This window comes from Monodelphis domestica, chromosome 6 (genome assembly GCF_027887165.1).
Source record: "Monodelphis domestica isolate mMonDom1 chromosome 6, mMonDom1.pri, whole genome shotgun sequence".
In the NCBI taxonomy this organism is placed as follows: domain Eukaryota; kingdom Metazoa; phylum Chordata; class Mammalia; order Didelphimorphia; family Didelphidae; genus Monodelphis; species Monodelphis domestica.
The window spans coordinates 241,073,232-241,145,320 of record NC_077232.1 but is presented as its reverse complement, the minus strand read 5'-3'; the positions used below and the strand labels follow the sequence as shown (position 1 = coordinate 241,145,320).

Genomic DNA, 72,089 nt, shown 5'->3' with positions numbered 1-72,089 from the left:
TTTTCAAAATACCAGCTTGTAGTCTCATTGATTAGTTCAATAGTTCTATCACTTTTGATTTTATTAATTTCTCCCTTTGTTTTTAGGATCTCTAATTGAAGTTTCTTCTGGGGATTTTAATTTGTTCACTTTCATGTTTTTTGATTTGCTTGTTCAATTCATTGACTTCTGCCCTCTCTAATTTGTTAACATATGAACTCAAGGATATTCATTTTCTCCTGAGTACTGCTTTGGCTGCATCTCATAGATTTTGAAAGGATGTCTCATCATTGTCATTTTCTTCAAGGAAATTATTAATTGTTTCTATGATTTATTCTCTTACTAACCAATTTTGGAGAATCATATTATTTAATTTCCAATTAATTCTTGATTTGGTTTTCCATGTACTCATATGTATCATTATTTTATTTAATTAAGATCTTAGAAGTTTGCATTTATTATTTCTGCTTTTCTGCATTTGTTTGACATGTTTTTATGACCTATTACATGGTGAATCTTTGTGAATGTAACATGTGCTGCTGAAAAGAAGGTGTATTCTTTTTTGTCCCTATTTAATTTTCTCCATATATCTATTAACTCTATTTTCCTAAAATTTCATTCACCTCTTTTACCTCTTTCTTATTTATTTTTTTATTTGATTTGTCTAAATTTGATAATGGTATGTTAAGGTCTCCCACTAGTATAGTTTTACTATCTATTTCCTCCTTCAATTCCACTAGTTTCTTCTTTAGAAAATTGGATGCTATACCATTTGGTGCATACTTATATTTCCTCATTGTCTATACTCCCTTCTATCAGGATGTATTTACCTTCAGATCTGTTTTTACTTTGGCTTTGTCAGATATCATAATTGTACATCATGCCTTCTGTCTTTCAGTTTAGGCCCAATAGGATTTGTCCATCCTTTAATTCCAACTTGTGAGTATCTACCTGACTCAGGTGTGTTTCTTGTAGACAACATATGGTAGGATTTTAGATTCTAATCTACTCTTCTATCTGTTTTCATTTTATGGGTGAGTTCATCCCATTCACCTTCAAAGTTATGATTGTCACTTGTGTGTTCCCTAACATTTTGATATCCTCTCCTAGTTTTGTCCTTTCCTTTTTTGTTATATCCTTTAAAACCAGTAGTTTACTTTTAATCAATCCCATTAATCCTCTCCCTTAATATGCTTCCCTTTCTGGCTGGGCTTCCATTCAAGATGGCAGCTTAGATAAAGCTAAAGTTCAGATCTCCTGAAACCCTTCCTTACCGATCTCAAACTGAATGATCCTAGGACACCAAAATTCAAAAAGATCAACAGCATAGACCCCGGGAGTCCTCCTCCTGGACCTGGACCTAGATCAAAAGGTACACCCCACCCCCAAAAGCCAGAACCTGAGACCACTTGGACCTAAGGGGCAGGCAGAAGGAAGGTCCTAGGACCCATCCCCCCCAACCCAGAGCTCCAAGTCCAAGGCAGCAGAGGCAATCTCAGAGCCCCATGGCCTGCTATTCTGAAGGCCACATCCTGAAAACAACCTAACCCAATTCGAGGGGGCACCCAGACAGCAGGGAAACAGAGAGGGACAGGGGAGCTCCTAACCCCCTGGGAGGAGCCCTCAGAGCTCCAGGAAGCCCAGGCCCCTCCTCCTCAGAGAGCAGGGTCCTCTGGAACAACAGCAACCCTCAGGGCTGACAAAAGGGCCTCAGGAGCCAGCCATTCTGAAGGCCTCAACCTGAAAACAACCTGACCCAGTAGAGGGGGCACCCAGACAGCAGGGAAACAGAGAGGGAAGGGGGAGCTCGTAACCCCCTGGGAGGAGCCCTCGGAGCTCCAGGAAGCCCAGGCCCCTCCCCCTCAGAGAGCAGGATCCTGTGGAACAACAGCAACCCTCAGGGCTGGCAAAAGGGCCTGGGGAGCCATCTATTCTGAAGGCCTCAACCTGTAAACAACCTGACCCAGCTGAGGGGGCACCCAGACAGCAGGGAAACAGAGAGACAGGGGGAGCTTGTAACCCCCTGGCTGGATTCTTCCATCCAAATCTCAATTCAACCCAGGGAAAGCTAATTTTATCAGGAGCCTTCCCCAGAGCTCCGGGAAGCCATGGACCCTCCCCCTCAGAGAGCAGGAACTTTGGAAACACAGTAACCCTCAGGGCTGGCAAAAGGACCCCAGGGCTGGCTATTCAGAAGGCCATTTCCTGAAAGCAATCTGACCCAGTCAAGGGGGCACCCAGACACCAGGGAAACAGAGAGAACAGGGGAGCTTGTAACCCTTTGGCTGGATCCCTCCATCCCAGTCTCAGGTCCCTGCCTCAGAGCACACTCAATTCAACCCAGGGACACACCAGCAATTTCTGGCTTCCACAGGAAGACAGAACAACAACTTCATAGAAAGAACAATCTGCCTGGGGCTAAAACCTCTGAACACCAGACAGAGATAAAAAAAGCTAATCCTCCCCACTCAGATAGAGATGGCAAACTACACTGAAGCACAAAAGCCCCCAAATTCCAAAAGAAACAAGAAGAAGAGGGCAAATTTGGACACATTTTATGGAGCAAAAATACAAAACACAGAGGAGACAGAAGAGGAAACACAAGCAAATGCTCCAAAACCTTCCAAAGGAAATGGAAACTCTCCACAAACCCATGAAGAAATTGAATCAGAAATGATCAAAAATACGGATGCCTTCTGGGAGGAAAAGTGGGAAATAATGCAAAAAAATGCATGCATCTACAAAACCAGTTTGACCAAACTGAAAAGAAAAACCAGGCCTTAAAACAAGAACTAATAAAGCAAAACCAAAATGCCAAGAAATTAGAAGAGAACATAAAATATCTCACTGACAAGGTGACAGATTTGGAAAATGGAGGGAGAAGAGATAATTTAAGAATAATTGGACTTCCAGAAAAGACAGAAATAAACAGCAAACTCGACATCGTAATACAAGATATAATTAAAGAAAATTGCCAAGAGATTCTAGAACAAAGGGGCAATACAGCCACTGACAGAGCTCACAGAACACCCTCTACTCTAAACCCCCAAAAGACAACTCCCAGGAATGTAATTGCCAAATTTCAAAGCTCTCAAACAAAAGAAAAAATGCTACAAGAAGTCAGAAAAAGACAATTTAGATATAAAGGAATGCCAATCAGGGTCACACAAGACCTTGCAAGTTCCACTCTGAATGATCATAAGGCATAGGACATGATTTTCAGAAAGGCAAGAGAGCTGGGTCTTCAACCAAGAATCAGCTATCCAGCAAAACTGATATACTTCCAAGGGAAAGTATGGGCATTCAACAAAATAGAAGATTTCCAAGTTTTTGCAAAGAAAAGACCAGAGCTTTGTGGAAAGTTTGATATCAAAAATCAAAGAGCATGGAATACCTGAAAAGGTATATATGAAGGAAAGGGAAAAGGAGAAAAATGTTGTCTTCTTCTTTTACTCAAACTCTCTTCTATAAGGACTACATTTATGTCAATCTATGTATACTAACATTTGGGGGAAATGTAATGTGTAAATAAGGGGAAAAGAAAGACCAAATAGAATAATCTTTCTCACACAAAGATTCACACGGGAAGGGGAGGGGAAGAAAACTCTTATAAGAAGGAGAGGAAGAGAGTTTTCACTTAAACCTTACTCTCAGGGAAATCAACTCTGAGAGGCAAGAAGATCCAGATCCATTGGGATCTTGAATTCTATCTTATCCAATAAGGGTAGGGAGAAGGGAAAACCAAAGGGGGAAGGGGGAGAGGGAAAACAAAAAGGGAGGGAAAGAGAGGGGGGAGGGGGAGGGAACAAAAAGGGAAACATCAAGGGAGCGGATAAGGGGGACTGATTTAAAGTAAATCACTGGACTAAAAGGTAGAGCCGAGGAAAAAAAGGTTAGAATTAGGGAAGGTTATCAAAATGCCAGGGAGTCCACAAATGACAGTCATAACTTTGAACGTGAATGGGATGAACTCACCCATAAAATGTAGATGAACAGCAGAATGGATTAGAATCCAAAACCCTACCATATGTTGTCTTCAAGAAACACACATGAGGCGGGTTGACACCCACAAGGTCAGATTTAAAGGATGGAGTAAGACCTTCTGGGCCTCAACTGACAGAAAGAAGGCGGGAGTGGTAATCATGATATCTGATAAAGCCAAAGCAAAAATAGACCTGATCAAAAGGGATAGGGAATGTAATTATATTTTGTTAAAAGGGACTTTAGACAATGAGGAAATATCACTAATCAACATGTATTAACCAAATAATATAGCACCCAAATTTCTAATGGAGAATCTAGGAGAACTGAAGGAAGAAATAGACAGTAAAACCATATTAGTGGGAGACTTAAACCAACCATTATCAAATTTAGATAAATCAAATCAAAAAATAAATAAGAAAGAGGTAAAAGAAGTGAATGAAATCTTAGAAAAATTAGAATTAATAGACATATGGAGAAAAATAAATAGGGATAAAAAGGAATACCCCTTCTCCTCAGCACCATATGGCACATTCACAAACTTTGCCCATACATTAGGTCACAGAAACATAGCTAACAAATGCAGAAAAGCAGAAATAATGAATGCAGCCTTCTCAGATCACAAGGCAATAAAAATAATGATCAGTAAAGGTACGTGGAAAACCAAATCAAAAACTAATTGGAAATTAAACAATATGATACTCCAAAATCGTTTAGTTAGAGAAGAAATCATAGAAACAATTAATAATTTTATCGAGGAAAATGACAATGGCGAGACATCCTTTCAAACCTTTTGGGATGCAGCCAAAGCAGTAATCAGAGGTAAATTCATATCCCTGAGTGCATATATTAACAAACTAGGGTGAGCAGAGATCAATCAATTGAAATGCAAATAAAAAAAAAAAAACTAGAAAGGGATCCAATTAAATCCCCTAGCAGAAAACGAAAGTAGAAATCCTAAAAATTAAGTGAGAAATTAATAAAATCGAAAGTGATAGAACTATTGATTAAATAAATAAGACTAGAAGCTGGTACTTTGAAAAAACAAACAAAATAGACAAAGTACGGGTCAATCTAATTAAAAAAAGGAAGGAAGATAAGCAAATTAACAGCATCAAAGATGAAAAGGGGATCTCACCTCCGATGAAGAGGAAATTAAGGCAATCATTAAAAATTACTTTGCCCAATTATATGGCAATAAATACACCAATTTAGGTGATATGGATGAATATATACAAAAATACAAACTGCCTAGACTAACAGAAGAGGAAATAGAATTCTTATATAATCCCATATCAGAAAATGAAATCCAACAATACATCAAAGAAGTTCCTAAGAAAAAATCCCCAGGGCCTAATGGATTCACCAGTGAATTCTATCAAGCATTCAGAGAGCAGTTAATCCCAATACTATACAAACTATTTGACATAATAAGCAAAGAGGGAATTCTACCAAACTCCTTTTATGACACTAACATGGTACTGATTCCAAAACCAGGCAGGTCAAAAACAGAGAAAGAAAACTATAGACCAATCTCCCTAATGAATATAGATGCAAAAATCTTAAATAGGATAATAGCAAAAAGACTCCAGCAAGTCATCCACCAGATCAAGTAGGATTTATCCCAGGGATGCAGGGCTGTATCAATATTAGGCAAACCATCCACATAATTGACCACATCAACAAGCAAACCAACAAGAACCACATGATTATCTCAATAGACACACAAAAAGACTTTGATAAAATACAACACCCATTCCTATTAAAAACACTAGAAAGCATAGAAATAGAAAGGTCATTCCTAAAAATAATAAACAGTATATATCTAAAACCATCCGCTAATATCATCTGCAATGGGGATAAACTAGATGCATTCCCAATAAGTTCAGGAGTGAAACAAGGATGCCCATTATCACCTCTACTATTCGACATTGTACTAGAAACACTAGCAGTAGCGATTAGAGAAGAAAAAGAAATTGAAGGCATCAAAATAGGCAAGGAGGAGACCAAATTATCACTCTTTGCAGATGACATGATGGTCTACTTAAAGAATCCTAGAGATTCAACCAAAAAGCTAATTGAAATAATCAACAACTTTAGCAAATTTGCAGGATACAAAATCAACCCACATAAGTCATCAGCTTTTCTATATATCTCCAACACAGCTCAGCAGCAAAAACTAGAAAGAGAAATCCCATTCAAAATCACCTTAGACAAAATAAAATACCTAGGAATCTTATCTCCCGAGACAAACACAGGAACTATATGAACACAACTACAAAACACTCTCCACAGAAGTAAAACTAGACTTGAGCAATTGGAAAAACATTAACTGCTCATGGATAGGATGAGCCAATATAATAAAAATGACCATCCTACCCAAACTTATTTATCTATTTAGTGCCATACCCATTGAACTTCCAAAATATTTCTTTACTGATTTAGAAAAAAACCATAACAAAATTCATCTGGAATAACAAAAGATCAAGGATATCCAGGGAAATAATGAAAAAAAAACCCACATATGATGGGGACCTTGCAGTCCCAGACCTTAAACCATATTACAAAGCAGCAGTCATCAAAACAATTTGGTACTGGCTAAGAGACAGAAAGGAAGATCAGTGGAATAGCCTGGGGGCAAGCTACCTCAGCAAGACAGTATACGATAAACCCAAAGATCCCAGCTTCTGGGACAAAAATCCACTATTCGACAAAAACTGCTGGGAAAACTAGAAGACAGTGTGGGAAAGATTAGGTCTGGATCAATACCTCACACCCTACACCAAGATAAATTTAAAATGGGTGAATGACTTAAACATAAAGAAGGAAACCATAAGTAAATTGGGTAAACACAGAATAGTATACATGTCAGACGATTGGGAGGGCAAAGACTTTAAAACCAAGCAAGACATAGAAAGAATCACAAAATGTAAAATAAATAATTTTGACTACATCAAATTAAAAAGCTTTAGTACAAACAAAACCAATGTAACTAAAATCAGAAGGGAAACAACAAATTGGGAAAAAATCTTCATAGAAACCTCTGACAAAGGTTTAATTACTCATATTTATAAGGAGCTAAATCAATTGTACAAAAAATCAAGCCATTCTCCAATTGATAAATGGGCAAGGGACATGGATAGGCAGTTCTCAGATAAAGAAAACAAAACTATTAATAAGCACATGAAGAAGTGTTCTAAATCTCTTATAATCAGAGAGATGCAAATCAAAACAACTCTAAGGTATCACCTCACACCTAGCAGATTGGCTAACATGACAGCTATGGAAAGTAATGAATGCTGGAGGGGATGTGGCAAAGTGGGGACATTAATTCATTGCTGGTGGAGTTGTGAACTGATCCCACCATTCTGGAGGGCAATTCGGAACTATGCTCAAAGGGTGACAAAAGAATATCTACCATTTGATCCAGCCAAAGCACTGCTGAGTCTGTACCCCAAAGAGATAATGGATAAAAAGACTTGTACAAAAATATTCATAACTGTGCTCTTAGTTTTGGCCAAAAATTGGAAAACGTGGGCATGCCCATCAATTTGGGAATGCGTAAGCAAATTGGGGCATATGTTGGTGATGGAATACTATTGTGCTAAAAGGAATAATAAAGTGGAGGAATTCCATGGAGACTGGAACAACCTCCAGGAAGTGATGCAGAGCGAAAGGAGCAGAACCAGGAGAACATTGTACACAGAGACTAATACACTGCGGTGTAATCGCATGTAATGGACTTCTCCATTAGGGGCGGTGTAATGTCCCTGAACAATCTGCAGGGATCTAGGAGAAAAAACACTATTCATAAGCAGAGGATAAACTGTGGGAGTAGAAACACCGAGGAAAAGGAACTGCCTGAGTACAGCGGTTCAGGGGACATGACAGAGGAGAGACTCTAAATGAACACTCTAATTCAAATACTAACAACATGACAATGGGTTCGATTCAAGACATATTTGATACCCAGTGCAATCAAGCATCGGCTACTGGGGGTTGGGGGGGGGAGGAAAAGAAAATGATCTTTGTCTTTAATGAATAATGCTTGGAAATGATCAAATAAGAATTTATAAAATTAAATATGCTTCCCTTTCTGGCCCCTGCTTTTTTCTTCCCTTCTTGTTTTTTTAGGGTCTGTTAAGTGTCCTCCCCCTTCTCTTTCCCTCCCTTTTCCCTTCTCACTTACCCTGTAGAATAAGATAGCATTCAAGTCCCAATGGATCTAGATGCTCTTCCCTCTCAGAACTGATTTCACTGAGAGTATGGTTTAAGTATTACCTATTAGCACTCTCTTCCTCTCTTTCTTATAAGAGTATTCTTCCCCTCCCCTTCCTATGCATATCTTTATTTAATGAAGATTATGCTATTTATTTTATTTCTTTAGGTATCTCTTGGTGCCATCTTTGAATCCCCCCTCCTTTTTTCTTTTTTGGATATCTTCTTATAGCCCTTAATGCCCCAATCTCCTCCTATGAATGATTCTTCTTATTACTATAATAATGAATACAATTTTTGAGACTTACAAATAACATTTTCCCCATATATTAATATATATAATTTGATATAGTTGTAGCCATTAAAGAAGAGAGTTTGAATAAAAAAAATCATTTTCCCCTTTTCCCTCTCTTTCTTATTTATCTTTTCATGTTTCTCTTGATCTTTGGGTTTGGATATCAAACTTTCCATTTAGTTCTTGTCTTTTCTTTATAAATACTTCGAAATCTTCTATTTTGTTGAATGTCCATACTTTCCCCTTAAAGTATATAGTCAGTTTTGATGGATATGTGATTCTTGTTTGAAGACCCAATTCTCTTGCCCTTCTGAATATCATGTTCTAGGCCTTGCCATCCTTTCGTGTGGAAGCTGCCAGGTCTTGTGTGATCTTGATTGGTTCCCTTTGGTATCTGAATTTTTTCTATTTGGCTTCTTGTAGAATTTTCTCCTTAGTTTGAAAGCTCTGGAATTTGGCAATTACATTCCTGGGAGTTGTCTTTGGAGGATTTAGTGTAGAGGGTGTCCTATAAACTCTTTCAATATCTATTTTGGCCCTTGTTCAAGAACATCAGGGCAGTTTCCTTGGATGATTTCTTTTAGTATGTGTCAAGATTTCTGTTTATATCTGGCTTTTCAAGTAGTCTAATGATTCTCAAATTATCTCATCGTGATCTGTTTTCCTGATCTGTCATCTTGTCAGTGAGATATTTTATGTTTTCTTCTATTTTCTCAGTCTTTTACCTTTGCTTTATTAATTCTTCCTGTTTTGCAAGATCATTGTCTTCCAGTTGCCTAATTCTTGTCTTTAAAGACTGGTTTTCTTTTTCAGTTTGGTCTATCCTGCTTTTTGTGGCTTCCAATTGTTTCACCAATTGGGGATTCTTGTCCTTTAAAATATTATTTTCTCTTTGAACTATTTCCCACTTTTCTTGCCAGAAGGCTTCCATCTTTTTGATAAGCTCCAATTTAAATTCTTCAAGACCTTGTGGACAATTTCTATTTTTTCAAAGGTTTTGGTTTTGTTTTAGTTTCCTTCTCTACTTCCTCTTGTAGCCTGGGTTTTTCCTCCATAAAAATTTTCCAGGGTAAATACATTCTTCTTGTTTATTTTTGGTGGAGGGAGGTTGAAGCTCCTGGGGACTATTTTCCATCATTGTGGAGGGTTTTTCTTCCCTTTTTAGTCAGAAATGTGAGTGAGATGGGCAGGCTCTCTGTGTATAGAGTTAAGGAGCAGGGATTTTGCCTGAGGCAAGCTCTCAAATCTCTGTACTTTACTGATTTTCGCTGTCTTCTTTGCGCCACCTTCTCGAGAGTGCCCATGGTCTGCACTCCCCAGCCCACTGGGGTTTCAGGTATAGCTGCTCTCAGGGGTAGGTCTTTGGTGGTCTTAGTCAACTCCCTGGGACCTAGAGGTGCCCCTTGTTCACTCTAGAGTTGCCCCTCACTCACTCACTGATTCTGGCATGTGATGGCTCTGACTCTGGCTCCATAGGTGGGGGGTAGGTTAGATAATCTCATGATTGGGTGGGAGCTTTTTCACCCCCTTATAGTGTGGAAATGCCCAAATAACATGTACCTTCAATGCTGAGCCCTAATGTTGAGTCTTTTTGTTCTTATGAATTTGGTTTTTTTTTTTTTGTCATTTGAGGTAGCTTATATTGGTGGGTGCTGAGGAGAGGAAGAATCCCACATCTAGGAAGAATCCAACATGCTTACCTGGAAGTCTACCCTCCTCCTTTTTATACCTCCCATCCTCCCTTTTCCAATATCCCTTCCATCCTTCTTCTTCCCTTCAGTTTCCCCTTCCCCTTCTTCTTCAGTAGTCCTTCTATGTCACTCAGGGTGAGCTATGATTTTTCAGATGATATACTCTTTTTTCTTCTTTATCTTAAGTAAGGGTTTATTAGGGAAAACAGGAAAAGATGAAGGATTGAGGTAAGAGGAGTGGAGGTTTCCCTATTATCTACAGTGAGTCTTAGGTTGGAGGATATTGAGAGAAATGACAATTCAGTCACTACCATGAAAAAGAGCAAGTCAGAGAGAGATATATGGACCATTGTCCTTCTTCTCCTGTCTTCAATTTATCCAGGTCACCTCCAACTTGATTATCCCAGGTCCCAGAGATAAACCCAGCTTCTTCCTTCAAAGTCACCACCATCAGCCCAAAAACCCTCAGCCAAGTCCCAGAAAAAATCAGTCACCATTGGCTTTTGCCTTCAACTGTTTCCAGGTCACATTCCAAATGGAATTTTCCTTTGATTTACAGATGTTCAATCTCCAGCTTCTTGTCTTGCTTCTTGTCTTTTTGCATGTCTTATAATTTCTCTCCTCCACAGAGTGGAAGGGGGAAGCTATACATGTTTGTGGAGAGAAGAAAAAGTTTAAAAGAGGTGCTGCCTGTAGTAGAATAAAAAGAGTTGGTAAGAGAGATATAGTAGGATTACATAGCAATAGTGAGGTATCAGTTGAGGTTATATGTTGAAAATATTTTTGGACCTATTTAGAATAATTATGTGATTTTTCTCCATCTTTGTTCAGCAGCAATTGTGTAGAAATGAAGGTGAAAATTTTTGGGAGGGATCCAAAGCTATGGTTTGTCTTGGTATAATTGTCAAGGTCAGAGATTTGAGAGAAGAGAACAGAATAGAATTAATTTTGTTAGCCCAATATTCAAGATGAGGAGGAAAGGGTGATTGGATAGTGCCAGGGGGATGGCCTGGGGAAGAATTGAGATGTCAGATGATTTGTGGTCATAATGCAGATAAAGGGTGTTGTTTTGTAAGGGAAATCAGAGTGAGAGGTGAAAATTATGATCACATAAAGATATTTATACTTCTTGAATGTAGAGGTGATAACTTTTTATGTGATGGCAAGATCAAAGGTATGGCCAATCTTTGTGTGTAGCCAAGGAGTAGATCGTGGAAAATGAAAAGGTTGTGAAATTGAGTCATTAGGATATGTAAAGAAGAGTCAATATGCACATTGACACCCCCTAGAATGAATGTAGGATTTGGGAAAGAGATAAAAAAGGATGACATGTATTAACTCATTGTGGACGAAAGGGGAGTATCATGGAAAGTCTGTAGGTAAGAGCTACCAGGATTTTGATTCAGTGCTAGGAATTAATATTATAAACCTCAAATGAAAAGAATATTTTTTCAATTAATTAATTAATTAATTAAGAATATTTTCCCGTGGTTACATGATTCAAGTTCTTTCCTCCATTCTTCTGTAAAGGTTAAATTTTATGGTTGGATGCAGATTGTTTACCAAAATAGAGGGGAAACAATAAAGTAGAGAAATGTGAAAGAGATTAGAGAAAATACTTATATTAGTACTCAACCTGGAAGACCAGTAATGAGTAATCTCATGGCCTCCTCCAAGATGGAAGCTAGTGTCTTAGGAAACTAGATCAGTTTTTTCACTTACCCAACCAAATATTCCAAGAGTCAGAGTCCAAGTTGAAGTCAGGATCTATGAGGCAATCTCCAATGATGTTCCTCAAAGACTATCTCCAGAAGACAACTCTCTACAAGGCTCAACTTCACCAGACTGCCAGTCCAAGGATTTTTGTGACTTTCATGGTAATTTCCTATCCCCCCTCTTCATAGGGGCCAATCACATTTCCCAAAATTGTCACACCTCTCATCCTCTGAAGGTGGCAACTCTCCTCCTAGGATTCACACCTTTGGAACCACACATTTCTGAGTGTGTGTACTCCTAAAAGAATTCACAAGTTTCTTGCTATTTAAGTTAGAAAAAAAAGGTGGAGCTCTCCCAGTATCTTGCTGGCTTCTCACCTAGCACTAGGTAGGATGTGAATTCACTAAGTGGTTTGGGAGCTTCTCCCCTTAGTTCAAGCTTGTGTTGATTCAATCAAAAGGAAGAAAAAAGAAAGTTAATCCTGTCTTCACAATCTAGTGAGGTACTTAAGTTAGTGTTAACCAAAACTTCAACTCCAGCTAGGCAAAGAGAACAAAGGATTCTCCTCTTACAAGTGCAAACTCAGAATAGACAAAGAGTACCAAGAATTTCCTTTCATGCTTCCCTTCCTCCTTCTGGAGCTGACAAGCAATTCTACTGTGTTATATATATATATGTCATTTTTTCAAAACCTATTTCCTTATTATTAATATTTGCAGTAGAGTAATAAAATTAAAAAAAATATTAATGTGTAATGGAGAAAAGGGGAGAACTTTGGATGACAGTGGAGAGTAAGGAGTATCCTAATTCCTTCACCTCAACTAGTGAGCCCATTATATTGGTTGTAATGTGGAATGACTATCATGTGGAAGGTAGCATGTGGTAGATATATTGTTAAGATTGACCCTAAAGGGTAAAACAAGAACAATAATTGGCACTTATCTAGAGGCAATTTAAGCTAAATATATAGAAGATGCTTGTTATAATTAAAGATGTCTATTATGGAATCTGATGCTCCTAAAGGGAGTTACCCCTTCACTGGAAGTATTAAAAAATGCTGAGAGAAGACTATCATCACCTTCAGAAATATTCTATTCCTTTTGAATATAAAAAGAATTTTCAATTAAGCATTTTAGGACTCTATAATTCTGCAATATGATTTGTATTGCTTTGAAGTAGTGTTACTTCTATTTTTTCCCTCTTTATGACAATGTGATTACTCAATTTTTACCACATTCATATAAAACTGTTATTTGGGATCTGAATATTAGAATCATATTCAAGTTGTGTCATTCTGTAAATAGGACTGTTCCATTTATAAATCTTAAATACATTCACAAGTTAGGGATCCAGAAAGCAGGGGATATAGATGAGATGGAGGAAAGTAGTTAAGATGACAAAAGGCAATAATATGTGGGAAAAGTAAAGTAATAAGCATGTAGAATGAGATGTTACCATAACATTATCATATTGCAAAAAAACTAGTTATTTGTATTTTCCTTTTCTGTTAATTTTCTTTTGACTTTTTGTAGGAAAACACCTTTATTATACAATCAGTGAATGTGATATTGTGATATTTAATGTAATGATTCAGAAAATCTGAAATAATTGAGTGGCAAGAAAGTTCATTCTCTTACCTGTATTATCCTTGGACTTGGTTCATAATAGTAGTAAGAATGACTCATGTTAGAGTCAGGGAGGAAATGCAATTAGTTCCTTTTATTTTTGTTCATAACTTATTAAGCACCAACTATGAACAGGCACTTTCCTGAGTCCTGAGATGATCAAAACAGGTAAAAAAAAAACCCTTGCTCTTGAGGAACTCACAGCCAAATGAAGGAAACACATGCAAAAAAACTATGTATAAATGAGTTATATTATGGATCAACTGGAAAGAAAATAAGGAGAATGGGCTTAGCAATAAGGAGGATAAGGAAGAGCTTTCTATAGAAGATGGGATTTTTTAAATTAAAAATTCTGTTTCATCTTTATTCTTTTCTAAATTTAGAATATTTTCCCATGGTTACATGGTTCATGATTGCCCCCCACCCTTCCTGCCCTACTTCTGGAGCTGACAAGCATTTCTACTGGGTTATAGATGTATCATTGTTCAAAACCTGTTTCCATGTTATTCATATTTGCAGTAGAGTGATCTTTTAACATCAGAACTCTAATCATATCCATATTGAAGTATAAGATAGATTATATGTTTTTCTTCTGTGTTTCTATTTCCACAGTTCTTTCTCTGGAAATAGATAGCATTCTTTCTCATAAGTTCCTCTGTATTGTTCTAGGTCATTGCATTGCTGCTAGCAGAAAAGCCTATTGCATTTGATTGTGTCATAATGTATCAGTCTCTGTGTACAATGTTCTCCTGGTTCTGATGCTTTCACTCAGCATCAATTCTTAGAGATCTTTCTAGTTCACATGGAATTTATCCAATTCATTATTACTTTCAGTACAATAATATTATTACCTGGATAGGGATTGTACCACTTTAGATAGCTCTCTTGGGTTTAGAATTATTATAAATTAATGAAAATTATTTCTTGCAGACCTTTGCTTAAAACAAAGAGTACAGTGTTAATTATTTTTAATATGTCCAAGAAAGGACTTGAAAGACCCTCCAAGGGCAATATACATGTTAATTCAACTAATAACATGTTGACAAAAAAGTATCCAATGAATGTTTAGTGATGGTGATTTTTGTAGAAATGGAGAGAATGATGATGGATATTCAAGACTAGGTCATCAACCGAAACAATTACAAGAAGGATATCCCAAAAGAACAAGAACTTAGTGATCCATTAGGGGCATCCAGATAAAGATCAAGATGCAGAGACTACATGATTTGGAGTCAGGAAGATGAGTTCAAATACTGACTCAGTAGCTAGCTATGTGACCTCATTTTCCCCATCTGTAAAATGGGAATGCTAATAGTATCTATCTTTCAGTATTATTTTGGGGATAAAATGAAATAATACTCATAAAATGTTTTATAAGCCTTAATAAATGCTATCTGCTTTCATTATTTTTAAGGAAATAGTAGATACTGACAAATATTATAGCAGGTTATAAAAAAAATTAAGTACAAAATTCCTAGCAAGAAATGACTGCTATGTAGGTTATTAGAGGCTTACTGTTGTTCTTCTTTCAAATTGTTCAAAATTAATGCTTAATAATCCAAATCTAATGTATTTTGAATTTATCTTTTGTGGAAAATTAAACATAAATTTATCTTGCTTTGGGTCTGTTTTAAAGAAACCTGGAATTGATTCATTTCTTTCATTGAGGATCTCCTAATACTTTCTCCAAACAGGAGGGGTCCAAATCTGGGTTTGAGGGCACAGCATGATAATAGTTGTGGGAGAGATTCAGGGTGAGTTGAGTGGGCATGCTGCCCAGCTTCATGACTTGGTCACAGTGCTGAGGGATGGTTCCAGGATACCATCTTGCTGAGAGGACTCCAGGTAGATATTGAAGTGTTTTCTGGGGTTTATAAGTGTTCTATCCCTAATGGTTTCATAGATGACAAATCCTCAGAATACAGACACAGATTTTTAAATATCCTTGAGGATTCAACTAATAAACTATACTGGAAAAATCATTATCACAGATTAAATGGTTCTTCAAAAGTCACTTGGGCATAGCAAAGGAGCATAAAAAATATAAGAACATTTTATTTAATTGATGTCACTCTTCTAGATATTCATAATCTCCAAACAATATTGTATGAAATGGAGCTTTCACTTTGGGTCCACTTCCTGAATTTGGGACAGATCTTCAGAAGATAACTTGACCACTTCCCTGCCCAATGTTCTAGGGAGGATGAAGGGACTAAATTTCTCATGCTATTGCTTATTGGTGGGTTCTCATTCATGTCAGTGAGTCAATGAATATTAATTAATCATATACCATGTACAAGCCACTCTGCTAAGCAGTAAGGGATCCAAAGAAAATAAAAACTCCCTGCTCTCAAGGATCTGAATGTAAGGTTAAAGAAGACTTAAAATAAGGGTAAGTGCCTTAAGTAAGGGTAAGGGTCATAAAGAGTTTTCAACCAGGAAGAGGAAGTCAGCTAGACTTCCATTATCTTTTAGGAAAATAGTATATCAAGTATATGGAGCCAGTGTGATAAAAAATAGTAATTATGAAAATAGTCAATCCAAACAAGTGACACATTCTTGCTTTGCATACGAAAGTCCCTGGATGGGGCAACTAGGTAGTACAGTGAATAGAGCACCAGGCATAGACTCTAGCATATCTGAGTTGAAAATTGGCCTTATATATTTCCTGCATGAGTGATCTTGGATAAGGCACTTAACCGCAACTGCCCAGGTCTTAGTGCTCTAAAAGTGATACTTAGAATCAATTCAAAGAAAGAAGATCCCTGGGGAATATAGGCCCAAACTTAAATTATGATTGGACTGAGACAAAGTGTAGAGAGAAAGAGTATTGCCAAAGGACATGATCACAGCTCCTGGTTATGAGAAGTCCTTTCTTGAGATTATAAGCAGCATTCCTCTCTGGGGCAAAGCATCAAGCTACTTGAAGTCCTTTCATTTCTAGGCCAGATGGATAACTTTCTTTTTTTTTCTTTTATGAAACATAATTAGTTCTTATAAAATCCTTAGTGAGAGATGAGTTTATAAATATAGCTTAGACAAGTAAATTGGTTGATTGATAAGTAGATAAATTGATAGAGTAATAAGTGATAGAATTGTTTAGATGATGAAAGAGACAGGTTGATAATATATTGAAGGATAAATTCATAAATGAAATGATTACTTCAAAGATAAATAACATGGTGTTATTAAAATTATGTTAATATTTATTCAGATTATTAATTCATACATCAATAAATAAAAAATGCAAGATCACACATGTGAAATAAATATGGCTAAAACGATGAGGAATAAGATAGACTCATAGCATTCAAATGATGTGCTAGAAAATTAGAACAATTTGAGTTGGGGTTTTTTTCTACTAATGATCAATATAATTCAAAGTCAAATATATGTATTAATAATATATAACATTATTAAGAAGGAAAAGAGATGAACCTAAGTGGGCAATATGTTTCTTCTTTTTTTCCATAACAACAATAAAAGCCAAAAACAATTTATGAATCATTTTTTGACTTAAGGTATTCATTTAAATTGTGATTAATTTCTATTCCATTTGACTTATGACATCTTTACTGTCAATGAGTTTCTCTATTACAATTTTTAGTAGAGGACCATATTGCTATGTATACATTCATAATCAATCTTCTTTTTAGTTTATTTACCTAGTTGGAAACTGAAAGAAAAATTCAGAGCTTCAGGGTATATACAAATATTTTCGTGTTTCTTTAAGTAATTTGTAAGCCTTGACATCTGTAAATTTTCTTTGCACAAAAGTTAAATACATTCTGCAATTGCAATACAGTGTCTCTGTTGTTTTACTGCATTGATTTTAAATTGCCGACAGTCTGAATTCATATTAATAGTGTTTGATTGAATTGAAAGCCAAATAGAAAATCTAAGTTGCAATATTCCACCCATTAAATAAATGGCTGTCAACTGGAAAATATTACTTTAATGATGATGAATGTTCCAGAACACAAGTCAAAATGTGTTTTATTTTATTTATTTATTTATTCATTTATTTTTAAAAACACTTACCTTCCATCTTGGAACCAATACTGTCTACTAATTCCAAGGCAGAATAGTGGTAATGGCTAGTTAATGGGGGTTAAGTGACTTTCCCCTGGTCATAAAGCTCAGAAGTGTTTGAGGCCAGATTTGAACCTAGGACCTTCCATCTCTAGGCCTGGCTCTAAATCTATTGAGCTACCAACCATCCCCCTAAATAAATTTGTTTGATATTTCTATCTTCATAGAAAATAATATCTATCATTTAGATAGTGGTTAATTTTTATAAATGAAGTTAAATTTTATTGTTAAATGAAATTATTTATCAGACTATGAATGAAATATGGTACATATATTGGAGGTACAAAATATTTATTTATAGGCTATATAATCTTTATTTAATATTTATAGATTAAATAGCATTGTCCATATTTTAATATTGTTTTATAAGAGATGTTTATCACTAACCATATTTTGGTACTTGGTTTTTAAGAAGGTGAAGACACACACTTTTTGTATTGGTAAAAACTGGCCTTTAATTTGAAGCTTTAGCCCATTATTATTATCCTAATGTATCTTATTTCACAACTATTTATTTTGAATGCAAATTTCCTTTTTGATCTCTTGCTGTTGGATTTTGTTTATGGTAAATAAAAGTGATCATGACCTATATGGTTTATTTTATATCCTGTGACTTGAATGAAGTTGTTGATTATTTGTTTAATTTCATTTTTATTTTCTAGGATTCTCTATGTATCATATCATCTTCAAAGACTGGTGACTTTGTTTCTTTATTGCCTAATCTAATTCCTTCAATTTAGAGTATTTTTCATAGAATAATAAATATTAATGATGATAATAGACAGCCTTGCTTTATCTCTGATCTTATTGGTGTAATGATGGGGAGTAGGAAAAAAAAAACCCAATGGAAGAGCTCTAAAGACATTGAGGCAGAAATGACAATTGGAAACTGAACAAGGACTTCTGGGAAATTCTCCTGGGAAGATTGTCTTGGGTGCTGAGACACAGAAGGGAGTGGAAGGAGGAGCTGTTTCTCTGGACCATTCAAGTCACCTTTGGGGATTTCTGACCCTGACAGAAATCTTAACATTGTGTATTCCTGTTTAAACATCACTGGTTTCTGTCAGGAAATGGAATTGCTTCAAAGACTTTCATTCAATGAATTATTGAGATAGTGGACTCAAATCGCTGAGCAGTGTTCTCTTCTCTTTTTCTACCTCTCCCCTGCTTACAAGAAAACCTAGTATTTCAGTAATTAGTTTTATTTAGAAAAAGGTTTAGGGAGACCCACAACCCCTCTAACCTCTACCGTTTGCCCCAATCAACAACTAAATCAAATAAGCAGTCAGATAGTGAATTCAATCTTGCTTATTTACATCTAGAGAGTAAGCCCATTGGCAGACTCCATATTGTTGCCAATTTTCAGGAAGATATGAGAGGGAGGCTTGTGACTGCCCCCCAAAACAGCACATATTCATATTGAGGTCCCACATACCTCTCTTGGTAGAGAAGACTTCCTCACTGCCCTTGAGGGCCAGCACAATCCTTAAAGGGCAAACCTTCACTGAGGGGAGATATCCATTATGTCTCCCTCAAGTAAATCAGGGACCCTTTCCTCACTGCCTTCAACCCTCATTTCTTCAATTAAGGAATGTGAGTGCCCCAAAACTACATTGGGAAGAGTTTTCACTTTATCACCATTATAGCTAATTTTTGCTGATGATTTTAGGTAAATGTCATTCATTACCCTGAGGAGGGTTACAATTAATCAAAATATTCTAATGTGTTTTTATAAAAAAAAAATGTGTTGTATTTAGTCAAACACTTTTTTCTGCAACTATTGAAATAAGAATGCAGCTTATGTTGATTTTATTATTTATATAGTCAATTATGTTTATAGTTTTCCCAATATTGAATCATCCTTGTATTCCTGTTATAAAACCCATTTGATAGTGACATATGTTTCTTGTGATAATCTGTTATATTTCCTTGTTTTTTTATTTTATTCAAAATTTTTGCATCAATGTTTACTAGGGAGATTTAGCTATGGTTTTCTTCATCTGTTTTATCTCTTCCTTGTGTAAGTATTAGTATCATATTTGTTTCATAAAAAAAATTGGAAAGATTGTTTCTTCCTCCATTTTTCTAAATAGTTTATGTAGTGTTGGAGTCAAATTGTTCTTTGAATGAGTGTTAGAATTCTCTTGTGAATCCTCCTGCAACTGTGGTCTTTTTCTTAGGGAGTTTGATGTTTTTTTTTATTTCTTTTTCTGTGATGCAGTTGTTTAACTGTTTTATTTACCCTTGTTAATCTAAGTAATTCATATTTATGTAAGCATTTATCTGTTTCCCTTAGTTTGTCAAGTTCATTAGGATATACTTGGGGAACATAACTTCCAATAATTGGTTTAATTTCTTCTTCATTAGTTGTGATTTCACCTTTTTCATTTTTAATACTGGTCATTTCATTTTCTTTATTCTTTTTTAAATCAACCAATGGTTTACTAATTTATTTTTTTCATAAAAGAAACTCCTCTTATTTAGTAGTTCAATGCTTTACTTACTTTGAATTTTATTCATCTCTCCTTTGATTTGCTGGCTCTCAATATTGGGTGTTTGCACACTGAGGATTTAAAATTTGTTCTTTTTCTAGTATTTTTTTAATTGCATGCCCAATTCATTGATCATCTTCTTTTCTATTTTATTGATGTAAACATTTATAGATATGAATTTCCACCTGAGTGCCATTTTTGCTACATCCCGTACATTTTGGCATTTTGTTTCCTCATTGTCATTTCTTTAAGTGAAATTGCTAATTTTTTCTCTGAGTGGTTATTGGACCTACTTTTTCTTTAGGATTAGATTATTTAATTTTGATTTGAATTTTAGTGTTTCTAATGCCATTTATTGAGTGTAATTTTTATTGCACTATGGTCTGAAAATTTGGATATGAAGCATTTTTAATACCTTATTATGTGGTCACTTTTTTTTGAAGGTGCCATGTGTTGCTGAGAAGAAAAGCCAAATTATTTTATATTCCCATAAATTTTTCTCCAGAGGTTTTTCATTTCCAAGTTTTCTAAATTTCTATTTATCTCTAATTTTTCTTTTTTTTTGGTTGGATTTCTCTACTTCTGAAGGGGGAAGATTAAGGTAATCCACTAGTAATATTTTACTATTTTTGCCTATAACTCATGTAACTTTTTCTTTAGTAATCTTTATATTTTACCATTTGGTGCATAAATATTTAAAATTGATATTATTTCATTGTCTATGGTGCCTTTTATTCATGGTGTAATGTCTTTCTTCAATTCTTTTGATGGGATCCATTTTTACTTTTTATTTGTCTGAGATTATGATTTCTGCCTCTGTTTTTATTTTTGCTTTAGCTGAGTCATAGTAGATTTTGCATCAACCCCTTATTTTTACTCTATGTGTCTTTCCCTCTTTTAAATGTGTCTCCTGAAGACAGAATATTGGGGATTCTGGTTTTTAATACACTCTACTTTTCTGTTTTCTGAGTAAATTCATCCCATTCACTTTCACAATTATGGTTATTAATGTGTGCTTCCCTCCATTTCATTTTCCCCTTGTCTACTATTCTTTGTCTCTCCTTTTACCTTTTCCTTGTTACAGACAAAAGAGTGGTTGCCATAAACTGTTACTGCGGAAATTTTTAAGATTCACAAGTCTGAGAAATTTTAAAATTCACACCCTATTCACAGATGTTTTGTTTTCAATGAAAAATCTTTCCCCAATTCATGTTTCTTTTTGTCCATCACCAACCCTCCCTTATTCTCTTTACTCTTCTATTTCCCTATGGGGTAAGGTAGGTTTCTCTAGCTGACTGAGGATGAGTGTTATTCCCATGTTGAGCTAGTTCTGATGAGAGTAATGTTCAAGAATAGCCATCACTCCTACCTTCTCCTCCACTGTATTTGCCTCTTATACCCTTCTTAGTGAGAGGTAATTCATCTCCTTCTATCTTTCCTTTTCTCTTCTCTCTATGTATTCTTCTTTCCCATTCATATTTCATTTTTGGATATCAGCAAATCTTATTTATCTTTCTTCCTTCTTTCTATGTATATTACTTTTCATTGTTATAATAATGATAAGATTTTAAAATTCCTTAGGTATTTTAAGTACCTTGAATATTTTAACATATCTTTCTCATGTATTAAAGATATCTTAAATATTTCAATCCAAACTGATCAAAAGCTTTACATTTCCAATTTACTTTATTTTCAAATTAAAAAAAAACTTTTATTAAGCATGAGGCACCACAGTAGATGCTGGTGATATAAAGAGAAGATAACATACTAGTTTTTATCCTCAAACTTACATTATTAAGAGGCCTCATGTTGGAAGTAGCATCAAGTTCCCTGTAATTATCCTCTTCTTCTCTGAGCCAATTATTACCAGTTACTTCAACAGATCTTCACATGATATGGTATTCAATGACCTCAATATCTGAGTGCCCTGTGTATTGGAAGCTTGCTAGCTTCTCAATAGTTTTCTTAGATTCTCTGCTCATAACTGAATATATACAGTAAGCCCCCTTATTTATGGCTCCATTTTTGATCTTTTCAGTTTTCCAGCATCAACTGTGTAAGCATCACCTCCATGACCAGGAAAGCCATGGAGGACTGCCTACAGTTTCAGTTATCCTGACCAGGAAGTACAGAAGGGCAACCATGGTCTCTTTTGTTTTCCCTTGCACTTCTTGCCACATTCACTTCATTTTTTAAAGTTTTTTGGGGGTATCAGGAAAAAGAGTTGGGGGTTGGGGAAGATGGGAGGCTATGGATTGCTGAGCTAAGAGCCAGGAATGTAAAGAGAACACATATGTATGGGTCAGCAACTGTTCAACTTAACCTCATATCCATGGTTTCAGCCATTCCTGGTATTTCTTGGAATGTATCCCCTCTCAAATTTGGGGCCCATACTGTATTCTAGATCAGGTATTTTTCTTATTCTTAAATTTATTTATTTAATTAATTTAGAATATTTTCCCATGGTTATATGATTCATACTCTTTCCCTCCCATCTTTCCTCCCCCTCCCATAGCCAATGAGCAATTCCACTGAGTTTTACATGTATCATTGATCAAGACCTACAAATTTCCATATTATTAATAATTGCAAAGGAATGGTCATTTAGTATCTACATCAACAATCATATCCTTATCTAACCATGTGAACAAGCAAATGTTTTTCTTCTGATTCTACTCCTACAGTTCTTTCTCTGGATGTGGATAGCATTCTTTTTCATAAGTCTCTCTTACTATTAAGAAGGGAAAGAGATGAACCCATAACAACAATAGGCTTCTTTTCTGTAATCTTGATAGAATGGATTAAATATATATGTATATTTTTTACATATCATCCTATACAGTTTGTCACTGTAGCCTCTAAGTAGACTTCTTCTACCCAGATGATAATAACCATTTTAATAGCTACCAATATCATCTTTTTCTTACAGATATAAAAACCATTTAAATTTATTAGGTCCCATTTTTCCCCCTTTCTTAATTTTGGTGATTCTCTTGAGTTCTGTATTTGGGCATCACATTTTCTCTTTATGTCTAGTCTTTTCTTCAGGAATGTTTGGAAATACTGTATTTTATTAAATGACCATACTTTTGCCTGAAAAAATATAGTCAATTTTCCTGGGTAGTTGATTCTTGCTTGTAAACCTACTCCCCTTGCTTTCTCGAATATCATATGTTTTGACTTCTGGTCCTTCAGTGTAGGGGTTGCCAGATTCTGTGTAATCGTGACTGTGACTCCATGATATCTGAATTGTTTCTTTTTAACAATTTATAGCATCTTTTCCTTGGTCTGGAAGTTCTTGAACTTGACTATAACATTTCTGGGCATTGTCAATTGGAGTTTTAATGCAGGTAGTGATGTGTGGATTCTTTCAATCTGTACTTTATCTTCTTATTCAAGAATAGCAGGACAGTTTTTTTTTTGGCTAATTTCATATAGAATGATGAATACATTTTTTTTTATTTGGTCATGATTTTCAGATAATCTAATGTATCTTAGATTGTCTCTCCTGGATCTATTTTCCAGGTCTGATGTTTTATCAATGAGAAATTTCTTATTTTCCTCAATTTTTTTTCATTCTATTGATTTTGTTTTATACATACACCCTTGTTTCCATGTGAAGTCATTTGCTTCTAGTTGTTTGATTTTAATTTTTAAACACAGAATTTCATTCCTGACTTTTTGACCTTTTCCTTTTGATCTATGTTTCTTTGTAAGTCATCTTTCACTTTCTTTGCCTCATTATCAAGCTGGTCAATTCTAGCTTTTAAAACACCATTTTCTGGTTTTAGTTCATGTGCCTCTGTTTCCAGATGATTTATTTTGCTTTTCAAGTTCTTTTCACAATTTTCTTCAGCCTTTCTTGTTTTTTGAATTATGTTTCAAGTTCTTTCAAAACCTGAGTCCAATTGGCTGGAGGTTCTGGGTTTTTGCTTGGTGTTCCTTGGTCTTCCTCTGTTCCATTTGTTCTTTGTTCATTTCCTGAAGAGAAGCTGTTGGTTGTAATTTCTTTTTTTTCTTTTTCTGTTGTTTACTCATATTTTTTTTCCTTCATTACTCCCCCTTATTGGCTATATTCTTTCTCCTTTGTTTATTTGTTTTCTTCTCTGCTCTGCTTATTAAATGGATTAGGCTGAAGGATCTGCCCTGTTGTATTGATGTGTCCTGAGGCCAGATCTTCCCCAGATGCCAACAGAAGCAGAAGTTGAAAGTGAAGGTGTGGAGGCTGAAAATAGTTAGTCTAGTACTGCCAGCTGCCTGGTCAGAGACATGAACTTCCTTTGATGGTACCAAAGTACTCTGTTGCAGTTATAGCCTTCACCCTGGGATCCCATGCAGCCAGATTCTTACTGTTGGTCTCAGAGCAGTAGGTTGGGGTGGGTTGTTGGAGATTGAGCTTTTCTACCCTCTGAAGGCTTCTTTTCTGTAATCTTGATAGATTGGATTAAAGCAGTTAAGTTGATCTGAAGAGATGAATCTGCCCTGCAGCCAAGGTCCAAGATGGAGGTGTGTTGTTTGAAGACTACAACCAGGCTACCCTCCTTTCTGACCCTCTCCTCCAGCTGTCTCCCTGCCAGTTGTGGTCAGAGTCATGAGCAAGGCACCCTCTCCAGACTGGAGCCCTCATCCTGAGATCCCAGTCTTCTTTCTTTCTTTTCCTTAAACTCAAGAATTCAAAGTTCTCTGAGTACCTTTTAAATTGAATCAAGCAGAAGTGTCTCTTAGGTCACTGTTCTTGTTGGATTTGGTTTTTTTGTCACTCTTGAGGCACTTTATTTTTGATTGCTATAGAAGGCTTTTCAGAGAGGAATTGATTTTGGTTGATTCTAAGCCAACATCTTGACCCTCCACCTCCATCCTCCTCTTTAAATTGCTGTATTCTTCAGTGCTTTTTTCCCATCTTTCTCCATTTCCATTTGTTTCATTCTATTTCTTTGGAAATTGTTTTTCATAATTCAGTTTTGTGCCTCACTTTCATTTAGTCATATTCGAATTTTTAGGAAGTTGATTTCTTCAATGAATTTTTCCAGTTATTGAATGTTTCTGTCAATTCTGTTATTGTTTTTTTAAACTTTTTTTACAGTTATTTTAGTAGTTCTTTTGGAGCCTTTCATGCTTTTATCTGAGGCCTCATATATTTCTTTTTTGGCATTATATTTTTCTGCATTTGTATTTTGGTTTCCTCTTTCATAAAAGTAATTTTCTAGGGTCATTATTTTTTTTGCTCAATAACTTATCTATCTATTGAGCTAATTTTCTTTTCCTGGTATAAAAAATGCACTACTCCTAGCTTATAGAGCATTCTCATACTTGCGACAGGCTTAGCGGCCCTTATTTCTTATGGTGTGCCTGTAGAGGAGGTTGCCCTATTGTCTTCTTCTGGGGAGGTTTGCAGTTGTTTTGTCTAGTTATATTCAACACCCTAAACCCATGCTATCAATTCCTTCATTCTTTATTGGTTTGGCCTGGTCCCTGATCTACTTCTTCCCAGCCCCTATCAACTGGCCTGGTATATACACATACTCTGCTCTGGGCTCAACCACCTCAGGTTTTCTTCTGTCATGAGGGAGTACAGAGTTTCCTGAATTTTAGCTGCTACCTCACTCTTGTTTCCTTGTAGCCTTAGTCCTCTAAAGCGATGTGGGAGAGATTTGGTTCTTAAAGTTCCATTTCCCTCTTCTTGCTCACTTGTAGTCTCAAGGCTCCAGTGCCACATGGAAATTTGTAAGTTTCATCCCTTCTCTGACTTTTATACCTGTGTAGAGTGCCTTGGGTGGGACTTCTTCCCATTAAGCCACTTTGTTGACTTTGGCAGAGTCTCAGTGAATTGGATTTCTCCAAGTTCTGCCAGTTCTTTTAGATTATATGCATCCTGGGTTACTTTCTCCTCTTACCTCAAGGAGAAGTGTTCTTTCATCTTTCCTTTGTTTGGAGTGAGCCTTGGTTTGTTTTGATTTTTCTGTAGAAACTGGCATTCTTCTAAAACACAGAAAGAAAAACCAAATGCAAAAAACAAAAAACAAAAAAAAAAAAACAAACAAACATGTTCTATGTCACTGAAAATCTCACTCTGACAGACTGATTCATGCTTAACAGAGAATGAAGAAATTTCCAGGATTAGTTGAAGCTGCTCTCCTCACAAAAGGGGAGAAAGAAACAGACTATATTTAGAAAGGGCCAACAGGAGATCTTTATCTATAACATTAAATGATTACCATACCTTGAAGACTTAAATGGGCAATTTATGTAACAAAAATATCAGTCAGGTGATGCAGTTGATAAAGTGCCAGGCCTAGAGTCAGGAAGTCATGAACAATAGAAATAATTAGGACAACAACCTCTACCTCATGTTATTATGTGTTTCAAATGAGTTTTTATTTTTAATAGCTTAGGCCACTGCTTGACATAAGGAAGGCACTAAAATTATTTTAATCTCTTTGCTTCCCCCTCATTTACAAATTGATTTCATGGAAAACACAATTCCAGTGTTCATATTCAAACTTTCCCCTCATATTAATTTGTGAATAATGGGGAAGCACATGTATTAAAAGCATTTTTTTAGTGCCTTCTTTTCGGGGTAAAATTAGGGATTATTGACTGAATATGTTATACTAGTGGTCGCCAGGGACTAATTCAATCCCAATAAAATACTCAAATCAGTTTGGGATTTCTATGGTGGTTTAATTACAATAGAGGAAAGAAATTAAGGAGAGAGAGAAAAGGAATTTGGACTGCTCTGGTAAGCCAGATAGGAGTTCAGAGGCCTAGGGCCTTCTCAAACTAGCTTGGCTTCCAGCCATGAGGCCTCCTCTGAGATGAGGGGCCTCTTAGGAAGATAACATTTTAGGAGGTAAAGGAAAAAAGGAATCGGCCTAAACCACTCACCAAGCACACTAAGGACACCTCCATAAGAGCCCAATGCTGAAAGAGCCCCATGTCTCCATGAGAGAGAGGCCGAAGAGAGGAAGTGACAAAAAAAATATACATGTAGCAACGGTAGCTTAAACTTGACTTAGGACAGCCCAGGGGTTCTGTCAGTTGTTAATTCTTTGTCACTTTCTAGCACATCTGTCATAGGCCATCCTCCTCAACACTTAATTCTTAAGTAGGGGTGTATGCATTCCTTGGTTGCTAAATTTCTCAGACTAAGCAGGGTGTAGAAAATCTAAAATTCACACTTCTCTGTGTTTTAGTGTGTATTTTATTAATTTATTTTCCTATTGTTCGGACTAAAGAGTTACATGGACTTTGTAAATTATCTCCATTGAATTTTAAAATATTTATTTCATTTTTCAAATATATATATATATTTCAGGAAAAAAAAATATATATATATCCTGGTTACATATTTAAATAGTTCCAAACTTTTGCTTTCTGACTTTTTAAAATCTAAATCCTCTCTTTCCCTTTCTTCCTTCCTTCCTTCACAAGATGGCAAATAATCTTATAAAGGTTATACATATACTATCATACAACCTATATTCACATATTCATAATGTTGTCAAAGAAATCACATGTACCACAAACAACAAAAAACTCATGAAGGAAATAAAATGAAAAAAATAGTGTGTTTTGATCTGTATTCATATTCTATCAGTTCCTTTTATGAAGATGGGTAGTATTTTTCTTCAAAGTTGTCTAGATATTTTCATGGATTTTTATAATGCTGATAATAAAGTAATTCATAGCTGATCATTGTACAATAATATTGTTACTGGATACAGTATTCTGGTTCTGCTCACCTGACGGTTTTAATATTTTTACTATATACTTAATAACCACCACCAAAAAAAGCATCTAACTAAACAAATGTATTAAAATGTGCAAAACAACCAATGTTTATAATTTGTTTAAAATATAGAAATTATAATATGTATGCTAATATAAATATTCCCTACTTTTAAGTACCTTTGAATTTGTTTTACTTGAATATATTTTTTCTAAAAAAATTGTGGCTATTATCTTTTCACATAATCATATTATATATTATTCTTATTCTTTTTTCACTTTTAATCTCTTCAGATATTTCCCTTATTTTCTTTGTAATTTCAATATTTGTCATTTCTAATAACAATACAATTACATTCAAATAACACAATCTATTCAGGCATTTCTCCTATTCATTGCATTTGTGCTATTTACAGTTTTTTTTGTCATTATAAACAAAGCTTCCATGAATGTTTTCACACTTACACAGCTTTTTATCCTCTCACAAATGCCTTTAGAGCCTAATCCTGGGAAAGTGATACCCAAGTCAATAAGCATGAGTAGTTTCACAGGTAGTCCTTAATGTATATTTAATATTTTCTTAAAAAATAATTCATTGCTGTCCTAGCAATGTAATATTGGGTCTGTTTCTTCATCTTGCTATCATCATTTAATTTGATCAATTAAACCCATCTGGTTTTGAGATAGCATACATTACCAGCACCATAGTTAGCTAGATTGGTAGTCAGAAAACACAATATGTTGCCAGAACAATACTTTTTCCAAAACCAAATATTGCTTTTTTTTTTTTCCATATTGATCATACCCAGTGGAATTTTTGTTACAATGCCACAACCTCCAGGAATGCAAGCTTACCTCCATATCTCACGACGGATTATTAATTTCCTTTGAATTCCTGCACAATTTACACACCATCTCAAAAATTATTCCTTATAATTTTCCTTATATTGGTCCACCTTTCTAAAGGTCCCTCCCTTATCTCTTCCCCCTCATCTTTTAATTCTTATTCTATCTACCTTTTCCAAAAACCCTTTCCTTACACCCAGAACTGTGATTTTCTACTACTTGATTTTATTTTTTTTCTTCTATTTGATTCTAAAAATCCTATCTCGTCACTCTCCCCCTACCTCTTGATATCTACTCCCCTGCCCAGTCCCTCCCTTATCTCATCCCAATCCCTCCCATTTCTCTGCATATTAAGAAAAAATCTTATCCTTCTAATTGTGTATGTTGTTCTCTCTTCATCCCAGATATGATGAGAATAGGGTTCTAGTAGTACCAGCCTTCTACCCAACACTCCTTTTCTTCACCCACTAGTCCCTTCACTCATTTATCTTCCATATGAGATAGTCATCTGTTACTCCTCCTCCTTATCTATTCCACTACCATTTCAGCTCATTCCATTACATTCACCTCAACCTTAAATCTTACATCCATATAAAGCCTTTCAAAGTACCCAAGCAAAGATGCCATTCTTAGAGGCCATATAGATATTTTCTCATATAGGAATCAAATAATTTGAACTTTTGGGTTACTTAAGATTAGTCTTTCATTAACTTTTTATGTTTCTTATAGATCACATTTTCTGCTAAGTTCTAGGATTTTTTCCCAGAAGAATAGTTAAATCCTGTTTAATTTATTATATATGAATATATATAATGTATACATATATACAATATATATATATACATACATATATTGCGTTCTATAATTATATTCATCTTTTCTAGATATTATTTTTGGTTTCAAGTTCAATTCTTTTGATCTGTGAAATGCTGTGTCCCATGCTTCTGTGTTCTTTAAAGTTGTGACTGCAAAGTTTTGTTTTAGTCTGACTATAGCCACAGTATTTATATATTTTTTCTTATTGTTTGTAGTATTTTATCCTTAACTTGGGATCTGTGAAATTTAGCAATTATGTTCCTGCACATATTCATCTTTGTTTCTGTTTCAGGTGGTACTCAGTATATTTATTCAATTTCTATTTTACCCTATATCTGTAGATTTTTTGGGTAATTTTACTTGATGATTTCTTGGAGTATGATGGTTAAACTCTTTTGTGATCTTACTTTTTGGGGCATTCAAATATTCTTATATTAGCTCTCCTTTATCTATGCTCCAGATTAGTTGTTTTTGTGATAATAATACTTCATATTAATTTCTATTATGTCATTCTTTTGATTTAGCTTTATTATATCTTGTCTTAGGAAAATATTAGCTTCTCCTAGTATAATTCTAATTCTTAATACTTTATTTTCTTCTGTAAGTTTCTGGATCTCTTTCACCATTTGAGTGAACTTTTCTTTCCTAATTTATTTAATTTTCTCACATTGCTCTTATTTATAATTTTTCTATTATTTCCCACAACCTCTCTCATTTGGTTTTTAGTCTTTTTTAAGCTGTCCCAAAAGCTCTTTTTGTTGTATTTCCCTGCTATATTTCCTTTTTTGTTGTATTTCCTTGCTGTTTTTTAAGTAGGTATTTTTACTTTACTGTCCTCTGAGCCATCTTTTCTATCCCAATAATAGCTATCAATTTATTTTTAAATCTTAACAGGCAAGTCAATAGATTATTATACTGGGGTATGTTACTTCAGGTTTTAGGAACTTTTTTGTGTTTGTTTTTACCTGGATCCTATTTAATTATTCCAGTTTTCATAGTCCAAGGTCTGATGTAATCCTGGTTCCCACTTAAAGCGCTATCTGAGATTAATGTCTGGAGTTCTGACCAAAGCTCATGAGCAGTTTTGCACTTGCTGCTACAAATGGACAGCACATCCCCTCGCACCTATCCCCTGTGGCAGCAACTCAGCACTCCACTCTTCTGGGAGTGTCTACAATTTACAGGGCCCCAGGCCCTTTGCAACCACACTCACTCATGTGAGTGCCTTCCTCACTTTTCTTTTCCTGTTATCACATCCTAGGACAGAGTAAGTATTTAGTAGATGATTCTTTTGTTCCAAAGTCCCTAGTTTGCCAGCAGACTGGCTTGAGCTTCTGCCTTGGGGACCACCACCTGCAGATTCCACAAGAATTGTGCTAATATTAACATCCAGATATTGCCCGACACCTTCCATCTTTTCCACTCTATTGACTCATATACTTTCTTATTTGAGATAGTTTGCCCCAATCCATTCCCTTTTTCTCACCCCTAATTTTGTTTTTGTAGATATCATTACTTTATGCTATGGATCAACATAGAGTTGAGGTAGCAGGAGATCTAGATGTTCTCAGGTTTCTACCCTGAAGATTTCAGGATGCAGGCTCCAGAGGTTCAGCAAACAAGGTGAGATTGCCAACCCTGCCCTTAAGGATTACCTGTTGATTGCACTCCAATCCTTCTGCTCCTATACCCAAAGCCTATTATAATGGGACTGAGGGCAGTGAAATGAGAAACCTTCCTCCCTAATTTTCTCAGGCTGTTGGGCATTAACCCAGATTCCTGTCTGTTTCTGTTGCCTTTAGCTTTGATTCTGTAGGATTATTTTTGGTTGTTTGATGAGTGCTATTAGGAAAGTGAATACAACAAGCATTTTTTTCACTCACTAGCACCATGTCAAACACTGGGGATTCAAATACAACCAATCATAAAGACAGCCTCTGATCTTGAGACACATTTAAATAAGGGTAGGATAAAAATGTAAGGGAGCTAAGTAGAGGAAGGGGAATATGAAGTTACATGTATAAAGGTCTGGTTTTAAGTCTAGAAAGTGAAGTTGAAACTCACTTTATTTCACATTAATTCATATAAGTTGCCAGGTTTTTCTGAAATCATTCTGTTTGTCATTTCTTACTGAACAACAGTATAACATCATTATCATATACCACAATTTGTTCTGCCATTTTCAAGTGTCGATGTTATTCTTGCTTTGAGACAATTCTGATGAGAGTAAAGTTCAAATATTGCCTGCCACCCTCCATCTTCCCCTCCACTGTATTGAGTACTTTGTACTTTCTCATGTGAGATTGTTTACCCCCCATATAATTACTTTTTTTTTCCTTTTCCTGCTGTGTTCCTTTTTCTGACTCCTTAATTTCAGTTTTTTTTTAAATCATCCTTCCTATCAACTTGAGTTCAAATTACTCCCTGATCTCTATGTATATACATTCTTCCCAACCTATTAGTGATAAATTTCTTTTTTTTCTTTTATTTTATAATATTTTATTTGATCATTTCCAAGCATTATTCATTAAAGACAAAGATCATTTTCTTTTCTTCCCCCCCACCCCCTGTAGCCGACGCATGATTCTACTGGGTATCACATGTGTTCTTGATTCGAACCCATTGTCATGTTAGTATTTGCATTAGAGTGTTCGTTTAGAGTCTCTCCTCTGTCATGTCCCCTCAACTGCTGTACTCAGGCAATTGCTTTTCCTCAGTGTTTCTACTCCCACAGTTTGTCCTCTGCTTATGAATAGTGTTTTTTCTCCTAGATCCCTGCAGATTGTTCAGGGACATTACACCGCTACTAATGGAGAAGTCCATTACATTCGATTACACCACAGTGTATTAGTCTCTGTGTACAATGTTCTCCTGGTTCTGTTCCTCTTGCTCTGCATCACTTCCTGGAGGTCGTTCCAGTCTTCATGGAATTCCTCCACTTTATTATTCTTTTTCCACTTTATTATTCCTTTATGCACAATAGTATTCCATCACCATCATATACCACAATTTGTTCAACCATTCCCCAATTTTTGGCCACCACAAAGAGTGCAGCTATGAATATTCTTGTACGTGTCTTTTTCTCCATTTTCTCTTTGGGGTACAAACCCAGCAGTGCTATGGCTGGATCAAAGGGTAGACATTCTTTTGTCACCCTTTGGGCATAGTTCCAAATTGCCCTCCAGAATGGTTGGATCAGTTCACAACTCCACCAGTGATGAATTAATGTCCCTACTTTGCCACATCGCCTCCAGCATTCATTACTTTCCTTTGCTATCATGTTAGCCAATCTGCTAGGTGTGAGGTGAAACCTCAGAGTTGTTTTGATTTGCATCTCTCTGATTATAAGAGATTTAGAATACTTCTTCATGTGCTTATTAATAGTTTTGATTTCTTTATCTGAAAAATGCCTATCCATGTCCCTTGCCCATTTATCAATTGGAGAATAGCTTGGATTTTTGTACAATTGATTTAGCTCTTTATAAATTTGAGTAATTAAATCTTTGTCAGAGGTTTCTATGAAGATTTTTTCCACCAATTTGTAGTTTCCCTTCTGATTTTAGTTACATTGGTTTTGTTTGTACAAAAGCTTTTTAATTTGATGTGATCAAAGTAATTCATTTTACATTTACCCCTAGTCTACTTCATTGATCCACTCTTCTGTCCTTTAGCCAGTACCATGTTGTTTTAATGTCCACTGCTTTATAATACAGTTTAAGATCTGGTTCTGCTTGGCCCCCATCCTTCACATTTGTTTTTATTATTTCCCTGGATAATCTTGATCTTTTGTTCTTTCAGATTAACTTTGTTTTATTTTTTCTAATTCTATAGTTAAAAAGATTTTTGGGTAATTTGATAGGTTTGGCACTGAATAAGTAGATTAATTTGGGTAGGATTGTCATATTTATGATATTAACTCACCCTACCAAGGAGCAATTAATGTTTTGTTCCAATTGTTTAGATTTATTTTTAATTGGGTGAAAAGTATTTTTAGTTGTGTTCATATAATTCCTGAGTCTGTCTTGGAAGATAGATTCCTAAATATTCATATTGTCTAGAGTGATTTAAAGTGGAGTTTCTCTTCCTAACTCCTGCTGCTGCATTGTGTTGAAAACATGTAGAAATGCAGATGATTTATATAGGTCTATCTTGTACCCTGCAACTTTGCTGAAGTTACTAATTATTTCCATTAGTATTTTAGTTGATTTTCTGGGGTTCTTTAAGTATTCCATCATATCATCTGCAAAGAATGATAGTTTAATTTCCTCATTGCCTATTTTAATACCTTCAATTTCTTTTTCTTCTCTAATTGCTACTGCTAGTGTTCTAGTATGATACTAAATAATAGAGGTCATGATGGATATTCTTGGTTCACTGTTAATCTTATTGGGATGGCTTCTAACTTGTCCCCATTGCAGATGACATTTGCTGGTGGTTTTAAATATATACCATTTAATATTTTGATGAATGGCCCTTCTATTCCTATATTTTTTAGTGTTTTCAATATGATTAGGTGTTGTATATTGTCAAAGGCTTTTTCTGCATCTATTGAGATAATCATGTGATCTCTACTGTTTGATTATTTGTATAATCAATTATGTGAATGCTTTTAATACTATTAAATCATCCTTACATTCCTGGTATAAATCCCAACTGGTCATAGTGGATAATCCTAGTGATAACTTGCTGGAGTTTTTTTTTTCTTTTTTTGCTAGTATTCTATTTAAGATTTTTTTCATCTGTATTCATTAAGGAGATTGGTCTGTAGTTTTATTTTTCTTGGTTTTTGGTCTGTCTGGTTTTTGAATCGGTACATATTTGTGTCATAAAAGGGATTTAGTAATACGTCTTTGCTTATTTTGTCAAAGATTTTGTATAGTATTGGGATTAGTTGTTCTTTAAATGCTTGATAGAAATCACTTGTGAATACATCTGACCCTGGGGATTCTTTCTTAGGAAGTTCCTTGATGGCTTGTTCAATTTCTTATTCTGAGATGGGATTGTTCCCCTTCTCTGTAGGGTGATAAAATTCTATGTACCACTGAAAATACTCCTTTTTTCCCCCTCTGAGCCAGTTACAATGGGAGTAATATTGAAGCATTGCCCATCACCACCCTTATCCTCCCCTCTCTGTATTGATTTTCCTTTCCTCTTTATTTTATATTATTTATCCCATGCATATCTCCCTTCCATTTTCTCTCCCATTTCAAGATTTGACATTTCAAGGGGTGTTACTTGACTCAGACCAGACCTGCCTTGGCAAGAATCTCAGGGTCTGCCTGCTAGCCATCGTTTAAGCTTGGAATCTGTAAGAGCAGATGTGTAGGGGTATGGAGTTGCGTAGCTTGCTCTTCACTCACTACTATGCCTCCTGCTAGCTCTGGTCCCCTCTTACCCCAGTAACCCTGATGGTCTCTGCCTACCGTTTGGGTTTCTCCTTTTTTGAGGGTGTTTCACTCGGTCTCTTTGTTGATTCCTTCATTCCTGTATTTGTTTTGTGGAGATATTTTACTCTTGGTTGCAGAAGATTACCATGGTGTAATGTTGAACTACTGCCCTAGGTACTCCTCCATCTTTGGAATTTCCCATTTTATCTCTTGCTGCTGGCCTTTGTTGGTAGCAACATGAATGTTTAATCTCCATTTCAAACCTGGTCTAATGTTTTTCTTCCATAGTCAACCTGGTACCAAATATAAACCCCAGGGCCTTACTTTATTGGTGCTATACAGTATACCCAGATAACCAGTCAAGATAAAACATTTCTGATTATTATTCCTTATTTTAAGAGAATGTTTCTAGTATTTTACTTGTGGCAGTTGAGTGATAAAATAAATATACAATGAAAAATCATTTATTGATTAGTTATTCTGTGCTAAACAAATCTTTGGAGGTACAAAGAAAAAGTAAAAATAGTCCCTTCCTTTAAGGACTTTACATTAGAAGATGATAAATATGTCAATATAGCAAAAGAAAATATAAAACATTTGGAACGTAATGTTAGATGGGATGACAAAGGATTTTGAAAGAGATTCTCACATCAGTTACGGCAACAGGTCCACAAATAAGTAGTAAAGATACATTTTTGCAGAAAAATAAGTGAAGTCAACATCAATTGTACCCAATTATTTTTATTATTTATTTGCTTTGTTTGAAAAACTTTACCTCCATAAAATAATCAAATACTTTACCTATGATCTCTATATTTAGGCATGACCTATCGATGTTGATGACATTACAGTTGCATTCTCCACAAAGACACACATCAACCCTGTAGTTTAGTGTCATCTCAGTTGGTACAGTACCCTAATTGTTTTAATATATGATCATGATCAAGATATTATATAGGATGATTTATTTATAGGAAATGAGACCTCTATAATATCCCTTTAAATTACTAAACTGGTATCATGCAGATAGAATGGGTTAGTTCAAATCAGGGAACATATATATCCAGGTGGAGGAAGAAAGGCAAAAATTATTCCTTCTTCTTAAAAAGCTCATGACTCAAGTCCATTTGGAGAGATAACATGAAAACAACCTGAATAAACAAAATGAATATACATTTTATAGCATTTGTTTATTTTTAAGAAAATATTTTCATTTATTTCATTAAAAAATTCCAAACTACATCTAATTTTATATACTTATTGTATTTAAATTTTTATTTTCATATTTTATTTTTTTCTCTAATACCTATTGTACCCACCAAGAAGTCAAGGTATGTGATACACATTAAAAATTGGAAGTCATATAAAATATATATCCACATTAGCTGTATTGAAAAACAAACGAAATAAATAAAAAGTATGGAAAAATGCTTCATTCTTCACCTAGTGTTCAACAGTTCTCTATATGTAGGTAGATAATATTTTCCATGATGACTTCTTTGAAATTGTTCTTGGTCCTTATATCAGTCAGAGTAACTTAAGTTTTTCACAGCTCTTCATTTCTTATAACACAGTAGTATACCATCACAATCATATACTAGAATTTTTCTTCCATATTGCAAATGATGGACATCTCTTTGATTTCCAATTTTTACAACAATAATAACTTCTCTAAATATTTTAGTTTAAATAGGTATTTTTCTTTTTGTTCCCTTTTAGATATAGACTTAGTATTGGAATTTCTATACAACTAAATCAACAATGCAGTAGATTCATCTTTTTCCATTTTTTCTATTTTCCTTTTCTATCATGTTAGCCAATCAGATAGGAGTAAGGTGGTATTACAGTATTGTTTTAATTTGCCTTTCTCTTACCAATAGAAGAAAATTAGATAAGAAAGAGAAAGATATGCCCAACTGGATATAGAATTCTAGAAAAAAGTAAGAAGAGGGAAAAATAGTTTTCATAAATGAGTAATGTAAAGAAATAGAAGGGGAAAATAGAATGAAGGAGATGAGATCTCTTCAAGAAAACTAGAAATATTAAGGGAACATTTCATGCAAAAATGGGCATGATAAGAACCAAAACATGGTAGGGACTTAACAGAGTAGAAAATATTAAAAAGTGGCAAGGATCTAGAGAAAAACCGAAAGAATACATAGAACTGAAAAGAAAGGAAAGATTTTAACACTAATAACCAAATAGCAAATAACCTAGAGCCATACATTCAGGACAATGAAGTGAAGTGAGCCTTAGGAAGCACTACTAACAGTGAGCATAGTGGTGACAGAATTCCTGATGAATTATTTTAAATCCTCAAATATAATGCTGTTAACATGTAGTACTCAGTATGTCAGAAAAACCTTGAAAACTCATCATTAGCTACTGCATTTAAAAATATCAGATAATGTTGCAAACCTAAAGAAGAATAATGCTAAAGAATGTTCTGTTTACTGAAAAATTGCTCTTAGTATACACACTAGAAAGACTATGCTGAAGACTTTACAAGCTCATATTCAGCAGCATCTGAACCAAGAATTAACAGCAGTACAGGCTGTTTTTGAAAGTGGCAGAGGAACTTGAAAACAAATTGCCAATATTCTCCAGCATTCCATGGATTATGGAGAAAATAAGAGAGTTCCAGAAAATATCTACTTCTACTTCATAGACTAAACTAAAGCCATGGAATGTGGATGTAAGAATGTGGCAAATTCTTTAAAAAGTAGCAGTAATAGATCATCTAATTTGTGTATTCCTGTGAAACTATGGAATCAATGTAATAATTAAGAAGTAACACTTAAAACTGAATATCAAACAACTGACTTGTTTAAAATTGAGAAAGGAGAAATATAATTTTGAATTTTTTTCATTAGAATTTCTCTTTAGTGCTAACCTTGAGACTTAGACTGAATGCTTTTAAAAAAAATCTGTTCTGGTATTTTCTTCAGGAATTTTTGGAAGTCCTCCATTTAATTAAATATCTTTTTCTGAATCTTTCAGGATATCACTTCTCAAATTCTTCATATATTTTATGTGGAAGCTACTATATTTTATGTAATCATAACATTAGTTCCATGATATTTTAATTATTTCTTTCTGGATACTTTCAGTATTTTCTCTTTAACATAGAAGCTATGGAATTTAGGTACAATATTGCCATGTTTTCATTTTGATATTTCTTTCAGGAGTCATTTGGTCAATTCATTCAATTTTTATTCTATGCTCTTGATATAAGGTATCAGAAGTTTCTTTTATTATTTCTTGATAACTATTTAGGCTCTTTTTGATCATGGATTCTAAATATTACAGTATTTAAAAATATCTTTCCTTGATTCATATTTCAGATAACTTATTTTACCAGTTAAATTATTTCACATTATTTCTATTTTTAAAAATTTTATTTGTCTTTGTTTTATTATTTCATGATACCCATGGAATTTGGCTTCCACTTGTCTAAGTCAGATTTAAGAAATTGTTTTCTTTGGTATGCTTTAGTACCTCTTCTTTCTTGTGGTTTTGTTTTTAAATATCCTTTTTTTTTAATTTTGTGTGTAGCTCTTTTCAGATTGTTGTCTTCTGCATTAATATCTTGTTTTTCTCTGTCACAGCTTTTTTATGTTTCCATTCATTTTTGCTTCATGCTCATTTCCCAACTCATTTCTTAACATTAAATTTCTTTTTAAAGTTGGGTTCTTCTCACCTGGTAATAGTGATTCAATGTCAAAATTTTAGGCTTTGTTATATTATTGTATTCAGAGCTAGTTCTGGAGATCTTCAAAATAAAATTTCACCTTTCCAGGTGAAATGATGAAGGGTGATGTTTGGTCTTTGCCCTTGTGATCTGTATTGCAGTATTTATCAAGGAAGCTCCCTTGCTACTCCCTTTTTTTGAGCACTAGTGATCCTGAGGCCCTTGAAGTGGAACCAAGGTCCCTGTTCCCTTATATATGATCACAAGTTCTCTTATCTACACTAAAATTGACCAGGTCTTCTGCTCCTTTAAGTTGTAAGACCTTGTCTTCTTCTTATACCTAAAACTGTGATCAGATACCCTGTTTTCTTCAAACCTCAAGAGCTAGTGTTCCTCTCATTTTTGAAACTCCAATAAGGGGCCTTGATCACTTTGGATTGACTACAATGGTTTTCTACCTTTGGGACTGGTACCTATAATTAAGTATAAGCAATGCAATAGGATCTTACACCTGTTACCTCAGTTACTTTATAGCTGAGATCAGTTCTGGGTTCCTTATAATCTCTTTCTGAAAAGTTGTGAACCCTTTACAATGCCTGATTAAAAGCCAACAATGCTGCTCCATCACATCCAAAGCCAATAGATGATGCTATAGCCACTATGCTATAATTAAAGTCCATACCACAGTGTCAAAACCTGTTTCTGTCTATCCTAGAAATTATCTTGAGCTGTAAAAAAGTCACACTAAACTTTGCTGGCTCCATTGGTCCAGAATTTACCTTAATGGCTAAGTTTAAAGTTTTTTGTTTTCTTTTTTTTTCCAGAGGAATATTGGGACATTTCATCTGAGTTGATCCCACTCCCTTTGCCATACAATAAAATGGGAGCACTAGATGAAATATAAATAAAAAAAAGAAAGTTATGAAAGAAAAAAATGTAAGATCAACTAACACTTTGACCCAAGAGTTACAAAGGATTACCCAAGCAACAAATTTCCTTAATATTAGACTGGGTGAAATGATGCTACATGACTCCAAGAGTCAGCAAATAAGAAATATTAAAAGAAAATCAAAAGATGAAAAAGTAAAAGAAAATACAAGGTATCTGATGACAAAACAAATGACCAAGGAAATGGAGAATATGATAAGCTTAATTATTGATTAAGCAATATCATTGACATCAAATTAAGTCTATTAATTGATTAATATGATTCTGTATTAAGAGGTAGTCCCAGCTATTAGTAAATTTAAAAGCTGAGATAAGTCAATATTAACATTAAGGTTAGTGGCAAGATAATATGTTAATAGTTAAAATACTATAAAATCATTGAATGAACTGAATATCATGTCCAAAAGACAAATTTAGATATGCAATTTTGGGATTCTCACAGTGGCTCAATTAGAAGACTTGTACTAAGGATCATCTTGATTAGAATGTTACTTCTAACATTTATTAATTTTGTGACCATGTGTGTAGCCTCTTTGAACTTCAGTTTATTCATTGTGAAAAGATGGGTTTTTAATTAGATGATCTCTCACTTAGATTCTGATGTCGCATCAGATACTATTATTCTTTGTAACCACAAAAAACATCTTTAAATCACATTGAACTTAAATTCCTTTATGTATAAAATGCAAATGAAAATAGCAACTCTCAGGATTTGTATAGAAGGTAAAGAATATTATGCATATAAAGTTATGTTAATGATTATTTTACATAAATGATATTTTAAAAAGCATCAATTTAGAACAGATCAGATGTTAGGAAAACCTGAGTTCAAATACACTGTCATACATTTACAATCTGTGTGGCCCTGATCAAGTCACTTAACTTTTGTTTTTTGCAGGTTCCTCAAATATAAAGTGGGGACAATAATAGCAACTTCCATACAGGGTCATTGTAAGGATAAATAAGATCATATTACTATATTGTTTTCATAATGCCTAATAGCTCTCCTTAAGTAGAAATTTGGTGAGGAAGTCTTTTTTCTACCCTTCATTTAGAAGGTTATTGAAACAGAGGCTTCTTTGTTGGATAGATTTAAACTATGAACACACCAGTTACTAGGGTATTTAATGATATCCATTCATTCATTTCTTCATACATTCTTCAGTCATTTATTCACTTATTTACTCATTCATTCATCTATTTCTTGATTTTTGGAGCAAGACAGGAAGTAAAGTAAAAATTGAACAGAGACAATAAATGATTCTTAATCTTACAAAGTCCCCTTTTGCTTTTGTTGTAGTCATTTAGACTTCATTAATAACAAATAATTGATAGAACAAATTATATGCCTACTCTTTTTTGTATACAAAATCTTTATAAGACTCACAAATAATTGCTCATTGTCACTCTGTTCATAAATGTTAGTTAAGAAACAAAAGAGGAAAATATGTTTATCATGGGTATTCATCTCAATAATGTATGACAACATGCTGATTTCTGTAGTAATCTTTAATAAAAATTTGACTTGCGCAGACGCTCCAAGGGGGCTTTTCACTGGGCTGCTTCTGTGGCACCGGGAGCGGCAGGTGAAGGTGGTAGTGGCACTGCTCTCTCGTCAGCGGCCACAATTCAGTTTATGTTGCTTTTTAGTCATCAGGGGAAGCTCCGACTTCAGAAATGGTATGTCCCACTATTGGACAAAGGAAAGAAAAAAACCACAAGGGAACTTGTTCAAAGAGTTTTAACCCATAAACCTAAAATGTGCAGCTTTTTGGAGTGGTGAGATCTCAAGATTGTCTACAAAAGATATGGAGCCTGCATTTCTGCTGTGCTATTGAAGATCAGGACAATGAACTAATTACCCTGGAAATAATTCATCGTTACGTTGAACTACTTGACAAATATTTTGACAGCGTGTGTGAACTTGATATCATCTTTAATTTTGAGAAGGCTTATTTAATTTTGGACGAGTTTCTTTTGGGAGGAGAAGTTCAGGAAACGTCCAAGAAAAATGTACTTAAAGCTATCGAGCAGCCAGATCTTCTACAAGAGGAAGCTGAAACCCCACGTAGTGTTCTTGAAGAAATTGGACTGACATAAGCCATCTCCCATGTTGATGACATCATATGGTCTCACATACTGTAGATGTTCACTGCCTTCATGTCAATGTTTAGCTAATGATGTAAGATGCTGTTTGTCAGTATTACTGTTTTGCTAAGCCGCTTCATTCAGTCCTACATAAAAACACTCCACTTTTTCAAAAGGGAATAAAAAGTATTAATTAAAAAAATTTTAAAGGGACTTAAATGTTAACTAAAACTTGATGCAGGAGATAATTTCAGTAGTCTTAAAGGTTCAACTATGTCAGTTTCCCATTAATTTTATTTGTATGTGATAATTATGAACATACACATAAAAATCACAAACAGGAAGCACATCTGTTGGTATTACTGCATTGAACTGAAAGGAAGCTAACATTTGTATCCATTTAAAAGTAAACATAATAATGCTTCAGTACAGTTTTATGCAACCAAAGACTAGTGTTACATTTCAGTATTTATGAGAATGAGAAAAATTGACTGATTTTACATATCAAAATGATTGAAATTTTAACATTACCGCAGAAACTTATACATATGTATACCAAAGAGACTTATTGGGAACTACATTATCTTAAACTGGTAGCTTATTGAAAAAATGTATGTTTCTGAGACTAAAGGGATATTACATTAAAGGGAATACAGGTTTACTTGAGTTGGAACAATCTTATTTTATATTGACCATTAGTTGAAGGCAGGAATTTGGACTGAAGATGCAATACTCCAATGAGCACATAATGTACATTATGGAAATGGGTTAAATGTTTTCTATATAAGATTTCTTTAAGCATAATTTTACAACTTAAATGGGTTATCATCCCCCCCCCTTTACATTATACTGCCACTATTTACCTCATTTCTTCATGGACTAAGGAAAACAGCTACTTAAAATAGGATGTTATAAAAGTGATTTGCCTGGTATTGTTGCCATCTTAACACAAGGTATCACATGACTGTTTGCTCCAGTATTGATAGTAAGTTATTCTAGTTAACTAAATTTTCCCTGTACTTTTTTATGATGTACCTACCTACCACCAATTTATGACAACGTTTCCTGTCATGCCACCTCCTAATCAGAAAATATTCATGTAAAAATGTTAGCTGGATAAGGTAAAATGGCAATAGTGGGATTTATTTTTTAAAGCCACCATAATTTTGTTTCAGTACCATTTTCTTATGTATTTAAAAACATGTCTTTCAAGGTTTACATTTTCACTTATTTGTTTGTGCTTGGCTGGATTAAGCTTTGTAATTGTGACCAATATTTAGGCTGTGACCATTGTCTTATCACATACATTAGTTGTAATAAACGTCCCCTCTTACACCAAAAAAAAAATTGACTTGCATGTCTCAAAGGAAAGACAAAGTAATTAAAGAGTGTTTTTCCAGATAAAATGAGAGATTATAAATGTTATATCACTTGTACTGAGAATTCATAGGTGAAGTATACATATATACATATATATGTATACTTAAATCTGCATTCTGTTTTTGATACATATTGTGAAGATTAAGTTTAACTCTCCCCTGATTGTGAAAATGAAATTAATTGACTCTCCTCTGATTGTGAATATTTAATTGTAACCCCTGACTATTTTTAGATTTTATCACCAAAATGTAAATACCCTACTTAAAAGTTGAGTGGGAAGATCTGCTCATTTTTAGATCTAATCACCAAAAATGTAAACATCCCACTTAATCATTAAGTGGAAGTCTGTGACCCACGTGTGCAATAGTGGTTGATGAATCAGAATTGACTGCCTTCTGGGCAGTCCTAAGCAAGGCTTTAGACTATGATTTGTCCATGTAAAAAGTGGGGAAAGGCACAGGAAGTGATACAAAAGAGTCTTTAAAAGGGAGTTACAACTTCCTGAAGACAATTCTACTGACAGTTATTTCTTTCTTTGGAGTGGAGGCTAGTGGAGAATCTGCTGAGTGGACCCAAGACAGAGTGAGTGAAAGGCTGACTCCTTTCATATTGGGTTTTCTGAAGAAACTAGCTTCAGAAGAGACTTCCCCAGGTCCTCAGCTTTGCCAAGGCCCAAGGACTAAATCTCTCTGCCTGGGTTGAGCCAGGGCCTGGGAGTAAATTACTTAGTGCTTGGGCTAGATATATCTTACCTTATTTTTTCTCGGATTTTCTTACTTCACTCTTTCTATATTTTGTAAATAAATTGTAAATAAATCTCTTTTGGAATAAATTAATTTCCTGTTGACCCTATTTTAAATATAACCCACTTCAACCTTTTTAAATAAAATTCCTATTTCTGCCTTACATTATTCATTATTCCAACCATAAAGCACTTCCAAGATTGTATATTCATTATTTTTGTGGCCTTGTTATTACTCATTTTTTCATTCTCTACTCTTTTCACACCATTGGCACATTAGTCTCTATCATTGAATGACTTCTGCCTTATATTAATCCTAAGAAACAGGGCATTTAATCCTCCTGGAAATCTCTAATTCCTTTCCGACTAGGTTAAATTCAGATTTTTTTCCTATGGTACTTATTCTACATCTGGCTATTCTTCTCTCCACTATTCCTTCAGAATTCATGTACTTTATGTTTGATTACTTCTCTATGTTCTATGATGACCATTTTCTTCAATGATGATTGTTTGGCAAATCTTTCAAAATATGTTGTAGATTCATTGAAAAAGCTTTTTTATGTGTTTGCTATTTTTTTAATATTCATGCTCCTATCCTAACTTCCTATAAACTATTCTGAATATATATTATTGACTGACTACCATGATAATTTGATTTTAGCTCAAAAAATAGGCATGTAAAAATGTTTGGCAGAAAACAAAATCAAAGCAAGCAGTGAAAGAATGACAGTCAACTTTTATAACATTCTATTTGAAGTATTAAAAATTGATGCAATTGAGAGATTAAAAGTATAGCTGAAAGGAAGTAGATGAAGAAGCAAAAAATTACTTCAGGACGTAGCATTTTTTCTCTCTCAGATATGCTTGTAATAACATTTACTTTTTATAACATAAAGTATTTTACAAAAAGAGATAAAAAATTGTTACTATTTAAGATAAGACATAAAATAGAAGCTTCTCAGACCCTAGGTTTTTAGTAATGCCATAGAATCTCTTTTTAAAAGTTTGTTAGTCAAATTATGTCAAATAATTGTGTTAGATGTACCTAATTTCCTCTTGTAATTTTAATTGACCATGATAGTTTGCTACACTTTCTGCCCTAAGATATTTTCTTATTTGTCTGGTGGAAATGTGGCAAGAATTAATATTTGCAAAATGTTTCAGTTCACTCAAATGCAAAGGAAGTATTAATCCAAGAATTGGAAGTCATTAAATTTGAATCACAGAAGAGTATAAATAAACATAATGAATAAGAAAACCTCATTAAGGAATGATACCTTAAGTTCTCTTAAATGATAAGCATCACAGTTGTTTACAGAGTTATTCTCCTATTATTATTCCTGTAAATGGGGATTCTTCATATCTCAATGTGGGGTGTGAAGATTGAATTTAGTTATCTCCTGATTGCAACAATAAAGACACTTAGCTCTTTCTTTATTGTGAAGCTAGAATTGTAAGCTACAATCTATTTTTAGATTTTAACTACAAAAATATTTTAAGTAACTATAAAAGGTGAACTTACCCGAGACTTCCGGGTAATCATGGCTGCAATCTAGACTCCACACACTTCCTCTCCCCGGCACCGAACGAAATAGACTACATCAAAGGAGCATAAAATCACCTCTGGAGGAACAGAAGGACTCCCCAGTACCCCACAGAGGCAAAGGTACGTGGGGCTTGAACATTTCCACACTAAAATAAGAAAGAAAAGCTTGCACAGAAAAGTGAACTGAGCCGCCCTTCCCCCACCCCACCTCCCCCACTAAACCAGAGTGAGCTACCTGAGCGCTCACCGGGACAGCGAGTGAGTGGGGAGCGTCTCTGTCTGGGGGGGCACTCCAGGGTCCTTGGGATCTGGGGACTGCCAGGAAAAAACGTCTCAGGGCGCTTTCACTGGAGAATCCAGCGGAACTGGACTTGGGGCGGGCTGCGCTGAACAACGCACGCTGATTATCTGGGCGGAGCTGAATACCTGGGCTCGGAGGCTGGGAAGAACTAGTCTGAAGCAACCTAAATTCACAGAAAAACTGCTCTTATAACCCAGACCCCAGACCAAAAAGGAAAGGGGAATAAAACCACCAAAGGGATGGCTCACATGGCCCAAAATCAAGCCTCCAGGAAGAAAGGGAAAAAAGTGACTATTGAAAACTTTTATGGTGGAAGTACCCAAGGAAAAGAGGAGAATGAGGAGGAAATCCAAAAAAATTCAGAACACGCCTCCCAAAATGGAAACTATCAACAAGCTCTGGAAGATCTCAAACTGGAACTTATCCAAAAGATGGAAACCTTCTGGAAAGAAAAATGGGAGAAAGAGATCAGCTGTCTGACAGATAAGACTGCTCAATTGGAAAAAGAACTCGAAGCATCCAATAGAAGGGCAGACAAGGCTGAAAAGCAAAACCAGTCCCTAATGACCAGAATTAAGCACCTCGAAGAAAGTGAGATGATAAAACAGCAAGAATCAATAAAGCAAACCCAAATAATTAATGAATTGGAAGAAAACATAAAATATCTCACTGAGAAGGTCACGGACCTGGAGAACAGAGGAAGACGAGAAAATCTCCGTATCATCGGTCTCCCAGAAAAACCAGAGGTAAACAACAAATTGGATATTATTCTACAGGAGATTATAAAAGAAAATTGCCCCCACGTTCTGGAGCAAGGAGGCAAAATAGAAATAGAAAGGATTCATAGAACACCTTCTATACTAAATCCCCAAAAGACAACGCCTAGGAATGTAATTGCCAAATTCAAGAGCTTCCAAGTAAAGGAGAAAATCCTACAAGAAGCCAAGAAGAAGAGCTTCAGATATAAGGGGGCTCCCATAAGGATCACACACGACTTAGCGGCTAATACACTAAGAGACCGCAAAGCATGGTACACGATATTTAGAAAGGCAAGAGAGCTGGGTCTCCAACCAAGAATCAACTACCCAGCAAAACTGACTATATACTTCCAGGGGAAAGTATGGGATTTCAACAAAATAGAAGATTTCCAAGCATTTGCTAAGAAAAGACCAGAGCTCTGTGGAAAGTTCGATATCCAAGCACAGAAAGCAAGAGAAACATGAAAAGGTAAATATGAAAGAAAGGGGAAAGGAGATAAATCTTATCTTTTTCTTTAATTCAAACTCTCTTCTATAAGGACTACATTTACATCAAATTATATATATTAATATGTGGGGAAAATATTTTGTGTAACTCTCATAAATTGTATCATCATAAGAGTAGTTAGAAGAAACATGCATAGGGAAAGATTGGGGAATTAAGAAGATTTGGGGAAAGTTGGGGCAAAAAAAGAAAAAGGGAGGGGGGAACCGTGATAATACTAAGATTAACTTCAAGAAATAGGGGGGGAATCAATAGAATAAACTTTCCCATATAAAGATACACATGGGAAGGGGAGGGGAAGAACTCTCATATGAGAAGGAGAGGAAGAGAGCGTGAAGTGGAATTACTTAAACCTTACTCTCAGTGAAATCAAATCTGAGAGGGAAGAACATCTAGATCCAGTGGGATCCTGAATTCTATCTCATCCATTAGGGCAAGAAAGAAAGGAAAATTAAGGAGGGGGAGTGGGGAGGGAGTACAAAAAGGGAGGGAAGGAGAGGGGGGAGGGGAAGGGAGCATAAAAAGGGAGGGGCTAGAAAGGGAAGCATCTCAAGGGAGGGGACTAGGGGGACTGACCTAAAGTAAATCACTGGTTCAAAAGGAGAAAGCTAAAGAAGAAAGGTCAGAACTAGGGGGAGATATCAAAATGCCAGCGAATCCACAAATAACAATCATAACTTTGAACGTGAATGGGATGAACTCACCCATAAAACGCAGACAAATAGCAGATTGGATTAGAACCCAAAACCCTACCATATGTTGTATTCAAGAAACACATATGAGACGGGTTGACACTCACAAGGTTAGAATTAAAGGTTGGAGTAAGACCTTTTGGGCCTCAACCGATAGAAAGAAGGCAGGAGTTGCAATCATGATATCTGACAAAGCCAAAGTACAAATAGACCTGATCAAAAGGGACAGGGAAGGTAAATATATTCTGCTAAAAGGAAGTATAGACAATGAGGAAATATCACTAATCAACATGTATGCACCAAATGGTATAGCATCCAAATTTTTAATAGAGAAACTAGGAGAATTGAAGGAGGAAATAGACAGTAAAACCATATTAGTGGGAGACTTGAACCAACCACTATCAAATTTAGATAAATCAAATCAAAAAATAAATAAGAAAGAGGTAAAAGAGGTGAATGAAATCTTAGAAAAATTAGAATTAATAGACATATGGAGAAAAATAAATAGGGACAAAAAAGAATACACCTTCTTTTCAGCACCACATGGCACATTCACAAAAATAGATCATACACTAGGTCATAGAAACATGGCACTTAAATGCAGAATAGCAGAAATATTAACTGCAGCCTTTTCAGATCACAAGGGAATTAAAATATTGATCGGCAAGGGTACATGGAGACCCAAATCAAAAATTAATTGGAAATTAAATAACATGATACTCCAAAATCGGATAGTTAGAGAAGAAATCATAGAAACAATTAACAATTTCGTTGAAGAAAATGACAACGGCGAAACATCCTTTCAAACCTTATGGGATGCAGCCAAGGCAGTACTTAGAGGAAAATTCATATCCCTGAGTGCATATATTAACAAATTAGGGAAGACAGAGACCAAGGAATTGGAAATGCAAATCAAAAAACTTGAGAATGAACAAATTAACAACCCCCAGAAGAAAACCATACTAGAGATCCTAAAAATTAAGGGAGAAATTAATAAAATAGTAAGTGACAGAACTATTGAGCTAATAAACAAGACTAGAAGCTGGTACTTTGAAAAAACAGACAAAATAGACAAAGTACTGGTTAATTTAATTAAAAAAAGGAAAGAAGAAAGGCAAATTAATAACATCAAGGATGAAAAGGGGGATCTCACCTCCAATGAAGAGGAAATTAAGGCAATCATTAAAAACTACTTTGCCCAACTATATGGCAATAAATATACCAACCTAGGTGATATGGATGAATATTTATAAAAATATAAATTGCCTAGACTAACAGAAGAAGAAATAGTTTTCTTAAATAATCCCATATCAGAAATTGAAATCCATCAAGCCATCAAAGAACTGCCTAAGAAAAAATCCCCAGGGCCTGATGGATTCACCAGTGAATTCTATCAAACACTCAGAGAAAAGTTAACACCAATACTATACAAACTATTTGACATAATAAGCAAAGAGGGAGTCCTACCAAACTCCTTTTATGACACAAGCATGGTACTAATTCCAAAGCCAGGCAGGCCAAAAACAGAGAAAGAAAACGATAGGCCAATCTCCCTAATGAATATAGATGCAAAAATCTTAAATAGGATACTAGCAAAAAGACTCCAGCAAGTGATTAGAAGGGTCATCCACCATGATCAAGTAGGATTCATACCAGGGATGCAGGGCTGGTTCAACATTAGGAAAACTATCCACATAATTGACCACATCAACAAGCAAACCAACAAGAACCACATGATTATCTCAATAGATGCAGAAAAAGCCTTTGATAAAATACAACACCCATTCCTACTAAAAACACTAGAAAGCATAGGAATAGAAGGGTCATTCCTAAAAATAATAAACAGTATATATCTAAAACCATCAGCTAATATCATCTGCAATGGGGACAAACTAAATCCATTCCCATTAAGATCAGGAGTGAAACAAGGATGCCCATTATCACCTCTCTTATTTGACATTGTATTAGAAACACTAGCAGTAGCAATTAGAGAAGAAAAAGAAATTGAAGGCATCAAAATAGGCAAGGAGGAGACCAAATTATCGCTCTTTGCAGATGACATGATGGTCTACTTAAAGAATCCTAGAGACTCAACCAAAAAGCTAATTGAAATAATCAACAACTTTAGCAAAGTTGCAGGATACAAAATAAACCCACATAAGTCATCAGCATTTCTATATAATTCCAACACAGCTCAGCAGCAAGAACTAGAAAGAGAAATCCCATTCAAAATTACCCAAGACAAAATAAAATACTTAGGAATCTATCTCCCGAGACAAACACAGGATCTATATGAACACAACTACAAAACACTTTCCACACAACTAAAACTAGACTTGAACAATTGGAAGAACATTAACTGCTCATGGGTAGGACGAGCCAATATAATAAAAATGACCATCCTACCCAAACTCATCTATCTATTTAGTGCCATACCCATGGAACTTCCAAAAATTTTTTTTTACTGATTTAGAAAAAAACATAACAAAGTTCATTTGGAAGAACAAAAGATCAAGGATATCCAGGGAATTAATGAAAAAAAATACAAAGGAAGGGGGTCTTGCAGTCCCAGATCTCAGACTATATTATAAAGCAGCGGTCATCAAAACAATTTGGTACTGGCTAAGAGACAGAAAGGAGGATCAGTGGAATAGACTGGGGGCAAGCAACCTCAGCAAGACAGCATATGACAAACCCAAAGATCCCAGCTTTTGGGACAAAAATCCACTATTCCAAATTCCAAAGCTATCAAACAAAAGAAAGAATCCTACAGGAAGCCAGAAAAAGACAATTTAGATATAAAGGAATGCCAATCAGGGTCACACAAGACCTTGCAAGTTCTACGCTGAATGATCGTAAAGCATGGAACATGATCTTCAGAAAGGCAAGAGAGCTGGGTCTCCAACCAAGAATCAGCTACCCAGCAAAACTGACTATATACTTCCAAGGGAAAGTATGGGCATTCAACAAAATAGAAGACTTCCAACTTTTTTCAAAGAAAAGACCAGAGCTCTGTGGAAAGTTTGATACCGATAATCAAAGAGCAAGGAATACCTGAAAAGGTAAATATTAAGGAAAGGGGAAAAATGTTATCTTCTTTTACTCAAACTCTCTTCTATAAGGACTACATTTATATCAACCTATGTATACTAATATGTGGGGAAAATGTAATGTATAAATAGGGGGTAAAGAAAGACCAAATAGAATAATGGTTCTCACACAAAGATTCACAGGGGAAGGGGAGGGGAAGAAAACTCCTATAAGAAGGAGAGGAAGAGAGGGGGTGGGGTTTACTTAAACCTCAATCTCAGGGAAATCAACTCTGAGAGGGAAAAACATCCAGATCCATTGGGATCTTGAATTCTATCTTACCCAACAAGGGTAAGGAGAAGGGAAAACCAAGGGGGGGAGGGGGAGAGGGAGAACAAAAAGGGAGGGAAAGAGAGGGGGGAGGGGGAGGGAACAAAAAGGGAGGGACTAAAAAGGGAAACATCAAGGGAGGGGACAAGGGGGACTGATTCAAAGTAAATCACTGGACTAAAAGGTAGAGCCGAAGAAGAAAAGGTTAGAATTAGGGAAGGCAATCAAAATGCCAGGGAGTCCACAAATGACAATCATAACTTTGAACGTGAATGGGATGAACTCACCCATAAAACGTAGACGAATAGCTGAATGGATTAGAATCCAAAACCCTACCATATGTTGTCTTCAAGAAACACACATGAGGCGGGTTGACACCCACAAGGTCAGAATTAAAGGATGGAGTAAGACCTTCTGGGCCTCAACTGATAGAAAGAAGGCAGGAGTGGTAATCATGATATCTGATAAAGCCAATGCAAAAATAGACCTGATCAAAAGGGATAGGGAAGGTAATTATATTTTGTTAAAAGGGACTCTAGACAATGAGGAAATATCATTAATCAACATGTATGCACCAAATAATATAGCACCCAAATTTCTAATGGAGAAACTAGGAGAATTGAAGGAAGAAATAGACAATAAAACCATACTAGTGGGAGACTTAAACCAACCATTATCAAATTTAGATAAATCAAATCAAAAAATAAATAAGAAAGAGGTAAAAGAAGTGAATGAAATCTTAGAAAAATTAGAATTAATAGACATATGGAGAAAAATAAATAGGGATAAAAAGGAATACACCTTCTTCTCAGCACCACATGGCACATTCACAAAAATTGACCATACATTAGGTCACAGAAACATAGCACACAAATGCAAAAAAGCAGAAATAATGAATGCAGCCTTCTCAGATCACAAGGCAATAAAAATAATGATTAGTAATGGTACATGGAAAACCAAATCTAAAACCAATTGGAAATTAAACAATATGATACTCCAAAACCGTTTAGCTAAAGAAGAAATCATAGAAACAATTAATAATTTCATCAAGGAAAATGACAATGGCGAAACATCCTTTCAAACCTTTTGGGATGCAGCCAAAGCGGTAATCAGAGGCAAATTCATATCCCTGAAAGCTCATATTAACAAACAAGGGAGAGCAGAGATCAATCAATTGGAAATGCAATTGAAAAAACACGAAAGCGATCAAATTAAAAACCCCCAGCAGAAAACCAAATTAGAAATCCTAAAAATTAAGGGAGAAATTAATAAAATCGAAAGTGATAGAACTATTGATTTAATAAATAAGACAAGAAGCTGGTACTTTGAAAAAACAAACAAAATAGACAAAGTACTGGTCAATCTAATTAAAAAAAGGAAGGAAGAAAAGCAAATTCACAGCATTAAAGATGAAAAGGGGGACAGCACCTCCAATGAGGAGGAAATTAAGGCAATCATTAGAAATTACTTTGCCCAATTATATGGCAATAAATACACCAATTTAGGAGAAATGGATGAATATATACAAAAATACAAACTGCCTAGACTAACAGAAGAGGAAATAGAATTCTTAAATAATCCCATATCAGAAATTGAAATCCATCAAGCCATCAAAGAACTTCCTAAGAAAAAATCCCCAGGGCCTGATGGATTCACCTGTGAATTCTATCAAACATTCAGAGAACAGTTAACCCCAATACTATACAAACTATTTGACATAATAAGCAAAAAGGGAGTTCTACCAAACTCCTTTTACGACACAAACATGGTACTGATTCCAAAACCAGGCAGGTCAAAAACAGAGAAAGAAAACTATAGGCCAATCTCCCTAATGAATATAGATGCAAAAATCTTAAATAGGATACTAGCAAAAAGACTCCAGCAAGTGATCAGAAGGATCATTCACCATGATCAAGTAGGATTCATACCAGGGATGCAGGGCTGGTTCAACATTAGGAAAACCATCCACATAATTGACCACATCAACAAGCAAACTAGCAAGAACCACATGATTATCTCAATAGATGCAGAAAAAGCCTTTGATAAAATACAACACCCATTCCTATTAAAAACACTAGAAAGCATAGGAATAGAAGGGTCATTCCTAAAAATAATAAACAGTATATATCTAAAACCAACAGCTAATATCATCTGCAATGGGGATAAACTAGATGCATTCTCGATAAGATCAGGAGTGAAACAAGGATGCCCATTATCACCTCTACTATTTGACATTGTACTAGAAACACTAGCAGTAGCAATTAGAGAAGATAAAGAAATTGAAGGCATCAGAATAGGCAAGGAGGAGACCAAGTTATCACTCTTTGCGGATGACATGATGGTCTACTTAAAGAATCCTAGAGATTCAACCAAAAAGCTAATTGAAATAATCAACAACTTTAGCAAAGTTGCAGGATACAAAATAAACCCACATAAATCATCAGCTTTTCTATATATCTCCAACACAGCTCAGCAGCAAGAACTAGAAAGAGAAATCCCATTCAAAATCACCTTAGACAAAATAAAATACCTAGGAATCTATCTCCCAAGACAAACACAGGAACTATATGAACACAACTACAAAACACTCGCCACACAACTAAAACTAGACTTGAACAATTGGAAAAACATTAACTGCTCATGGATAGGATGAGCCAATATAATAAAAATGACCATCCTACCCAAACTTATTTATCTATTTAGTGCCATACCCATTGAACTACCAAAATACTTCTTCACTGATTTAGAAAAAACCATAACAAAGTTCATTTGGAAGAACAAAAGATCAAGGATATCCAGGGAAATAATGAAAAAAAACACATACGATGGGGGCCTTGCAGTCCCAGACCTCAAACTATATTACAAAGCAGCAGTCATCAAAACAATTTGGTACTGGCTAAGAAACAGAAAGGAAGATCAGTGGAATAGACTGGGGGAAAACGACCTCAGCAAGACAGTATACGATAAACCCAAAGATCCCAGCTTTTGGGACAAAAATCCACTATTCGATAAAAACTGCTGGGAAAATTGGAAGACAGTGTGGGAGAGACTAGGAATAGATCAACACCTCACACCCTACACCAAGATAAATTCAAAATGGGTGAGTGACTTAAACATAAAGAAGGAAACCATAAGTAAATTGGGTAAACACAGAATAGTATACATGTCAGACCTTTGGGAGGGGAAAGGCTTTAAAACCAAGCAAGATATAGAAAGAATCACAAAATGTAAAATAAATAATTTTGACTACATCAAACTAAAAAGCTTTTGTACAAACAAAACCAATATAACTAAAATCAGAAGGGAAACAACAAATTGGGAAAAAATCTTCATAGAAACCTCTGACAAAGGTTTAATTACTCATATTTATAATGAGCTAAATCAATTGTACAAAAAATCAAGCCATTCTCCAATTGATAAATGGGCAAGGGAAATGGATAGGCAGTTCTCAGATAAAGAAATCAAAACTATTAACAAGCACATGAAGAAGTGTTCTACATCTCTTATAATCAGAGAGATGCAAATCAAAACAACTCTGAGGTATCACCTCACACCTAGCACATTGGCTAACATAACAGCAAAGGAAAGTAATGAATGCTGGAGGGGATGTGGCAAAGTAGGGACATTAATTCATTGCTGGTGGAGTTGTGAACTGATCCAACCATTCTGGAGGGCAATTTGGAACTATGCCCAAAGGGCGACAAAAGAATATCTACCCTTTGACCCAGCCATAGCACTGCTGGGTCTGTACCCCAAAGAGATAATGGACACAAAGACTTGTACAAAAATATTCATAGCTGGGCTCTTTGTGGTGGCCCAAAACTGGAAAATGAGGGGATGCCCATCAATTGGGGAATGGCTGAACAAACTGTGGTATATGTTGGTGATGGAATACTATTGTGCTCAAAGGAATAATAAAGTGGAGAAGTTCCATGGAGACTGGAACAACCTCCAGGAAGTGATGCAGAGCGAGAGGAGCAGAACCAGGAGAACATTGTACACAGAGACTAATACACTGTGGTATAATCGAACGTAATGGACTTCTCCATTAGGGGCGGTGTAATGTCCCTGAACAACTTTCAGGGATCCAGGAGAAAAAAAAACACCATTCATAAGCAAAGGATAAACTATGGGAGTGGAAACACCGAGAAAAAGCAACTGCCTGAATACAGAGGTTGAGGGGACATGACAGAGGATAGACCTTAAATGAACACTCTAATGCAAATACTATCAACAAAGCAATGGGTTCAAATCAAGAAAACATCTAATGCCCAGTGGACTTACGCGTCGGCTATGGGGGGTGGGGGGGAGGAAAAGAAAATGATCTATGTCTTTAACGAATAATGCTTGGAAATGATCAAATAAAATATATTTAAAAAAAAATATTCATAGCTGCGCTCTTTGTGGTGGCCAAAAATTGGAAAACGAGGGGATGCCCTTCAATTGGGGAATGGCTGAACAAATTGTGGTATATGTTGGTGATGGAATACTATTGTGCTAAAAGGAATAATAAAGTGGAGGGATTCCATGGAGACTGGAACAACCTCCAGGAAGTGATGCAGAGCAAAAGGAGCAGAACCAGAAAAACATTATACACAGAGACTGATACATTGTGGTACAATCGAAGGTGATGGACTTCTCCATTAGTATCAATGCAATCCCTGAACAATCTGCAGGGATCTAAAAAAAAAAATACTACCCACAAGCAGAGGATAAACTGTGGGAGTAAAAACACCGCTGAAAAGCAACTGCTTGACTACAGGGTTGGAGGAGATAAGACTGAGGAGAGACTCTAAATGAACACTATAATGCAAACTCCAACAACAGGGAAATGGGTTCGAGTCAAGAACACATGTGATAACCAGTGGAATCATGCTTCGGCTATGGGAGAGGGAAAGGCGGGGGCGGGGGGAAGGGGAGGGGCGGAAAAGAAAACGATCTTTGTTTCCAGTGAATAATGTATGAAAACGACCAAATAAAATAATATTAAAATTAAAAAAAAAAAGTGAACTTACCAAAAGAGGTATTAAGTAACTCAAAAGATATAATCTAACCCAGTGGTTCTCAACCTTTCTAATGCCATGACCCCGCAATACAGTTCCTCATGTTTCAGTGACCCCAAACCCCAAAATTATTTTGGTGGCTACTTCAAAACTGTAATTTTGCTACAGTTATGATTCTGAATGAATGAACCTGATATGCATTGTGTATTCTCATTGCTTCAAATTGAGAGGTTGAGAACCGCTGATCTAAACAGAGAAGGTGAGAACTAGAGTGGGCAATCCTGGAGAAAATCTAACCAAAGAAGGTGAGAACTAAAGAATGGACAGTTCTGGAGGAAAAGTGTGAAAATTTAGGGGAGGTGGCACAAGAGAAAAAGATCTTTAAAAAGAGGGCCAAAAGACAGATGGAGAGATTTGAACATTTGGGATCATTCAGATTCGGATCAGTCATTCAGGCACTGACTTGGAGGAGAGACTGGAAGACAGACACTCAGACTTCTTTAGACTGTCACCATTGTTGAGTGAAAAGCTGACTTAGTGACCCCACCTCTCTGGAGGCATGAAGCCTCCAGATAAGGCCCATCTTCTTGAGACTATCTTCCCCTGGCTGGGCTTAAAGATTCTAACTAATATCAGAAGAATCTAGAGTTTTCTTTCTCTCTCTTTCCTTAATATCTTCCTTCTATATTGTAAATATTGTAAATAAACTGCCATAAATTCCATTTACATTATTAATTCATTTGGGATATAGAAATTCAATCTCTGGTGACCACCTAATTAATGATATATTTGAGTCCAACCACAATTATTTTTAACAGGGGATAGCAGTGTGAATAATAGATACTTATATGTTGTCTTTTGTTTGGCATAAAGACTTTAGGAATGGGTTTTAGTTTAATACATGTGTTCCAAAGGAAAATGTTGGAGAGGTAAGTTGGGAAATTTTTGTAGGTTTCTTAATAATTATTGTTTTTTTTTTTTGAGAGAATACTATTGTATAGGAAGACATACCTTGGAATTTAGACACAATCAATGGAATTTTATAATGGCATAAATCTATGTCAGTTCATGCTTTACATGTGACATCCTCTTCTATATGATAGAAATTTGAGTCTGAGAACTGTGAATTCATCTCAGATATTCCTGTTTAAAGGTTATGTCAAAGATTCCTTAGAAATCTCTTTTTCTGAGTAAGATTTATATAATTTTCAACTAGGGTTTCCTATTACTTTGAACATCCTCAGTGAATAGACACTGAAAAGATATCAACACAAATCAATTAATTAATGAGTATATAATATGGCCACAACAGCATACTGCTTGTCTACTGAGAAGTATCTTAGATAAGATTAGAGTGATTTATCATTTTATTTTGGGGAACAAAGTCAGTCCAGAACTGTGCTGGTGAAGAAAGTATGCAAATGTGTAAAAAGTCCTTGAAATATGGTTACATGAAGTTGGGAGAGATAGTTCTTATGTTATAAAGGCATATTATATGAAATAAGAAGGATCAAAAAAGGTTTTGAAAATTTAAAATACTGGGTTTATTCTAATATGATGAAATTTAGCATGAATAAATGAAAAATGACTTACTTGAATCAAAAAATATAGGTACAAGTCCAGGCAGGCATAGTTAGGTCAAGAGTTTGTTTTAAAAAACTATTTTTTAAAATCATTATGAGCCACCAGAAAGAAGAAACAAAAGATAAGGCTTTATACATCAAGCATTATGTGTCATACTTTGAAAGATATGACTCTTATGGATAAATTGAAAAGTTGAAGTTAAATTAAAAATGGCTTGGTAAAATTTATGAATTGAGTGGGAAGTTAGAGGGAAGATGTGTCAAGCTTTCTTGGAGGAAAGGGGAACTAAAAAAGACATTAAAATGGTAGATTATTGACTGGTAGGTGAAAATTGGGACATATCATCAAAAGAATCATAGCCTTATACAATGAAAAAACTAAAGATTATTGATATAGTATTGTGGGAAGATTAGATTTAGGTCTACAAAACTAAGTTCCACCAGAGCTCTGCCATTAATTATTTTAAAATTAATTTTAAAATATTTCATAAAATATTCCCCAGTTATGTTTAAAAATCATAATAATTTGAAAAAATTCTGAGTTCCAAATTTTCTCTCTACCTCCTCCTTGATAAGGGCCAAAATTTGATTTCAATTATACATATGTAGTCATGCAACAAAAATTTCCATATTAGTAATGTTGCAAACACACATAGACATAAAATAAAATAAATTTATTTTTTTCTTTTTTTTAATATTATTTTATTTGGTCGTTTTCATACATTATTCACAGGAAACAAAGATCGTTTTCTTTTCCGCCCCTCCCCTTCCCCCCCGCCCCCGCCTTTCCCTCTCCCATAGCCGAAGCATGATTCCACTGGTTATCACATGTGTTCTTGACTCGAACCCATTTCCCTGTTTTTGGAGTTTGCATTATAGTGTTCATTTAGAGTCTCTCCTCAGTCTTATCTCCTCCAACCCTGTAGTCAAGCAGTTGCTTTTCAGCGGTGTTTTTACTCCCACAGTTTATCCTCTGCTTGTGGGTAGTATTTTTTTTTAGATCCCTGCAGATTGTTCAGGGAAATTGCATTGATACTAATGGAGAAGTCCATCACCTTCGATTGTACCACAATGTATCAGTCTCTGTGTATAATGTTTTCCTGGTTCTGCTCCTTTTGCTCTGCATCACTTCCTGGAGGTTGTTCCAGTCTCCATGGAATCCCTCCACTTTATTATTCCTTTTAGCACAATAGTATTCCATCACCAACATATACCACAATTTGTTCAGCCATTCCCCAATTGAAGGGCATCCCCTCATTTTCCAATTTTTGGCCACCACAAAGAGCGCAGCTATGAATATTTTTGTACAAGTCTTTTTGTCCATTATCTCTTTGGGGTACAAGCCCAGCAGTGCTATGGCTGGATCAAAGGGCAGACAGTCTTTTATCGCCCTTTGGACATAGTTCCAAATTGCCCTCCAGAATGGTTGGATCAATTCACAAGTCCACCAGCAATGAATTAATGTCCCCACTTTGCCACATACCCTCCAGCATTCATTATTTTGCATAGCTGTCATGTTAGCCATTCTGCTAGGTGTGAGATGATACCTCAGAGTTGTTTTGATTTGGATCTCTCTGATTATAAGAGATGTAGAGCACTTTTTCATGTGCTTATTAATAGTTTTGATTTCTTTGGCTGAGAATTGCCTGTTCATGTCCCTTGCCCATTTGTCAATTGGAGAATGGCTTGATTTTTTGTACAATTGATTTAGTTCTTTATAAATTTTAGTAATTAAACCTTTTTCAGAGGTTTTTATGAAGATTGTTTCCCAATTTGTTGCTACCCTTCTGATTTTGGTTACATTGGTTTTGTTTGTACAAAAACTTTTTAATTTGATGTAATCCAGATTATTTATTTTGCATTTTGTAACTCTTTCTAATTCTTGCTTGGTTTTGAAGTATTTCCCTTCCCATAGGTCTGACATGTATACTATTCTGTGTTCGCCTAATTTTCTTATAGTTTCCTTCTTTATGTTCAAGTCATTCATCCATTTTGAATTTATCTTGGTGTAGGGTGTGAGGTGTTGATCTAAGCCTAATCTTTCCCATACTGTCCTCCAATTTTCCCAACAGTTTTTATGAAATAGTGGATTTTTGTCCCAAAAGCTGGGATCTTTGGGTTTGTCATATACTGTCTTGCTGAGGTTGCTTGCCCCGAGTCTATTCCACTGATCCTCCTTTCTGTCTCTTAGCCAGTACCAAATTGTTTGGATGACCGCTGCTTTGTAATATAGTCTGAGATCTGGGACTGCAAGACCCCCTTCCTTTGTATTTATTTTCATTAATTCCCTGGATATCCTTGATCTTTTGTTCTTCCAAATGAACTTTGTTATGTTTTTTTCTAAATCAGTAAAAAAAATTTTTGGAAGTTCCATGGGTATGGCACTAAATATATAGATGAGTTTGGGTAGGATGGTCATTTTTATTATATTGGCTCATCCTACCCATGAGCAGTTAATGTTTTTCCAATTGTTCAAGTCTAGTTTTAGTTGTGTGGAAAGTGTTTTGTAGTTGTGTTCATATAGATCCTGTGTTTGTCTCGGGAGATAGATTCCTAAGTATTTAATTTTTCTTGGGTAATTTTGAATGGGATTTCTCTTTCTAGTTCTTGCTGCTGAGCTGTGTTGGAATTATATAGAAATGCTGATGACTTATGTGGGTTTATTTTGTATCCTGCAACTTTGCTAAAGTTGTTGATTATTTCAATTAGCTTTTTGGTTGAGTCTCTAGGATTCTTTAAGTAGACCATCATGTCATCTGCAAAGAGCGATAATTTGGTCTCCTCCTTGCCTATTTTGATGCCTTCAATTTCTTTTTCTTCTCTAATTGCTACTGCTAGTGTTTCTAATACAATGTCAAATAAGAGAGGTGATAATGGGCATCCTTGTTTCACTCCTGATCTTAATGGGAATGGATTTAGTTTATCCCCATTGCAGATGATATTAGCTGATGGTTTTAGATATATACTGTTTATTATTTTTAGGAATGACCCTTCTATTCCTATGCTTTCTAGTGTTTTTAGTAGGAATGGGTGTTGTATTTTATCAAATGCTTTTTCTGCATCTATTGAGATAATCATGTGGTTTTTGTTGGTTTGCTTGTTGATGTGGTCAATTATGTGGATAGTTTTCCTAATGTTGAACCAGCACTGCATCCCTGGTATAAATCCTACTTGATCATGGTGGATGACCCTTTTAATCACTTGCTGGAGTCTTTTTGCTAGTATCCTATTTAAGATTTTTGCATCTATATTCATTAGGGAGATTGGTCTATAAATTTCTTTCTCTGTTTTTGGCCTGCCTGGCTTTGGAATCAGTACCATGCTTGTGTCATAAAAGGAGTTTGGTAGGACTCCCTCTTTGCTTATTATGTCAAATAGTTTGTATAGTATTGGGATTAACTGTTCTCTGAATGTTTGATAGAATTCGCTGGTGAATCCATCAGGCCCTGGGGATTTTTTCTTAGGAAGTTCTGTGATGGCCTGTTGGATTTCTTTTTCTGATATGGGATTATTTAAGAAAACTATTTCTTCTTCTGTTAGTCTAGGCAATTTATATTTTTGTAAATATTCATCCATATCACCTAGGTTGGTATATTTATTGCCATATAGTTGGGCAAAGTAGTTTTTAATGATTGCCTTAATTTCCTCTTCATTGGAGGTGAGATCCCCCTTTTCATCCTTGATGCTATTAATTTGCCTTTCTTCTTTCCTTTTTTTAATTAAATTAACCAGTACTTTGTCTATTTTGTCTGTTTTTTCAAAGTACCAGCTTCTAGACTTGTTTATTAGCTCAATAGTTCTGTCACTTTCTGCGCTGAACAACGCGGACCACGCGCTGATTATCTGGGCGGAGCTGAATACCTGGGCTCGGAGGCTGGGAAGAACTAGTCTGAAGCAACCTAAATTCACAGAAAAACCGCTCATATAACCCAGACCCCAGACCAAAAAGAAAAGGGGAATAAAACCACCAAAGGAATGGCTCACATGGCCCAAAATTAAGCTTCCAGGAAGAAAGGGAAAAAAGTGACTATTGAAAACTTTTATGGTGGAAGTACCCAAGGAAAAGAGGAGAATGAGGAGGAAATCCAAAAAAATTCAGAACACACCTCCCAAAATGGAAAGTATCAACAAGCTCTGGAAGATCTCAAACTGGAACTTATCCAAAAGATGGAAACCTGGAGAGAAAAATGGGAGAAAGAGATCAGCTGTCTGACAGATAAGAATGCTCAATTGGAAAAAGAACTCGAAGCATCCAATAGAAGGGCAGACAAGGCTGAAAAGCAAAACCAGTCTCTAATGACCAGAATTAAGCACCTCGAAGAAAGTGAGATGATAAAACAGCAAGAATCAATAAAGCAAACCCAAATAATTAATGAATTGGAAGAAAACATAAAATATCTCACTGAGAAGGTCACAGACCTGGAGAACAGAGGAAGACGAGAAAATCTTCGTATTATCGGTCTCCCAGAAAAACCAGAGGTAAACAACAAATTGGATATTATTCTGCAGGAGATTATAAAAGAAAATTGCCCCCACGTTCTGGAGCAAGGGGGCAAAATAGAAATAGAAAGGATTCATAGATCACCTTCTATACTAAATCCCCAAAAGACAATGCCTAGGAATGTAATTGCCAAATTCAAAAGCTTCCAAGTAATGGAGAAAATCCTACAAGAAGCCAAGAAGAAGAGTTTCAGATATAAGGGGGCTCCCATAAGGATCACACACGACTTAGCGGCTAACACACTAAGAGACCGCAAAGCATGGAACACGATATTTAGAAAGGCAAGAGATCTGGGTCTCCAACCAAGAATCAACTACCCAGCAAAACTGACTATATACTTCCAGGGGAAAGTATGGGATTTCAACAAAATAGAAGATTTCCAAGCATTTGCTAAGAAAAGACCAGAGCTCTGTGGAAAGTTCGATATCCAAGCACAGAAAGCAAGAGAAACATGAAAAGGTAAATATGAAAGAAAGGGGAAAGGAGATAAATCTTATCTTTTTCTTTAAGTCAAACTCTCTTCTATAAGGACTACATTTACATCAAATTATATATATTAATATGTGGGGAAAATATTTTGTGTAACTCTCATAAATTGTATCATCATAAGAGTAGTTAGAAGAAACATGCATAGGGAAAGATTGGGGAATTAAGAAGATTTGGGGAAAGTTGGGGCAAAGAAAGGAAAAGGGAGGGGGGAACCGTAATAATACTAAGATTAACTTCAAGAAATAGGGGGGGGAATCAATAGAATAATCTTTCCCATATAAATATAGACATGGGAAGGGGAGGGGAAGAACTCTCATATGAGAAGGAGAGGAAGAGAGCGTGAAGTGGAATTACTTAAACCTTACTCTCAGTGAAATCAAATCTGAGAGGGACGAACATCTAGATCCAGTGGGATCTCGAATTCTATCTTATCCATTAGGGCAAGAAAGAAAGGAAAATCAAGGAGGGGGAGTGGGGAGGGAGTACAAAAAGGGAGGGAAGGAGAGGGGGGAGGGGAAGGGAGCATAAAAAGGGGGGGGCTAGAAAGGGAAGCATCTCAAGGGAGGGGACTAGGGAGACTGACACTTTCTCACTGGTTCAAAAGAAGAAAGCTAAAGAAGAAAGGTCAGAACTAGGGGAAGATATCAAAATGTCAGCGAATCCACAAATAACAATCATAACTTTGAACGTGAATGGGATGAACTCACCCATAAAACGCAGACAAATAGCAGATTGGATTAGAACCCAAAACCCTACCATATGTTGTCTTCAAGAAACACATATGAGATGGGTTGACACTCACAAGGTTAGAATTAAAGGTTGGAGTAAGACCTTTTGGGCCTCAACCGATAGAAAGAAGGCAGGAGTTGCAATCATGATATCTGACAAAGCCAAAGTACTAATAGACCTGATCAAAAGAGATAGGGAAGGTAAATATATTCTGCTAAAAGGAAGTATAGACAATGAGGAAATATCACTAATCAACATGTATGCACCAAATGATATAGCATCCAAATTTTTAATAGAGAAACTAGGAGAATTGAAGGAGGAAATAGACAGTAAAACCATATTAGTGGGAGACTTGAACCAACCACTATCAAATTTAGATAAATCAAACCAAAAAATAAATAAGAAAGAGGTAAAAGAGGTGAATGAAATCTTAGAAAAATTAGAATTAATAGACATATGGAGAAAAATAAATAGGGACAAAAAAGAATACACCTTCTTTTCAGAACCACATGGCACATTCACAAAAATAGATCATATACTAGGTCATAGAAACATGGCACTCAAATGCAGAAAAGCAGAAATATTAACTGCAGCCTTTTCAGATCACAAGGCAATTAAAATATGGATCGGCAAGGGTACATGGAGACCCAAATCAAAAATTAATTGGAAATTAAATAACATGATACTCCAAAATCGGATAGTTAGAGAAGAAATCATAGAAACAATTAACAATTTCATTGAAGAAAATGACAATGGCGAAACATCCTTTCAAACCTTATGGGATGCAGCCAAAGCAGTACTTAGAGGAAAATTCATATCCCTGAGTGCATATATTAACAAATTAGGGAGGACAGAGACCAAGGAATTGGAAATGCAAATCAAAAAACTTGAGAATGAACAAATTAAAAACCCCCAGAAGAAAACCATACTAGAGATCCTAAAAATTAAGGGAGAAATTAATAAAATAAATTTAAAGACAGTAAAAAATAATAAATGTAGGGGCAGCTAGGTGGCTCAATGAATTGAGAGCCAGGCCTAGAGTTGGGAGGTCCTGGGTTCAACTTTGACCTCAAACACTTCCTACCTGCATTAGCCTGGACAAATCACTTAACTTTGATTGCTATCCCTTACTGGCCTTCTATCTTGGAAATAATACACAGTATTGATTCTAAGACATAAGTTGAGAATTTCAAACACACTGTGAAGATGGGATTAACTCTCCCAGGCCCATTTTTAGAATTAATCACCAGAAGTGTATATACTGCACTTATTCTTAAGTAGAGGAGATCTATGACCCACATGTGTGAAGGTGGGTGATGAATCAGAACCCACTAACTGCCCCTTGTGCAGTCCTAATCAAAGCTTTAGCTGTAATTGGTCCACATAAAATGGAAGAAAGTCAAGGAAATGACAAAAAGGAATGGTCTTTAAAAATTCCAAGAAATTCTTGTGACAAGAGTCTTTCTCCTTGAACTTGACCCTGGAGGTGATCTGGCTGAGGATCTTGGACTGCTTCTATTTTCCCTTAGAATTACCACGTAGTTGAATGAAAAAAGCTGACTCCCTTCCCTGTCTTTCCTGGAGGTACTAGCCTCTGGAGGGTCCCCTAGTCTGGGAGTAGGCCTTGTGGCTAAATCCTTTGTTAATTGACCTTTAATCCCTCTGGCTGGCACTTCTGGAGCCCTGCTGTAGTAAAGCTAGGCTTTGAGCAATAGTTTATCTCATTAGCCTAGATTTCTTACTCTGCCCTCTTACTCATTTCTCTACTTTCACTCTTTCCCTCTATTTTAAAAATAAATTGCTAAATCATTTGGAACTGATTAATTCTACACTGATAAATTTAGTCCAACTCTTTAATTTTTACCCCTTACATTCTGCCCCTTTCAACATGCAAACTCACGCACACACTTCAGTTTACAATTAGAGTTCATAAATTCTCAGTATGGAGATGGATACCATTTATTGGGTCTTTAATTCTTAATTCTTTATGTCTTAGTTTTTAATATCTTTAATTCTCTTTATTTCCTCTACCATTTTTAAGTTTACTACCATATTCTTTCACACTCACTACAAAACCATCTATAAATATCATCCTAACCATCTCTTTATGAGCAAGAACAGTTATTATAGGCTTCCAAAACAAACTAAAAATATCTTTAGCCCACTTTTTACCCCAAGACACTCCAACTTCTCTAATCCCAATACTCATTATTATTGAAACAATTGACCTATTTATTCAACCTTTAGCATTAGCTGTAAGACTAACAATACCATAGGACATCACCTATTAATTCACCTTATTGCATCCTCAAACCTAAAGCTTTCTTCAATTAGCATAAGCATCTCAACCATCACATTTACTATCCTATCTTTTCTTACAATTCTTGAACTAGTTGTAGCCAGAATTAAGGTTTAAGTTTTTAAATTTCTATTAAGCCTTTACCTACTTGATAATTCTTAATGACCCACCAAAGCCAACATATCATATAATTAACCAAATCCCATGATCGCTAATAGGAACACTTTCAGCAATACTTTTAACTTCAGGACTCATTCCACTTCAACTCTTTACTACTAACCATAGGGTTTATTTCTATATTTCCAACAATATATCAATGATGATATGATATTGTTTTTTCATAGTTGTTAATCTTTAAAATTATAGATGTTTTTGTGCATGATGTCCTCCCCTTCTGCTAATTTCCTTTTGCATAAGATCTACAAGTTTTATCACCTTTTTCTGAAACATTACACTAGTTGCTAGAAGGAAAATGATATTCTATTACAATCAGGTACAAGTTGTTCAATCATTCCCCAAATGCTAGGGATCATTCGATTTCCAAATTTTTGTTACCACAAAAAAGAGCTATTTTATTTATTTATTTATTTATTTGCCTATAAATCAGGCCTTTTTAAAATCTCTCTGGGATACAGGTCTAGTTGTGGTATTACTGGTCAAAGTTTTTATATACCTTTAGGCAGAGTTCCAAATCATTCTCCAGAATGGATGAATCAGTTCACAACTCCTCCAACAATACATTAGTGCCCAAATTTTCACCCATCCTCTCCAATATTTTATCTCATTTTCTCCCTTAAATAATCCTTGGAAGTGGATTCCAGTAATTATCCTTATTTTACAAATGAGGAAAATTAGGCGAATACAGGTTAAATGAGTTGTCCAGAATCACTTAGCTAACAAGTATCTGAGGTAATTTTGAACCCAGGTCTACCCAATTTCAATTTTCTTTTCCTCCAAAAGATTTTAAACCTTGGATTTTGAGATAATTACACAATCTCCTCCAAAAGATTTTAAACCTTGGATTTTGAGATAATTACACAACCTCCCCTGAGATGTTTGTTGACCAACACCAGAATAACCTCAGGATGCATGGTTGTGTAATGAGTTATATGAATAAATTTTCAAAAGAAAACCAATACACCCTAAAAAGATCCCAAATCAAAGGGGAAAAATTAAATTCTGGATGAAAAATAAAGTATCAAAATCTCATGTATATATTATTATGAGTAAAAAAAAATAAACCTGTAAGAAGTCCTTGAATCATCAGCAAGACTCAATTAAAGTGATTTATGTCCCTCAAGCCTGCAGGACATTTTTAGCAATATAGCACTTTACTCATTGGCACCCAGGACTATAGACAATTGTTGAACTATAAGAGAAAAAGGACTAGATTCTGAGGTAAAAGAGAAGTATGATTCCCTGGTCTGACTTTATCTTCACTCTCAGAGATAGGGGAGCCAAAATGAAAGCCAAACTAAGGTACTTGTCAGAAATCTGGCATGAGAAAGTCCAGCATCTGGAAACAATAAACAGCCACTTCCTTGAACCTAAAAACAAGCCCTCTGTCTTGGTACAGATCCTCATCAATCCCACAGGGATTGTTGGTCTATTTGACCTTGTACTTCTTGACAATATGCAGTGGCTCTTTTGTGATTCCATCTTCTTAAATCAGATGCAATTATTAATAAAGGTCCCATAATACTTAACAATCAATGGCAGGTTTCCATAAGCTTAATGTTTTGGGGTATACAGTTGTATTAGTGGTAATAGACATTGTAAACTTATTCTTCTAAATCAAAAGCATTAATACTGAATCCATGTTCTTCAGGTACTAAACATGATGCGGAAAAAGAAAAAAAATTAATATCTTATTGCAAATATAAACAGAGGGGGAGGGACCAGCAAAGGAAAAATCAGAAATCCCAGGGAATTGGATACAGACTTTGGAAGAACTCAAAATGCAATTCAAAATACAATTAAGAGAGGCTGAAGAAATTGGGAAAAGAACTTAAAAACTAAGAGAAGTCATCTGGAAACAGAGGCACTTGAAATAAAACAAGAAAATAGTGTCTTGAAAGCCAAAATCAACCAGCTGGAAAATGAGGCAAAGGAGATGAAAGATGAAGCAAAGCAGATGAAAGATGAGGTGAAGAAGATGAAAGATGACCTCCAAAGTAAATCAGACCAAAAGGAAAAGGACGACCAAAAAACTAAGGATGAAATTTAGTCTTTAAGAACCAGAATACAACAACTAGAATCAAGTGACCTCATAAGGCAGCAGGACACTATAAAACAAAACCAAAAGAATGAAAAAATTGAGGAAAATATGAAGCATCTCATTCACAAAACAGAGGATTTAGAAAATCATTCAAGGAGAGACAATTTAAGAATCATTGGCCTACCAGAAGACCATGACTAAAGAAAAAAGCCTGGACATTATATTACAGGAAATTATTAAAGAAAACTGCCTCGATATCCTAGAACAAGAGGGAAAAGTGGAGATTGATAGAATCCATAGATCACCTCCTGTACTTAATCCCCAACTGACGACACCCAGGAATATTATAGCCAAATTCAAGAACTATCAGACCAAAGAAAAGATATTACAAGCTGCCAAGAAGAAGTCATTCAGATACCAAGGAACCACAGTGAGGATAACTCAGGATCTGGCTGCATCCACACTGAAAAAAAAAAGAAAGGTATGGGATATGATATTCCAGAAAGCAAGAGAACTAGGTCTACAACCAAGAATCAACTACCCAGCAAAACTGACTATATTCTTACAGGGGAAAGTATGATCATTCAACAAAATAGAAGAATTCCAAGAATTCGTAAAGAAAAGACCAGACCTGAACAGAAAATTTGATGTCCAAGCACAGAACTCAAGAGAATCATCAAAAGGTAATTTAAAAAGAGGGGAAAAAAGAAAAACAAAACAAAAAAATTTTTAAGAGACTTAATGAGTTAAAATGATATGTATCCTATAAGAAAAGAGGTCATTGGTAACTCTTGAAAACTGTTGTTATTACCTGGGCAGCAAAAAAGAAGTACACTTAGAGGGAACAGTGACAAACTGTATAGGATGAAAGGACAAGACATAAATAGGTATATAGATATATGCATGCAAAAATCCATACACATGAGTATGCATATATATATATATATATGTATACACACACATATATATAATTAGAGTTTAAAATAGGTTAATATTAAAAGAAAAGGGAAAAGGAAAAATGGGGGGTAAATTTATATGTCATAAAGAAGCTCATGGTGGGAGGGGGGAGAATATCAATACACAGGAAGGGTAAAGAGGTCGGAGACAGGAAATACTCAAATTTTACGTGCTTTGAAATTGACTCAAAGAGGGGAAAACAATCCAATCCATTGGGGGCAGAAAATAGATTTGCGCCCTATAGGGGAGTAAAAGGGTAACATACAGTCTGGTGTGGAGGGAAGCAGTACAAGAGAAGGAGGGGGCGGGGGGTTAATTTTAGAAAGACTACAGGGAAAATAAGGGGGGGAATAAGAAGGGAGGGGGTAGAAAGGGAAGTAAAATAAGGGTGGGAACAAGGGGGACTGTTTAAAAGCAAACATTGGTGTAGAAGGACATAGTGAAAGAAGAAAAGGCAGGAACAGGTGCAGAAATACTTAGAAAGAGTCACAAAATATAAAATAAAAAAATAAAAAAAAACAAAATATAAAAAAATAAAAATTTTGACTACAACAAATTAAAAAGTTTTTGTACAAATAAAACCAATGTAACTAAAATCAGAAGGGAAGCAACAAATTGGGAAACAATCTTCATCAAAACCTCTGACAAAGGTTTAATTACTCAAATTTACAAAGAGCTTAATCAATTGTACAAAAAAATCAAGCCATTCTCCAACTGATAAATGGGCAAAGGACATGAACAGGCAGTTCTCAGCCAAAGAAATCAAAACTATTAATAAGCACATGAAAAAGTGTTCTACATCTCTTATAATCAGAGGGATGCAAATCAAAACAACTTTGAGGTATCACCTCACACCTAGCAGATTGGCTAACATGATAGCAAAGGAAAGTAATGAATGCTGGAGGCAATGTGGCAAAGTAGGGACATTAATTCATTGCTGGTGGAGTTGTGAATTGATCCAATCATTCTGGAGGGCAATTTGGAACTATGCCCAAAGGGCGATAAAATACTGTCTGCCCTTTGATCCAGCTATAGCACTGCTGGGTTTGTACCCCAAAGAGATAATAAGGAAAAAGACTTGTAGAAGAATATTCATAGCTGCACTCTTTGTGGTGGCCAAAAATTGGAAAACAAGGGGATGCCCATCAATTGAGGAATGGCTGAACAAATTGTGGTATATGTTGGTGATGGAATACTGTTGTGCTAAAAGGAATAATAAAGTGGAGGAATTCCATGAAGACTGGAGCAACCTCCAGGAAGTGATGCAGAGCAAGAGGAGCAGAACCAGGAGAACATTGTACACATAGACTGATACACTGTGGTACAATCGAAGGTAAAAAAACAATGCAGTGTCCCTGAACAATCTGCAGGGATCTAAAAAACACTATCCACAAGCAGAGGATAAACTGTGGGAGTAAAAACACCGAGGAAAAGCAATTGCTTGACTAGAGGGGTGGAGGGGATATGACTGAGGAGAGACTCTAAATGCACACTCTAATGCAAATACCAACAACATGGAAATGGATTTGAATCAAGAACACATGTGATACCGTAGGCTATGGGAGAGGTGGTGAGAGGGGGAGGAGGGAAGAAAAGAAAATGATCTTTGTTTCCAATGAATAATATTTGGAAATGGCCAAATAAAATAATGTTAAAAAAAAAAGAAACTGTGACCAGGAGCCCTGCTCATTTGTAACTGATCAGGCCTCTTCTACAACCTGAGACTGTGATCTAGAAGTGTATATGAGCAATATATATTTGATCCAGCTATACCCACTGTCAAGAAAGGCTCTTCTTTTAATCTCTTTCTATGCAGTTTTCCAACCTTTTTACTGTCTCTGGTCTAAGAGCTCCTAATTGCTGATGGTGCTGCTGAGACAACTATTACTTCTACCGTTTGTGTGGGCTCCAGAAAGACTTCTTGCAAGTCACAGACTTTTCCAGCTGACCTCCTAAATTTCCTTGGACTAGAATATAGCTCACCCTCACCTTTTGTTGGCTATTTCACTGTAAATTTGATTTGAGGCATTATTTTAAATTTGTCCTGAAGAGTATTTAATGGTGTTGCCTCCAATTGTCCATTTTGGTTCTTTGCCCTTCAAATGCTGAGCTAAGATATCAGAGTGCCTGTGCCATGTACTCAAAAGCAGAATATATAAGGGAAGAGAGGCCTCTAGGATACCTAAGGACTTATCATAATACCGAGGAATTATAGTATTCTTTATCCATGCCATTGAAATAGCATTTGTGTCTAATATCGTTTGAATTTCCATCACTTTGGTACACATCTTCAAACTATTTTTTTTTTCAAAAACAAGATGTTTAAGCACATCAATTCCTGCCAATGAACAAATATTTTTTATACTTATACTACATCTTGGGCATTGTACAAAATATGGGAAACAGAAACAATAAATAGAACATAGATTGTATTGTTGCAGAGCTCACACCCTCTGCACACAAATAGCTGACAAAAAATAGAGAGAGAAAAGCACAAACAGATATCTTAGCAAAAAGATTTCAGAAAGTATGGGCAATGAAATCCAGGAACTAATTCTAAACTTTTTCTCTCCTAGAGCAGTGAAGTGTTGAGTAATTCAAACTTTTTCATTTTTTGTGGAGCTAGTTATCCATAAAATTTTTCATTGCTTAATTCTGTACCCTCAAACCTTTTTTCTGGGCTTCATCATTGAAGTGGTTCATACCTACCATTAACAGATCGCTGTGCACCTGCATTTCTTGCAAATAATTATAGACATTTATTTCAGCATGACTAAGCTGAAAGTCATCCTTCTTGTCCAAATCACTCACTATAACTTTTTATAAGATAAAATGATTCATTTAAGTGACTTTGATGTACAAATATAGAATTAACTTAAAAAAGGATTTAGGTAGGAATTCAAAACTTATTAATCCCCAAACCCTCCAAAATAGTTCTTATTTTTTTTAAAATAACTTTGTAAATAAAGTATTCTAATTGGGCTATCTTTAGGAATGAAAAATTGCATCATTTTTTACAGTGAATTTTCAATTTGAGTTTTCAGTTTTTCAAAAATTCAAAAAATGACAATGAATTTTTGAGAGATCATTTGGTCAGATTTATAGACTATACTTAAACTACTTTATGGGACAAACTAAATGGAATTATTTTCTTATTTCGATAAGAATGTACTAAATAAAGATACTTTAATAAATGTGGAACAAAAATAAACTTGCCCATTTCAAGGAGAATTTCAGCCTTAAAATACTGTCAAAGATAGAAATTGTAAGAAGAAATTTAATTAAATGACTTCTTATAATTTATAAGGATTCTTCTTTATTGTTTTTTAGTCCAAATTGTGATATTTAAATAAGATATAATACTGATAGGATTAAAGACTTCTACAATGATGATAAGTGACTTATCCTTACACATTTTGGAAGTTATAAAATG

General features: G+C 35.3%; 1 pseudogene; it reads left to right on the top strand.

The window, feature by feature from the left end:
• Positions 1–30,553: 30,553 nt before the first annotated feature.
• On the top strand, positions 30,554–41,996 carry LOC100012633 (AP-1 complex subunit sigma-2-like; annotated as a pseudogene).
• The last annotated feature ends 30,093 nt before the right edge of the window (positions 41,997–72,089 follow it).